Source organism: Gambusia affinis, linkage group LG15, assembly GCF_019740435.1.
Source record: "Gambusia affinis linkage group LG15, SWU_Gaff_1.0, whole genome shotgun sequence".
Lineage (NCBI taxonomy): Eukaryota > Metazoa > Chordata > Actinopteri > Cyprinodontiformes > Poeciliidae > Gambusia > Gambusia affinis.
In genome coordinates, this window is record NC_057882.1 from 14745533 (window position 1) to 14806480 (window position 60948).

The 60948-nt window shown below is 38.6% G+C and overlaps 2 protein-coding genes across 5 annotated transcripts; both read left to right on the forward strand.

Moving 5' to 3' along the window:
- The first annotated feature begins 30964 nt into the window (after positions 1–30964).
- LOC122844310 (protocadherin beta-15-like) lies at positions 30965–36739 on the forward strand. The gene is made up of 4 exons (XM_044139608.1): positions 30965–33573; positions 34693–34754; positions 34842–34954; positions 35279–36739. Exons 1-4 carry the CDS (start codon positions 31042–31044, stop codon positions 35548–35550), a joined length of 2979 nt encoding a protein of 992 aa, XP_043995543.1. The 5' UTR covers positions 30965–31041; the 3' UTR covers positions 35551–36739.
- A 6956-nt stretch (positions 36740–43695) lies between these two features.
- Positions 43696–54342, forward strand: LOC122844311 (protocadherin alpha-C2-like). Of its 4 annotated transcripts, none has more exons than XM_044139611.1 (3): positions 43696–46265; positions 47775–47811; positions 49654–54342. In XM_044139611.1, the coding sequence occupies exons 1-2, from the start codon at positions 43848–43850 to the stop codon at positions 47784–47786; spliced, it is 2430 nt and encodes an 809-aa protein (XP_043995546.1). In that variant the 5' UTR covers positions 43696–43847; the 3' UTR covers positions 47787–47811; positions 49654–54342. The 4 variants fall into 4 exon arrangements, with proteins under 4 accessions (XP_043995546.1, XP_043995547.1, XP_043995544.1 ...); XM_044139612.1 differs by having other exon boundaries at positions 49657–54342; XM_044139609.1 differs by lacking the exon at positions 47775–47811.
- Positions 54343–60948: the final 6606 nt, after the last annotated feature.

Sequence of the window (60948 nt, forward strand, 5' to 3'; positions counted from 1 at the left end):
TACAGCTTTTCCTAGTCAGCGGATTCTGTTGTGAATGATTGATCTAGTTAGCATAGTCACAGATAACAGCGGTGGCTATGCTAACGTTTTCCCTGTAACAATGGTGGTTGTTTTTCCCCATTAGCAGATTTAGCAGTGAGTACTAGCCGATTAGCTGTGTTAAAACACTCCTCCTTGCTCTGATTGGTTGTTTTTGGTCAGAAGCAGTTTATTTCTTCCGAAGGCAATAGCAGCACAAGATAGAGGTGGAGGAAATCTATCGAGATTATCTGTCTCATAACATAGTATCACTGTTGGAGCCTATTAAGAATTAGATTAACTGATTTTTTTGCTAAGTTATTATTGTTACAGATCTAAGATTATGTAGGGTGACCAGATTTGGGTTTCTGAAAAGGAGGACACTTTTTTTTTTTGTTGGCCTCCCCACCTAAAAAAAATAAATAAAAAAATAAATTGTGTCTCGTTACTGACCTTATACTGCTTAACAGTATGGAAAGCAAAGCTGCCTTCTGCTGCAGTGATGGCTGCACTGTCTGACTTTGTCACAAAGAAATCTGTGACTTTAGCCGAAGAGCTTTCGCCCCTGGCTGCTTTCGCGGGATTTGCTGAATTCACGTGCACTTGCAGGTCGTTGGCACCTTTATTTGCCACAGACACATTAGTGCCTACCTTACACGTCAAACACTCCGCCTCATAGGGATCACGACCTTGACGAAAGCACGGGAATCTTTTCTTTAATTCCTCCGTAAACGTACACTTTCGTTTAGACATTTTTGCCATAGAATCGGCGGACACACATGTGCTATCGCCTGTCACTTAAGGTTTAACTAGTCTAGCGGCCGGTGTACAAGTCAACTCAGCTATCTTTAGTTTTCCCACACACACTCGCACACATAATGTAACGTGATTGGATTTGGGGAGAAGGGCGTGACTAATTTGCCATACAAAGAAACCTGGAATGGAGTAGTGGAACGGAGTGGCAATGTAATCACAATGCACTGTAAGCTATGTAATGTGTTTTGAGGCAGTTGACCAAAATCCCGGACGATTTTTAAATTCCCCCCGGACATTTTTTTAGGTCTGAAAAGTAGGACATGTCCGGGAAAAAGAGGACGTCTGGTCACCCTAAGATTATGTGAGTGGTAGATCTACTGTTGTTTATTTATTTATTTGTTTTGCTTAGACCCTCCTCCTTGTCAGTCAGCCTCCTGCTGTGATTAACAAGGAGAAGCAGCTGCTGTAGTTGATCTGATTGTTTGGGGAAGGAGTGAGGAGTGAAACAGTTTTTCTGCCACCAATTAACGTTTATATTTAAATTTTTTGTAAGTCAAGTCGGAGAATATTTCTGTTATTTTTACAAGTAAAGAAAACACACCTTTTTGAAAGAAAACTCTCTGTGAGTGCTTTTTTATTTTCAGTGAGTTGAAAACCTCCTCCTAAAACTACTCTGGCATTTTTTGATTTTTGGGAACTTATTATATTGCAAGAGTAGCCATAATGTTCTCCATCACGATATGTAAAAAAAAAAACACTTAAAAAGCCTTACTGCAGCTTTAAAAGATGGAAACTCTTAACAAGATATGCAGCTTTTTGATTGTCTATCAAATAAGCCTCCCATTAAAATGCATAAAAATTGGTAGCTCCTGTGCACTGTTGGTACGCTTTTCTTTTAATGAGCATATGAAGATATGGGAAGATTATGTAGGCACCAACGACTATTGCAGGTATCTGTGTGTATCAGATGCTAATCCAGGAACCCAGCACGGTGCAGCCTAAACCTCAAGATCACAGAAATAAGCAGCTTGCAGGTGAAAACTCTCCACCCTCTTGCGTGGGCTCATAGAAATGCAAGAAAAGCTGCAATGGACCTAAACATACCTGGGATTATAAAGAGACCTGAGAACAAGGTCAAAGACTCACAGACGAACACAGAGCAAGTTAAACTTAACTTCCACTTCATCCCCCAGGCTCTGAAAATACTTAGGAGATAGTTGAAGCAGGCTGCGTTGAAAGCTTCCCTGCTGGCACGCAAAGCTTTACTTTTGATGTTAATTCCTTGAAAGCTGTTTCTTTAGCTGGGGATTAGTGCATGAAGAGCCCGGCTTACCATGCTGTGGCTAATAAAGATGAAACATCTAGCACAGGTACTTGTACATACACTCGCATGGGAACAGTGCCCATAAAGTTGCCTTAATTATAGAGAACTGACTTCGCTTCAGTAGCTATAAGAATGGGACAGACTTTTTTTTTTTCTTTTTTTTTTTCTTTAGTTTAAAAATACTGTGGAATTAAATGCTGGAAATCCTCTGTGTTCTTTAGACACAAAACTCGAAGGTAAAAATAATGAGTATATAGGCCCATCACTTTCTCAGCTCATACGATCAAAGCTGCCTTCACACTTTGTGCTTTCAGCCTCCCCAGTTTCAATCTCCTTAGGATTCTGTAAAAGGACTGACAATTATGAAGTGTGTCCATTACAGCCGCTGATTAGCCTCCGTATCTGTTCTGGTTTGAGCGAATGTCGCAGTTAATGATTCCGTGGCAGCATGCGCTGAAAGCCGACACCACAATTCATCTGCCTGGCCAAAATCTACATGATTAATAGATGTTTTACAAGAACATTCGGCCCTTTGAATATTTGAAATGCTTCCCCCCATCACTGAGTCCTTCTGCTTTGACAGTTTAGGGAAGTAAATTAATCAATCCCATCACTGAGCCTTCTCCGCTTTCCAGCAGAAGGAAAGGTTTTCCTTTGACTACTTAGCTGTATTTCAATAATTAATGCAAATGTGATTAATTCCTGTGACCTTTAATCATTAAAATTATAGATATAACTTAACACCCCTGTCTATATATTGACAAAAATCAGCATATCCCCCAAAGACGCTTTATGTATTCTGCCCTGTACATTAACAGCAATTCATGGTAACCTCAAATCAACCCAGCTTATAAGATTTCCATTAACACTTAAACCATACAATTGGTCAGCACTCAACATGCCTGTGCTCGTTCTTTCTGTTGCTGTTCGTCCCCTGGGTAAACGTCACAGCCAAGCTACGTGGTGATTATGGATAAATCTACGACCCAGTTTGTTGCCACTGGAAAAAGCACTAACACACTCCAGTCACGGTTGTCAGCTTGCATACAGCTATATCATGGGACAAGAAGGCTCAATTACGTGGAAGCCAATGAGGTTTGTAGGACGATGGTGAATCTTATCCATCTGATTTGTAATGATATGGCTGGAAACCACACAGCTGAAAATAGATATTTACAAAAAAAAAAAAAAAAAAACTGCATGAAAAGACACAATCTCTTTATCTTACTGTCCGCCATTAAATAAGTATACTTGTCCTCTTTTCGGGTCAGTCAGTATTACTAAGCACAGGTATTTCTATTTTTTAAGTTCTACAAATAATGAAAGAAAGCTTTATAGCTGTTAATTTATTTTATTTAAAATGGTCACCTACACTAAGACCTCTATATCTTAAAACAATTTAGGAAAAGACCCAGACTATAATCTAAGATTCACATGGTTTATTGTGCATCGTATTGGAAATGCAATTTTCACCTACTTTCTGCTGTGATTTCATGGAGAAAGAAAAAAAATCAAAAGAAATCATCCAAGATGTCAGGAAGGCAACTGTGAACCTTAACAACTGTGGTACAATTTCCAGATGTCTGACGGTGCCACGTTCATCTGTTCAAACAATGCTGCGAACAGATGCATTGTTAGATAATGGAGAGAATGATCACCAGTCATGCTGCTGAGGAAGGAGATGGGTTCTGTGTCCCAGAGATGAAAGTGTTTCGGTGTATGTGTGTTATCAACCCTAGAATAAAAGCAAAACACCTTTGCTGGCTGAAGCTGGTGAGACGTTTATTATGTGCAGTAAAAGAAAGTCCTGTACTGAGGTGGGCTGAATGCACGCTAAGGGAGAAAAAAGCCATAATTCCAACTGTAAGATAAAAAGGCAGATCCAGTTTACAAATTACTCAAGAGTTAATACTTGTGAAATGACATGAAAATTAAAGACTTTGACCACAATCATTATTGTTACACTTGGAGAGAAAATAGGAGGACTGCAAGCCCACCGCTATTGTATATCACCCGGGTTGCAGTATCTGGTGGATACAACATCACACCTGTCCTGTTGCGCGATGGCTTGTGGTTTGTGCATCTACTGCCACTAAATAGACGACATCATGAGGAGGTGTGTGAGCAAGGCAGCCATCGGTTCTTTCAAATGGAATGGGCCAAATTTCTAGCAAACTATCATGAAAAAATAAATCATAGGGACTGACAAAATCTCTTGACGCAAATCATAAGTTTTACAACTCATGTCTACCAAATGCTAAGAAAATCAATGTAAAATTCTTAGATTGAAGGAGGGAGAATGTTTTACAGTTGTAGTTTTGTCTTTATGACAGATCACAACAAACTGAATGTCTTGTACCACTCTTATGTCAGTTAGCAAGCTAGTAGGATGCGCTGACTGGGCCCAGGACAAGAACATCTTAGATGGAGACCCATCCACAGCATTCTTCAACTATTAGAAAATGTGTCATTACTCAGAAACCTACTAAATCCTCACCCATTCATTCTCCTGCCTTTTATCTGCTTCATTATTATTATTATTATTATTATTATTATTATTATTATTATTATTATTATTATTATTGCTTTAGAACAGCAAAAAACAGCAATAAATTGATAATTATATATATTTTTCTTTCAATAGCAGGCTTATTTAAAAAGAACAAAACAAAAAACTTAGAATCTTAACTATACTCGATAGTTAGAGGGCCCGGTTCTTGACCCTCGTTCACCTTGGACTTGGAAAAACTGACCTCGCTGTCAATCCCTGTGTCTGTCAGCTAGGTGATAGTTGTAATACCTTGCATTCGCTGAGATGGTACTTATTGTAGCGAGCGTGCAAATCAATGCTGTAAAATAAAATTTATGATTCTTCTGTCAGGTTCTAATATAAAGTCAAAAAATAAAATGTTAACCTTGCTTTATCAAAAAAAAAAAAGTAATCTTTTCAGATGCAATTACTGATCAACAACTGTCCTTGTTATACGGTAAGTGTTGAACACTTGAAAACTTTTATTACACTACCATACGACCTTCTATTCTGGACTAAGCATTTCTGCGTAGAGAAAACGATAGGAACAGATTGTATTGTAAGTAGCTGATGTTACAGGAACATTTACAAAAGTCTAAAGAAAGGATTAGTTAAAGCACAGGGCAGCTTTTCATTGAAAATAAGCTCAGTATTGCAGGTTTTGTGTGAAAGTATTTCACTTGGGTTAAAAAGAACTTTCAAGCTGCACACAACCAAACATAAATGTATCTAAAACTATTTCTTACATCTGTGCAAATGTGAGGAAATTAGGCACATTCTGGGAAAGATAGGTCCTATAATGTCTTGCTCTGGAGTGTATTCCATAGGAAGGCTTTTATTTAAGATAAATGGAAAAGCATCCAGAAGTAGAGCATTTCATATAAATATGAATTAATGCTATCTTAAAAAAAAAAAAAAAGAAATGTCTGAGTTTTCATATTTAGTGCTTTATAATGATTAATTCTATCTCCATTTTGAATAAAAAAAATGCCATTATTGTGTTAAGATCTGGAACACTGATGTGTAGTTTTCTTCCCACTACACATAACACAAGCATGCAAACAAAGCAAAGTGGAAAAAAAACAACCCACACACACACAGAGAAAGAGAGCTGAAAAGTAAATATCCAAAGAGCTTGGCAAAATGGGAGGATTGTTCATAATACAGCATGTCATGTGGAGCATGGCAGCAAAAATGAAAAGCTCAGTCTGTTTTGATCTCGCCTCTAGTGCCAATAATATGCCTTCCTTTCTCCACAATATTAGTGATTTATATTAATACTGTCAGCCAGAAAGCTCCCAACTTTTCAAATCCATCACTTTACATGACTTAACAACTTCACTGACATATGTCTCTTAACTGTGTTTTATGATTATTTTACTTAAAACAGCCACTCATGGTTATTGTAAGTAGGCTATATAGCAAAATGATATGAAAAAAAAAATAATTCAAACTGCATTTAACTCCTGTTTAAAAAAAAAAAAAAAAGTGTGTGTTGCTTTGTACTGCAGGTTAGTTTACAGCTGACACTTGGCTTTTTTATAATCACTTCACTTTTCAATAGCTTAAAAGTCATTGCTTTAAATTGCATCACATGAGAATTGAATTGTTACAGTAGAGCAAAACAGTGGAGTGAACTGCATTACTCAGTGATGTCATCAGATAAGTCGGCGGCATGAAGCAGTTCTAAGAATTGGGGATGAATGTGGTTTGTGTTACTGGGACATGTCGTCAGCAAATAGGTTGCAGGGATTTGTAGTGATCATTTTATCAGTTGTCAAAGTAAATTAAGAAAAAAGTTTTGATAACTGACAAAAAAAAAACATCAATTCTTTGATCAGTTTGTTTTTGATGGGATAATTTGTTTAAAGTTTTCTAGTTCTAGAGACTCCTTTCAAACATGTGTAAATATTAATTATTAGTATGCTGGATTGTTTTATTTTTACTGTCTTAAATGCCCTGTTTTCTTTTCCTTTTTTTTTTTTTTCTTTTTCAACACGGCATTTATTCAGAGTGGATAAACTAAATTCAGGCTTAACTTGCTGCCAGTACACAAGCTTAACATGCAAAAATAGCAAAACTCAAATAGACAAATAACAATACATAATATAATTAAAAGAGTCAATGTTAAAAGAAAAATAAGGTAACCTTATTTTATTCATTTCATTAACATTTCTCAGCACAACAAGCACTACAATTAGCAAAAGAAATATCTTGCTATGCTACTAGGTTGTTATAATGTGACGAACCTATCTAAAAAGCTACTGTGTTCCCAATTGTGACATTGCTGTTCTGAGGCAGTGTGAGACAAAAAAAAGAGATCAAGGTAATGTCATGTATATGTGTGGATCATTGTCTATTACTTGACTGTGAACCTACAAACAAGAAGAGGTAAAAAAAACAACAAAAAAAACTTCTTTCTATCGCCTTGAGATAAGTTTCATGTCATCAATTATCATAGCTACTAATGGTGCCACATATGTGCAGATTATTCACTAGACAACTGTCTTTGATCAATTATTTGAAAGATGTTGGAGCCTTGTCAGAGAAGAGAATCCTTAGAGAAAAAGAATAGTATTCAAAAAATCTGTTCCTTGTGAATAAACTTCTTAAATGTTTCTGAAAACTGCCAGACAATTTAATCCTGCAGTACAAAAGAATCATTTTAGAGGTGTTTTGAAAATAAGTTTAAAGTGCTGCAAAATATGAGAGTAGAACTATGTCGTAGAATCTGTTTTAGTGCACAACTTGACATGTTTGCAAAACTTTTGCAAGGTAAAGTGGGCAAATATTACCAATGGTACGCAGGTAGACTACAAATAGGGACAACCGAATGGTGAAATTCAATTGTGCTTGATTTTGAGTGTGAACATTTATGGAATCAGGTTAGCGCGCTCTTACTTTTATATTTCTCCCCGATTTGTTTGGCGCTGAACAGAAATGTAAAGAAAAAACGTCCCATCAACGGTGTAAAAGGTTTTCAGCGTGATCTATTATAACCTTAAAAAAACTTCTTTTTTTTTTCAGGTGCTGTCTACACTTTTGAAAACCACTATAAAACATATAAGGAAGTTTGTGATAGATAGCTTGACAGCAAAAAAAAAAAAAAAAAAACAAAAAAGCTGAACAAACCCTGTGGAGCTCTTAAAGTGAATCACACAGTCAGTCTATCTGTTTCTGTCTGTTACAGGAAAAGGATTACCACAAACACACACCAGCTTGCAGACTAATAGCAAGCATACCTTGAGTTCCGGTTGTTTACTGCACTGTAGCGTAGTGTGACGTATGAGATACTTCTCATTCGGTCCAGCTGCAGTACAACTTTGGCAGCCTCTGACAGACTGCAGAGATAACTTCAATTCTTTTACACTTCAGGTGACAGAGTTGTGAAGATTGCTCCTTGCTGCTCCAGAAAGCATTTCGACATTCTCAGCATGCTGCATACTCAACGCCTCTGCCATGCAGCCAGCCCCATTACATACACAGCACAAACCGCGTATGCACCGCTATATGTTAGTGTCCTGATCTTCGCAAATTCCCTCCAGCTGTCCTTCAGCAATAACATTCAACAAGATGCTTGTTCCAGCTGTCTTTCTACCTGCAACTGTAGGGTTTGGTCTTTGTTGATATTATAGCTTTCAGGTATAAAATTTTGTCCCACTGTGAAAAAGTAATATAACTCTCTGTCAACGGCTCCAAAGTCGAAGTATGTAAAGGTGCATAACGCTGTGTTAACATTACTGAAATTGTAATCTGAAGCTTGGTTTGCTGGAAATGTAGAATATACAGGCAATGTCTGTTTTAGCACAAATTCACATTCATGCACGTTTGCACTCATTTAGCTAGTCATTTTCTTATTACTTTAAACAATAGTTTAAAGTTTTGTTGGGTTTTTTTAGATTGTAGGTATGTTTCTAATAAAGCTTTTGCAATATTTAGTTAACGTTGAGTTTGCAGCAGCCTGCATTCAGTCTCCGTGGAAACCAACTGGCTGGAGGAGAACAAGCGGTTGTCACCTCATTGCATAAGCTCCATCAGAAATGAATGTACAGAAGTATAACATTCTTGGTCTCTCCTTGAAGAGATAAACAGGACTCCAAAAACATCTCCATGTGGAATTTAAAAAACAAAGATGCCGCTTGCTTTAAAGTCAAAGTTAGAAATCTCCAGTTCAACTTCTAATGGTCCATTTGGTAACTAGAAGTGAGTTAATGTGCCCTGTCTTTATTAGCCTTGAATCCAAGTAAGAGGCAATATTGGACAAACTGACCTGCATCCATTAAGAATGCTTGTTGATTTTATTTCAGCAGCTCTCAGTGTCACCTCCTGCACATATCATCTGTTAAAAGTGTTACTACAGCTAGGTTGCCAATAGCGAACAGCTTAAAAGCTTTGTGACAAATCAAGATGCCTTTCCTCCCCCCCACAGCATCAATACAAAGGTGCAAGTTTGGATGTAATAAGAAAATGTGCCAGGTTGTGTCAATCTGTGGTACTGTGCACTTTATTTCTCCTCTAAGACATTTTTAAATCTTTTTGGTGCAGTGTTAGAAAATGTAGCACTCTCAGTTAGGGCTGAAATGATTCCTCGAATGATTCAAGTACCTTGATTATTAAAACTCAAGGAAAATTGATCTGCCTCGAAGGTTCGTTAATTTATGTTTAATTATTTAGCGCACCCTGTTCCGGCCGGAAATTATTTGCGTTGCGCAGAGCTCTTACTTCCGCCTCTGAGTTGTTGACAAAAGCTAAGTGTAATATTTGAACATCCAATTTTCAAGTTTGGCCCGTGGGGATTTTATTGATTAATGATAATGCTCGGGTTTTCATCATTTTTGGGGGACCAATAAGCTTCCTTAAAATGACTGGCGCAATGCCTGGAGTATGGCAGCTTTTCTTCTCCGGAAGCTGCAGGCGCAGAGAGAACGGTAAGAAGAACGCTGCAGGATTATTTATACAGGTGAGCAGACAGACTGAACACGGCGGGTGGCTGAGGAGTTGATGGTTACAGTGTAAGTGTAGTTTTACAGACGAACCACACAATAAATTTAATATCATCCTGGTCTGAATAAACAGGTGGCGGAAATCATCGTGGCGGTACATGACTGGTAGATGAGTTTCTGAGTGTGACGAACGAAGGTGCCGTAGGACTTACGTTCGTCTGCCCCCTGGTCTATTTCCTCCTCTCCATCCCCATCTTACTGTCATTCGCTCGCCTGTCCCCCCACCTCGGCCGCCACCCCATAAAATGTCCCATAAAATAACAATAAAACACACAAGTTTGTTTTTGTAATACGACAAATGTAAAAAGGTTCAGGGAGGTTGAGTGTTTTGGGAAGCATGCGCGTTGGCTTATGTGAATGTTGTGCTACTGCTGAGATAACAATCTAAGCACAGCTATGTTAATAACTGAGGAGTAATTTGTGTTTTCCATTTTAACAGAGCCAAGATATTGATGACACTATTCTCAACAAACTGTCAAATGCTCAGCATGCGGAAAAGGAAGGCATGACAAAAAAACGTCTAAATGCTAAAGGTTTTGTTGTATTGGGAGATGTACTCATCATAGCTTACAGCTGGATCCACATTTACCAAGAGGAAGCATGTGTTCAATACACAAGTGTGCCTGCTTTCTCTTAATGATTATATCTTTTGATGTGAATCTTTGTCGTTTAAGGGAACCGAGTTTAAGTTCTCCAGCAGTTATTCTGTGTTGTTGATAAAAGAGACAGAAAGACAAGGAATGAAAGCAAGCTAACCTCTTTAACCAGCCTTAATGCTGTTGTACCTGTGTAGTGCCCAATCAGGATAAGTGCTTCATATTGATTCAGCAGTCTGTTGTAGCCCCTTGCTTTTGATTTGCCCTATTAGGTCAATAGAGAAGGTGAATCCATTATCAGCATGCTTCAGCTTGATGACATCAATTTGGGGTTTTTTTTCTGTTATTTTTTTGTTTTGTTTTTTTGTTTTTTTTTGCTTCTTGGAACAGGTTTCGGCTGTGTGGACATTCACACAGCAAATGGGAGAGAGTGAGAAAAAAAAAAAAAAGCAAAAAAAAAAAAAAACGCCACAAATTGCTTCAGGCTCTCAAAGTGTGACATTTAAGATGCATACTCGATCTTGAAAGAGTTACGAATTATACTCATCCTCCTCTGATATTTCTGTTTAAGTCCTTAAATACTTCAAGCGAAATGAAGGAAGAGGAGGTCATTTGAAGTAAGAGCTCTCACGAAGAAGTTAAATTATAATCTCATCCAGCGTTTATAGATAATCCCCCGTACGTCTGTTTGAGGAGAAATCGAAGGCCCTGAATTTTGAGCTCCTGTCAAAGGATAGAATTTTAGCTGTTTTTGTGTCAGCGGTCTGTCTCCTGACTCTTAGCAGTCTTAGTGTGATTGAAGACCCCGACAGTACGTTGTCATACAATGGTGTTGTAAAACTAAAAAAACTCAGACACATAAAACTTTTTGGTAGCCTGAAAAAAATTCAAGTCTTTAATTTGAGTACATTTATTCAACTCAATTAAATTCACTACTTTATATATCCCAAATTGAAATTAAATGTTGTTATTACTCATATCATCTAAGTATCTTCAACGAGTCACTGTGCATAGTGTTGTAGGCAGGATGGATTCCTGGTAGCAGTCAGTCTTGCAACAAATCTGAAGAGGCCTCTGACTGAAGAGGAAAACTACAGTATGACAGTTTTTATGATTGTCATGACATGCTCACAGCTCAATTTATTGGTGGCAGAGACAGCATTCCACACAAAGATGCCTAGGTGGCATCATCAGTTGTTGGCAAGCACTGCTAATCCACCTCATTTGCTTTTGCTGCTCCTGTTTAATTTGCCGTCTGGCCTTTTGGTCAGAAGCCCAGGCAGAAAGACTTTCGAGTCAGCTTTATGTACCTTGCACATTATTATCAAAAGGAAGCAAAGGTTTGAACTCCCTCCTTCTCTCTGCTCTGAATCTATGAAGCCTCCTTTTCAACACCTCTGGGATTTGGGATTGTAGCTCAGGAATTATTTCTGCTTTTGAGATGCTAATCAGCTGCTTTCAGTTTTAAAAAGTGATCGAGCAAAAGTCTTGTCAGGTGCACGGCATCCAAAACTAGAGGTAATAATTGTTGCATGTTTGGATTGCTATTACCTCTAGTTTGGGACAGCAGGAATAATTATCCCCCGCCATTAAAATTCCCACCGCAGAAAAGACGCTTCCAGTCCGGCTTATAAAAAAATATATATATATATTTTCTTTTAATAAAAACAAAAACACACAATGCTTAGCCTGGCAGAGGGGCACGTAAAGCATGGCGGCCCGCCAGGCCTATAATACACTGGGGGGAAACCTGGGTCAAGTTACAGGTTGTTATTATGTTGATACTTTCATAAAAAACCTTGTTTTTGATGTCCATGAAGATGCGAGCCCAAACGTTTGTAATGGAACTCATTTCTAAACAAACCTGTTCAGTGGACACGGGGCAAAAGCATTTAAAAATGTTTTTGAGTTTTGGAACACACATAAATTTTTTTTTTCTTGTTTGAGTTTTTATCTTGCGTAATTAAACCAGCAGAAATTAGATACTAGAAAGAATGTCTTAGTCAAAGTTCTCTTTCCATCTTTTGTCATTTTTAGCTGAGGTGTCCTTATGTTTTACTAATTAGATATGTGTTCAACCACTTGTCCTTCCGATTTCCAACAACTGTGACTATGACAAATTTCTTTAAATTATTTCTTAATAATAGATACTTAGATTTTTCTGTAATATTTTTAACATTTTCAGGCATTTGCACATCCCTATGAAGAGCACTGGCCAATATGTTGAAATCTGCATATTGATCAAAGGGAAAGAAAAAGGAAATGATTTGGTCAGTGGACTAAACAGATATGCTTATGCTGTACAACGTGTTGCTTACATATCCTGTAGTATTTGTAAATCCCAATCATTTGATCAGCCACGAAGCATATGTGGCATAATGGTAATTTTGTTGACATGTTACACTGTACAATTTGCTTCGACTGCTAGAACAGTTTAATATATTTTCTTAGGAATATTGTCAGAGCTTTGAAAAAGATTTTGAAAAAAAAAAAAACAACATAGAAGCAATTTCTGCTGATTTGGGTCATTGGTTTCAAATCACATTTGAGGCTGGGTTGGACATGAAATTTCAATCAGGCATGTGTAGATTATTTCTCAGCAGTGTCAGTCTGTACACTAAAAACAGATTTCAAAGTGTCTTTTACTCAGTCGCCACAGGACGCGCAAAAAATGACAACAAATCCAGAGTAATGGAAGTGCAGAGAGGAATCAATACTTCTATCAGCAGGGCACCCTGAAAGAAAACATTGAGAACAGCAGTCCATGGACAGACGGTCAAGTGAATTGTCTTGTGGCACTTTGGTTTGGAGGCGTCTGCACAATCAAATGCTGAAAGGAGAATATCAACAAGACCTGTACATTTATGCTGTCGTGGATAGCTGCTTGGTTATGGCGGCATGCATGCCTTGCGTGGTGCTGCGAATGTCTTGACAAACATTTGAGTGAGGGCAGTCTGTCCTGAAGATCATATTTGAGGGACAAATTTGATTTGGCTTCAGCTGAGATAAAGTCAAAGTCATATCAAATCAATAAGAAATGCAAAGCAACTCAAACAAAGTCAGACTAATCAATCATAATGCTTTGGTTTTTATTTTAGTACTTACATTAAAAAAAAAACACACACACACAAGGGAATCTTTCATTGACATTTTGTTCACCTATGAAATGTAAGGCATCCCATCGCTGTTGTTGAATTTGCTCTCAGTTCATCCAGGTACTTGGCAGGCTGGGTTGTTCCGAACCTTTGTAAGGATGTCAGGTTTTGTGAAAAGACAACTGAGACAGTCCCAGATGGATTCTGTGATGCTGCAGTGTGCTCTCTGCTTCCATTTCTTTATCTTTATGTGTTGCTATGGACTTTTTTTTCCTATCAACAGCTGCAAGTTTGGAAATCGTTGTGCTATTGAAATCCTGCAAAGCGACATTCAGTCCAATCAAAGTGTATATGTATATATAAACAAAAGGCCAAACCTTTACTTTTAGAAAGCAATTCCTAAAATTCTGCTCATAGTGTTATTAATCAACATTTTGTAAGACTTTCTGTTTTCACAACATAATTACGATCGCACTGTTCTATCTTCATTGTGCGCATTCCTTTCTGAATTTTCTGTTAATGTTCAGTCTGGTAATTCTACACAGTATAAATACCATTTTTCCTTCGAGCAGCAGCGCGATATAGGTCAAAAGCTAATCCCAAGAAGTCTTATTGAAGTAATTGCTAACAGACAGCTATGTGGACCATTACATTGCCAAGCCTAGGAGACAATTACTTTTTCTCCTTAAATTAATTGATTTCACCGTGGTATCATGTCAGGAAGCCATTTGGATATTATAAACAAATAATGAGTCTTTTCGGTGCACCAGTAACCCAATTACTCCTGGAAATGTTGACTGGAGAAAAAAAAAAAATGCTTTTATTGTTCACAATATCTAAAATAAATGTCGTTTTCTTACAAAACCGTGGTTTTCTCTGTAACAAATAGGCATGACAAACATATCAGAGCGCATCCTGTCTAGGGATAAAGATCGACAATAAGGACTGTCCTGATATCCCCTTGCAATCTGCCACAGCTCCATTTCTTTTTGCTCCAGGGAAGAAACGGCGGCGTGTCATCCAGCTGAGAGGGTCCATAGCTTGCCAGTTGCTCTCCACTGAGCAGTCATGTAATGCCAGAGCAAAGAGGAGGGCAGGGAGGATTGCCTCAGACACTGCCCACCCAGGCAATCAAGTGTTGGAGGATTTGTGGGAGGTGGAATTAACCCATCTTCACTGGCTCTGCTCACCGTTTCTGCAGCCTCTATCCAATACCTGTCCACCCACTCAGCCAGCCCTTTAACTTGAACTGCATCTCTCATCTGACTGCATGCATGCAGACCCAACCTATTGCTTCAGAGCAAACCCAACACACCGAATGATCTTTTGCTGTCTGTGTGCACACTCTTATGTTAGCTTTAGTGTTTTGTAAACTGCAGGAACAGGGGATCTCTGTTGAATCGTAGCACAGTTTTTGCTTGGTTTGTCAAAGTCTGTTTCTTTGTTCTTGGATCTCCAATTAGTATTCAAATTCTGCTATCTGCAATACTATTCACAGTAACCGATGCAGTATTCATCATATGGTAAGGTTCCCTGACAAATATACAAAATGCAGCATATACAGCATGTTCATCTGAAAATCAGCTGTGGTTGTTTTTGTCATTAGCCTTATGGCTCTTTGTCCAGGGCAGCATTTCCTTAGGGCCGCACAACCACTTGGAGGAAAAAAAAAAGATTATGTTTTTTTTGTCATTTCCCCTAAACCAGCGTTCTGTTCTGCTTAGCAACATGTCCAGACAGATGGGTTTATCCTCGCTGTTAAACAATTAAACTCCTATAATTTGGTAGGGCAATAAAAAACTGTTTCACTTTTTAAATAATATAAAGCACATTTGTGTAGCTGTAGTTGAAAATATAGACATAGCACTATTACTTTTAGCTCTTAATGGTTCTGATATATAATTTAAAGTTGCCATTTTTTGCAGAATTGCCTTTTCTGGAGGTAGCGTGTATTGTCTTACTGCGTGCAACTCCAAACAGATTTACAGTCAAATGTTGTTTTTGTTTGGCTATATATTACAGTAAATTCTTCATTTTTACGACAAAGTCATAAAAGACTCAAGCCTGTTCTTAAATATCCATACAACAAGTGCAAATCCAGTTGAACACTGGCAATAAAAAAAATATCAGGCAGCAAGTTGGCTCAGAAAAGGAGTTTTCTGATTGATGAGTGTGAGTTTGCTGTTTTGATTTCCAGGAGCTTTCAGCTCCGGGTGTGTTTTTCTACGATCCATACAGCAACCGATAATACATCTCCATTACACGCTTTAAATATGTGTGAGTGCAAAGATCCAAATTGCTTTAGCAATGCAGAGGGGAGTGGGGTTCCATCTGACACTGCTGCTTCCTGACCTTTCCAATTAAACACGTGCGTCAGATGTGTTATTGGTGCATGTCTCGATGAAAGATGTTCTTATTCATCAGCAGAGCTTTGGATGATGTAATGTTCAGCTCAGGCTAAATTGGAGAAACATACAATCTTGTTTCTTTGCCAGGATTATATATCTGCGTTTTATATATTTACATATATATATATAAAAATGTGACTGCAAAGAGCTGTGATTAATTTGTGTTTTATATGCTTTACTTAAAGCCTCTGCAATTAATCTGTTTTGGCGTGTTGTGACATGAAGACGTTTTAGCTAATTATAAAAGGTTAGATGAAGCAGGGAATATATTAAATATGTTTGGATGAGATAAGATATACACACTCACTATCTACATGTGCAACATCTACTTCATATCAGATCTGAAAAAGATTCAGTTTTGCTCTAACTACTTCCTAAGAACAGGAAAACAGAGAAGTGTTTTTTTTGTTTTAAACACAAAAACTCTATTTCTCAACAAAAGTCCTTAAATAGATGCTAACAGGAACAGACAGATGAAATGAAATAATTCATCATGCTTCTGTAAATAGAACCTTTTTTTGTTGCTTGCCTTTTGTATAGAAGTAGAATCTAAATAATGAAAAAGCATCCTTCAGCATGTCATACTGAAAACCGAAAGCTAATGTGGTAATTAAAATAAAAACAAAACCATTAAGTAAATTAAAAGTCCATCTAAAGTCATTTCAGTGTGTTAACACTTAACTATGCGCACTATTAAATAATTACATTTGGAAATAATTACTTAAAATGTTTAACTGAAGATTGAATTTCTTTTATGTGCTAACATCTTATTGGTTAACCTGCACAGCAACTGAACCTCAGACCAGCCAAATTTGTGTGTATCAATGACTTAGCCCCACCCGAATTTCTTGAGAGCTGAAAGTAAATATAACATATAGTAGAACTATGAATCAATTAAACTATGACCAAATAGTAGCCTGTTTTAATATATATATATATATATATACATATCAAAAGAAAACATATGAATAATTTTCAGACTTAATTATGTATTTACTTAAATATTTATTAAGTCATTTCAGAAAATATTACTTTTTAAGTTATTTATCAATTTTAATATGCATGTATTTATTTTATTTTAATTAGCACTTATGTAAATGTTTATTTAATGTATTATTTAGGTTTTGAGCCATGGGGGGTTGCAAATCTTTTCCCTGACCTCATATCCATGGCCCACCCTTGGTTAAATTTCAAGGAAGCAATAATGTATAAAGTCCTTAGCCTATCTATATATAAAACTGCATATAGTATAGTATTTATTCAGTAGCTAGCAAAGGCATCACACTAATTCTGCATCATTACATGCCAGGATGTTCAAGTTTTATGAACAATGAGAATAGGTGAATAATTACAAGATCTGTGACTCACATGAAGAACAAATTTTCTTCATGTGTTTGCGAAATATTATTCTCTAATATGAGATCTGGTGTCATATTATGATGGGAAAGCGGTGGAGTATGCCAGCTTTAGTGGATATCTAATATGAAAGCAGTATTGACTAATTTCTCATTTGTTCCAAAATTTTTATGGTTTTTTTTTCGTAAATCAAATATTCCAAGTGGGGCTGAGCTCTAGCATGATATTGCTTTGAAATTGGAACAAGGAAGAAACTTTCACTTTCTTTCAGCAGTTATCTTTATATATATATATATAATGTATCTGATTCTAGTTAAGGGTTATAATTTGTCTCATCTATGCAGAAAGGCTGCTCTAAAGAGGAAGGCTGATGTCACTCTGCACACAGCATACATATTCCATTAGATAAAGATTAGACAGATGCTGACCTCTACAGGTATGATTTTGACTTGCATTCTTGATAGACACATTATGAGGCACGGAAAGAAGGAATTTTAAACAAAGCAAACAAATAATTTGCTAGGCAATCTGCAGATCTGTATTTGTGCTCATGGATTCCTGTTAGCTGTGGTTATCTTTTTTTTCTTTTTTTCAGAATGTCTGACAGTGGGTCATTAAATTGAGCACAATAATGAGCATGAGCTGCTCTTGGAAATCGGTGTTGCTAAGGCACTGATGGATAATAAAATGTCTCACAGGAGCCAAAATGTAGTGGCAAGAGCAACAGGGAAGCAGACAGCTAAACCAAATAACAGGGCTATCAACCTCTACTGACAAACAGCCACAAGCTTGACTGAACTGGGAAAAATAAAGCAGTGGAGAAGACGCGGTGGCAATGGAGCACAAAGTGGAGATGACAGCCTTTAGGACACAAGTGACAGCAATTGAGGGTAGACTGAGTACAAGTGAGTGTCAGGCAGAGGGAAAAGCCTTACTGGTGCAACAAGCATTAATGGTGACTGGCACATGTGCTAGAGACAGGGGTCTCTTTCTGTCAAGCGCTTCCCTGGCTCTAACTTGTTGCTATCCGGGCTGCTGAGGAGTGCATAATGGGGTCGAAATGAAGTAGTTTTTAACCTCATCCGGATAGGGTGCAGCTGACAGAGTTTGCTTTGTGTCTAAAAATTGCTCATATTCAGCTGCCACTGGGCTGTATTCAGTAGCATACTGATATTAAGCCAACAGCAAAAGCTGCATCGGTATTGCCCGAGTAAATTAAGTGGCAAGTGTTTTAGGCCGCACCAAAATTAGCTGGGCACAACATTTGACCCCTTCTGCTTTCAGAAAAACCGTGTCTCCTTTTACAAAAGGAGCAACTCTGCGCCGACTTCACCCAGTTGCATTAAGTAGACATAACTGGGTTATGCATTTATCTGTCCATATATAGTCCACAAGTAATGGTGGGTGTCAAAAAGCAAACTGGAAATTTGCGAGACGGATGTGATTCAAGATACATAACTGGGGAAGAGCACATTGCTGCAGCATGTAGTATTCCAAAAGTTCACTGCCTTCAATCTTTCTTAAATAAAAGAGGTTTTAATTAATTTTTTTTCCCCCGACCATCCAGTGAGACTGATTAAAAATGAAAAGGAAAAAATTATTTTGAGCAAAAAAATTATTGGCCATTGAGGCCCATTTATCCATGTGGAGTCTCTTTTCAGTTCTAAGGTAATTTGTTGATATAAAATGTTATGTGTACTTTACACTCTAAATGTGCTCTTGCTTTGTGAGATATCAAAAAAATCTTGTGCAGTGGTAATTTCAATTATGAAGTTATGATGAAGAACAAACACTAAACTAGAGAAGACAAATTTCTGCATCGTATCAAAAATATACTCCGATTACCTTTGCTATAATAGCTCTTTGTTATATCTCTTAATTTGGTAGTTTTCTCCTGTCATTCATCTTACTCCTTGCTCACATGATACATTGTGTAAATTCTCTTCTTCCTGGTCTCTCATCTTCCCTCATAACCAACTGTTCTCTTGCAGAGTAAATCCAGAAAAAAAAAAAAAAACATGTGAAAACATTACCTCTTACATCCTAGCTGGGATAATATCATCATACAAGCTACTTTATCTTTCAATTGAGGGAATGACCTGCAGTTTAGGACTCTAATAGCGTGTACCAGCTTATTTATCTGCCTTGTCAACTCCAATGCTAAGGATGAGAACGGAGGTCAAAATGTAATGTAACTCTGTATTGAGCGGCACATTAGTTGTCTCTTTTACTATCTTTGGGTCATAATTTTCTGTTGTAGGTAAAGAATGCGAGGAAAGGGCTGATAAAAAATACTCACCTGAAACATAAAATCATACTTGATGTGCTCTCTGCAGTTTTGTTAGTTCTAATCCTAAGCCGAATTCTCATCTCTGGTGGTGGACTGTAGCCCAGCCAGCGGGGTAAGAATTTCCCACCTTGCTTGGCTTTAATTAGAACACACCTTTAGGGCTTTCAGTGGTTGCTTTGAACTCAGATTCTTCAGCCTCAATCGTCTTAATTCCTTGTCTGATACCAATGAAAAATCCAAATATTTCTGCGAGCAGTGGAATATGTATGTCTCAACCACACTGCCAAAAGTTGGCATGTTTGGACTTGTTTGAACTGTGAAATGGCATTTCTATAGGATCGTGAATATTGTGACAGAAAAGAAGGAAAAAAAAAATGTCCCTAGTTTACTTACCATCCATCTATCCGGAGGTGTTCCCAAGCAAAATAGGATACATAATCCCTCCAGAGTTCCGGGTCTTTCATTACTCTCTGTAACAAGTTCCTCCCTCCCAGTGGAGGGACGAGTGCCATGTCCTACTGGGTCTCTTCCCATTGGGACATGGCAGGAAAAATAGACGGTCAAGGGGCATCGCAATCAGATGTCCCAACCATCTGAAATGGCTTCTTTCTGCTTTGAGCTCCCTGCAGATGACAGAGCTCTTAACCCGATATCTAAGGCTGAATTGCTGATCAGCCATTTGAAAATTTGAAAGTTGGTAACAGGCCTGGGCCAGCGATCCAGTCACGGGAACCATTTCTAGGAACAAAGGCTTTTCAGAAGGTACATATTTTGATCGCTTTCTCGTGTTCTGAAAACACAAGCTAAACAAAGTGCTGGCTGAGATACTTCACCCTAACAAGCAACTTTTGTAAATAAATACTGAGATGATTTGAAACATTATTGGCGAGGGTGTGTATCAGTCATGCTTTGCAGAAAGTATTCATGACCCTGGAACATTTTTGTACCTTTAAAACCAAAATCTTAAGTTCCATTTATTGGGGACATTTTTGTTTTTGTCCTTCACATAAATGTGAACAAAAAAAAAAGTTCTAATTGTGAAATGTTCTTTTTTTCCAAAAAAAACATCTAAAAAGAGTGGCATATATTTATATTCAGCAAATTATATTGGTAGCCCTGAATAAAACGCAGTTAAACAAATTGCTAGCACAAGTAACCTAAAGAGTGAACGGTACAATCTCAGCATAAATCCGGTTGTTCTGTGAAGACCTGAGTTGTCTGTTAGAAAATGTTGGAGAACAAACAGCATCACAAAAACCAAAGAGGACTGCTGGCAAATTAGGGACAATGTTGTGAAGTTTAAAGTTCAATATTAATCAGAGAAGCAGTCAACAGCCCATGGCAACTCTGAAGGAGCTGTAGAGATCTACAGCTCAGCTGGAATGATGTATCATGAGGGCAACTGTGAGCTGTGCACTCCACAAATCTGGTGTTATGACCACTGACTCTTCAAGTCAGAGAGAGTCTCTTTTCTATTTGTTTGTATGCCTCCTGTCACACCTTGATGCACAACGGAAATCCCTTCCTCCTCCTCTTTCTCCTCCTCTTCCTCCTCCTCCTCCTCCTCCTCCTCCTCCTCCTCCTCCTCCTCCTCTTTCTCCTCCTCTTCCTCATCCTTCTTCCTCTATCATCAGTGGACTGCATAAAACCTTCAGTCATCCATTGCCATGCCTGAACCCCTTGGTCTTCTGTGACTTGGTTGACTGTTACACTTAATGCCAAGAGGAAGTCTGTCATCATATATTCTTATCTGGTGAACTCCTACATTTTAAGATGTCTTGTTTTAGATGGGAAGTTTTGTAGGGGCTCTCTGCTTTTTTCTGTTTTCTGGTCAGCCAGGGAGCTTAGGTATTATATGCTTTAAACAAGAATTATTTTATTTTCAGTCAAAAATTGGTGTTATTGTTTGTTGTTCTGACTTAAGGGACCCTGAAATGTATTACTTTCGCTTTTGTTTGTGAAGTCATGTGTGAAATCCAGAACTACAGAATGTAAATCATTTGACGCTGAGTTGTTTTTTGTTTTTTTCTTTATTGTTTTGTGCTTTAAAGTTGTTTATTGCTAAATTTAATTTGCCATCTGTGTTACACCCTCCTAGGCTTATATTTCAAAGGTTATGTCTGGGTTTCGTGGATGAGTAGCAAGAAGAACAGAACCGTTAAGGAACATAATATCCATGTGTTAAGACATTAAAGGGCAGGAGGAATTGAAACTATACTGTATATTAATTTATCAGAGAGCTGCTGTAGTAAATCATTTCCTTACAGATTTCCTGTGTGTTTATTTTTGGTCAATTTTCAGTTCATCAAACCAAATTTTATATCAGAAAAATATTACCAGAATAAATCCAAGACACTGTTTTCAAAAGCCATCTAAACTCATCAAGTCAGGCCAAAACTAGATTCTGTCGGACCTGTAAGATTACTGAAAAGGAACCGACAACATGAACTAGGCTTAAAAATCTCAAAAGAAACACTAAATAAAATTCAAGAAAACATAAGAAGACAATTCAATGACATCCATCAGGAAAAGGTTATGAAGTCATTTCTAAGGCTTTGAGACTTCACAGTGAGAGCAATTAACTTTAAATGTGGAAAAAACATGCAGTGGTGAACCTTTCCTGGAGTGGCAATCTATGAACTACATCTAAAGTGCTCCAGGTCTTTCTTGCCTCAGATAGGTGAGTGTTCATGATTCAACACTGAGGAAAGAAGTGGGCAAAAATGTCACCAGATCCAAGCCATTCAGCTTATATTTACCACTGAACTTCATATGGAGCTTCTTCAAGTTAACAAAAAGGGACAATTACAGCTTCACAAAGAACCACGTTGGTTAGAATGACTTTTTGACTCAGAGAAGGAAATCTTTGTTTAAAACCAGCTTTTGTCTAATAAATAAATGTTGTTTGATAGTCTGAAACATTACAAAAATAGCAGAAGTCCATATAGGGTAAAATATATCCACTTTATTTTTTTTTTGTTTATATTTGTTTGAGTTGCTCTAGGCCACGTATCATCACATGAAAATGAATTTCTTCATGTAACAAGCTAACATTTTGCGTGTCTAATTTCTAATTGATTCAATAAATAGTGAAGGTTTAATTTCGACAAATTTAGCGAAGCGCAGCACCTCATTTTAGCTCATTAACCTTGAACAGGGAAGCAAGAGCTAATTTCCTCGGAGCTGGCTGCACTTCACTGGCTCACTGTTTGATTCAGAGTTCATTTAAAAAATGTTAGTTTTTGCCTTTAAATCATTATACAAACTGACTTCCTGGTTGAAATGTATATATTTTTACAAGATGTATTGCAGAGAGATGTTAAGTCTACTGATTGGTGTCCAGATGTAACCAGATGAAAAGGGGTTCTCAGGCCAAATCTCTGAAACTGTTTGCTCGTCTCACTGCTTCTTCTTATGAAGCACAATTAATTATTTAGTAAAGACTTCTGTAGGAGAGTTGTGTGAAGGTTTTTCTCCAGAGTGGTCAAGAATGAATGTGTATAGTAAATATAGTCTTCTGCTGTAATTTTTATTTATTTTATTTATTTATTTATTTTTGTCAGTATGAGATTCACTTTTTTCTTCGAGCAGTTATTTTTCCAGATGTTCCGAACAGTTTTGTGGTGGTTTTATACTAAAATTGCTAATTGAATCAATCGTGTTTCATGGAAGAAAAGAACACAATTGTAAGTGGGAAGCAGGTAGGAGTGAGGATGGATTTTTTTAAATGCTCAAACATGAAAGGAACCACATAGATTAGATGGTTAGCAAGACTGGCAAGGGGAGAAAAAAGGCAGTATGATTAAAAATTGAGGGGAAAAGATAAGTGGTGAAAAGACCAAGTGAGAATAACTACACTGAATGAATGCTAAAGTCAGTAGGTCTCTGTGTTGCCCTGCGACAGACATACAGGGTGACCTGTCCAGGTCACCAGGGTACCGAAACGTTTGCTGGAGAAAGGCACCAGCACCCCTCCTGTTTGGCTAAACTAAAGCCCCAAAAATGAAAATCAAAAATACTAAACTTTAAATACTAATATTTACTTAAATACAAAACTTATCTCAACAAAGAAACTACCAATTCTCCCTGCCAGCAGGAAAAAGTGGTGCAGTCCAATCAGCATTTCAGCCTGCTGAGCCCTGACCCCCATCTTTTGTCTGGCAACTCCAAGGCAAGTATGGAAACAAAGAATTAATCTTAAGCAAACAAAATTAACTTTAAGTTGACATAAATACATATGTTAACTAATTGGGCGCTCTAGCAAATAGAACAAATGTATCCAAATCAACAAACAAATGTTAATATTGAAACTACAGTGTTGTTGTGTTTGTATGAAAAAAAATAAATTGTGCATTAAAAGAGTTTCTGACATAGGAGTGTGGCCATGGAACTGGCCATCACAATAGTGCTGTCAAATATTGCAGTACTAAAACCCTGTTACAAATGAAGAACAGGTGGCGCTTTTTATTCAAAAATTCTAACAAATTATTTCCATTAATGTTTCAAATCCCTAAATGAAGTAGGGAAAGGCTTGTTAGAACATCATTAAAGGGTTTAGAATTAGGTTCTTTTTGACAAAATATCTCCAAGTTATTGTAAGATTGTTCTGATATGCAAAGAGATGATGCTCTTTTCCTGATTATGTACTTCCCACTGCTGTCTTTTCAAACCGTCACAGTGAGAAAAGCCTGGGTAATTCCAGGGCATTTGTTTGCCTAAACTATGAGACCTGAATGAGGCGGGAAAAATGCAAAAACCCCACAAAATCCTTCAAAATTACTGTATTAAAATAATTCAAACAACATTTGTTTTATTCTTTCAAGCTGTGTATTCCACTCTTTGACATATATTAAAATGTCCTACGGGGAAAGAAAAAAAAAAATTTGCTTTCAGTTCACAACCTTGGACGTTGTGCACCATCACAAGTGACAGCATCGCTTGATTGGATCTCCTGTTGGGGAAACGATGGAATCACACTGGGACACAAGAAGGTGATGAGGGTCTCTTTCATCCCAGCGTGGAGCAACACCTCTGGGGAAATAAGACGGGGTGAAATGGTTTGACCGCCGCTTTGTGTGTACAAGCAGGGTCCAGCGAAGGCTTTAATCAAGCCACAATAATTAGGTTCACCGCTGCGCGTTCACCATTGATATCTGTTGAACTGTGAACCTTTTTCAAACAGTCGCTCAGACTCTTTGCAGCAAGAAAAGCACTGGTGGAATTGATAACATAAATAATGAATTGCAGCTCCTCTCTTGGGTAGAATATAGTTACCAGAGATAAACTTGTGTTTTCCCTGCAGGCACAAATCAAACCAAGAAAAAGGTCTGTTACTTTAAAAAAAAAAATAAAAGAGAGAGAGATTAACTGAATACTTCAAGAAAAGTTTGTTTTTTTCCAAACAACTTCTTCTGAAATTCTTCAGGTCGGAGTCTAAACACAAAATAATGACAGAAGCATGTTCCATTATTTCCTAGCCTTGCCATAGTTTTCACAGCTCTTGAACCTTTTCACATTTTTCCATGTTACATTAACAAGAATTCAGTGCATTTTCTGTGCAACATTGTTCAGGCGAGGAGTCTGTGAGCAGCAGTTTTCAAGTCTTGCCAAAAAATATCAATTGAATTGTTTAATTGGTCCATTGTAACTCCTAAAAATCCTTTGTTCTTATCCATTTCATTTTAACTTTATGTTTAGACTTGGTGTTCTTGTGGCTCCCCTCAAGCTTATTTAGCAACACAAGAGTAAGGATCGCTAAATCCTATTCAGATTTTTATTCATAATAACATTTTAAATATCCTGTTTAATTTACCTTATACTTTATACTTACACGTTAATATGCATTATCTTCATTCCTTCTATACCATTGTGTCGTGTATTTGTGTCAATCATACATATATTTATATGTATGTGTATTTGTGTTTTATTCAGGCAGTGAATAAAACACAAGCTTTACCAGACTTAGTGCTGGTAAAGCCTGCTTTATCAGCACTAAGTCTGAATAGAAGAGTCTGTTTTGCTCCACGTTTACAGAAACGTCTAAATCAATTTTGATAAAATCAGAGCATTATGGCTAACATTTGGAATGGGAATATCAGGTCAACAAAGGAGATCAAAGTCTGCAATCTCTCTCCTTCTGTCTGACTCCTTCCCTGAAGAAGTGATCACCATGCTGAGAGAGGAGAGGCCTCTCAAATTGGCTGTCTAACATCCCATCCTCTTAGGAAGGAAAACTAGGCTGTGCACACTGAGCAGCCTGTCTCTCCTCGCATGCTGGTGTGCTGTAGCACAGAGACATCTGTTTGCTGCTGGGTTAATTGTTAAAGCTTCTCTCCATATCCAGCAGTGACCCGAATTACTTGGTAATCTCTGACTTGGAGCCAAAAGAGCCACTTTTTTTCTTTCTGTTCAATTGTCCACATCATCTGTTACTTATATGGTATAGGTTTGGAACAAAGTAGGTGGGACAAATATGTATCTAACAGATAAATCCTATAGTTTTTTTTATAGTACCTGATATCAAACATATATAATGTAATTCAAAAATGAGACACAGACTAGGCAAGACTAGAGTTCTAAGGTAAAAACTACTGCATGAGAACTATGCCTACATATTGGTATAAGTTGGCATATGACCTAAATATATTGCTGAAATGATCAGAGACATGTTAAGTCAATGTTCCCAGAACCAAAACTCAAGGTCTTTTGTTTCTACACTCCTCAGCTCCAGAACTAACCCCCAGAAAACCTAAGATGTGGAAAAAAAGCGTTGGCTAATTTTAATCAAGACTAAAAATGTTATTGGCTGCTGCATTTAATTACCTAAAAGGTTCTTAGATATTTTGTCTATAGAACTTTTTTTTTGTCTAACTGCACTGCTTCTCTTAATGTAATACTTTTGTTTAACTGTCATTAATCCTTGTAATGTTTTTTTTTATTATTTTATTTTTTTTCTTAAGTCACTTTGAATTATAGTGTGTGAGTTTTCTTTTATCCCACAGCTGGTTGAGGCAGATAGCCACTATGCCTGTCTGTGGTTTGCCATGATCTGGCACTAAAAATAACACACAACTGAATAAATGAAGTTTGCAGTTGTGTATATATATAGAGAGAGAGACAAAAGAGGAGTTGAACAGAACAGAAAAAAAATTAGGTTGTTTTTAAAGAAGCAGATTTATAAGTGTAAGGATATACATGAGGAATTTGTATTGATGACTGTAATTACAATATACTGCAAACAATTCCTGTGAACTGGATCGTGACTCAGTGTGGAACATTTATAGGCAATGTTTTAATCCCTTTCCACAGAGAAATATAGCTCTTATTATTTTAATATGCGTTTAAGTGGTTTAAGAGGCCGGCGGTCACATGTCCTGCCCATCTTCCTGATTGCATTTCTGCCTGGTTTAAAGGAAACAAACACTCCTAGATTACCTTAATGCTTTAGGTGATGAAAACCTGTGAGTAGCATAATTTATGCCAAAGGAAAAGCAGTTTCACACAATACCACACATTAATACTCTGTTTAACATTCCAGACATATTGTGATTTTAGTGTTCAAAATAAGAGAGCTCTGTACACATGCTTTACTCATCATGGCAGATGGCTCTGTAGGAGCATCAGTTAAAAACCCAAAGACAAATGCCTTGACGTCTCATTTCCTTTGATTTCTTTCAACAGGGATTTTTCTTGGAGGAAAACATAAAACAACACTTCTGCAAAAGAGACATTAATACTACCCACAATCAACCACACGCATGAGGTAATATCCTAATGGATTTTGTTTCTTACACAGTGTTGAATCACTCTCTCTTTCATGTGAGAATCTGCGTGTAAAGATGGATTACCCAAATGGATCTAACCCGCTCCCTTTCTTCTGGTGGCGTTATCTGTTTAATTAAACTTGTTTTATGAACTCAGACTATCACTCTTTGTGAGAAATGCGCATGTGCCACCAGAATTCCTCCAAACTTCATGTTCAGCAGGGTGTATAAATTCACACTGTGGTTATCGAGTCATGCTCTTTTTGTTGTCTCGTTAATATAACAAGGAAATACAATGCCTTGAAACCTCCCTTCAGCTTATTCACATTTTATCACCTCAACCCCAGAGCTTGAGTGAATATTACTTGTATTATGTGTGACAGAAAAACACAACATGCAAGCTTTTATTAAATTATTAAATTAAAAATCATTTGTTGCACATTTGAATTCGGTTTTCCTCTTGAATTTTAAAACCAATTCACTCTGGAACTTAGCTAATTTGTCAATGGAGTCAATTTGTAGGTGATTCATTCTCTGTAAATTTAGTTGTTCTATGAAGGCCTCAGAGGTTTGTTCAAGAATATTAGTGAACAAACGGTATCATGAAGGCCAAAGCATACCACAGATATTTATCACAGCTTTCGGGGAGAAAGCTGCGATGAAAGCAGGGTTGGGTTGTAAAACGATATGATCTGTTCACGTCAGAATTCACGCAGAAATTAAAATAGCATCATACAACTTCTGGCATCTGTCACGAAATCCGTGGCATCTGCCACAGAATCTGTGGCACCCACACTGAAGTTGTGGCGTTTGTCACAAACGCCGTGGCCTTTGATTGGAAGTGCCATTGACCTTTTGGAGTGGCCAAACCCAAGGTCAGACATGAATCTAATTGAGAATTTGTCAAAAGAGCTAAAGATTAGGGTGATGGCAATGAGGTCTTCCAGTCTCAAACAGTTACAATAAATGCTGACTATACCAGTGGAGACCTGAAAAAAGCTAAGCAGGAATTACAGGAAGCAGTTGTTTACTGTAATGCCAATAATTATTTTAAAATTAACACATTGTCAATATTTCATCTCTTTAGTGAAATATTAAAGGATGATATTATTTAAAATTGATTTTTTGATTTTTTTTTTTTTACCTTAATGCAATGTCATAATGTTGTTATAAAGAACGTACCTGGAGTGTTACTTTGGTTTCTTTTATGCATGTTTGAATCTCCTGTGACCATCCTGTGTTGGACAGAGCAGGGGCTTCTTAAAGAGACAGAGGCCAATTTCAAGATGTCAAATTGCAAAGTCAAATTTATTTTCTGTTATATATACATATATACTGCATTTTTATTACAGCTGAAGGTAACTTCATTGTTCTAGAAAATGGTAATGCGTGCCTGGAAAATACAAATTACTGCCCCTGGAAATCTCAAAACAATTGAAACTGGGGAAAAAGTACATCTTCAGTGACTCCAAACATACAACCAGAACTATGTTTTCTAAATCTATCCTTTGATCTAGATTTAGTTTTTAAAACCATGTGTTGCTTTCCTTCCACGTCATGAAAACAAGCTACTTTTGGTCTGTTGCATAAGATCCCAATAAGAAGTATTTTGATTTCTGGTTGTAATGTGATTGAAAGTCAACAGTGTGGGCATACTTTTGATGGACTGCTTTTGACAACCAAGGCAGTCCATTATGTGAGAAGATAAACATGATATTCATCTATCTTTTAAAGAGAAAACATCAGTGTTAAAAGCTTGAAAATATGCACAACCTATACCTATATTAATCCTGTGGATTTAAATCTAAATTGTGCTTAAAGACAAAAGGGATTGATAGTCTACTTTTGCCCTTGAGTTAGGCATTGAGATAACCAGGATGAGCATGTAGGAGAGAGAGCTTAATAGAGAGGCAGCGACGAAGAGATAATCTCTTTTGTAGTTTTTATCCCTAAATGTGGTGGCTGTGTCCCCTTATCCCAGCTACTTAGTTTCTGCCCTGCGTAAGTGATGCCGTGCACTTAGGCTGCGAAAAGCAGGTCAATATGACCAGAGAGAGAAGAAGAGAGACAGAGAGAAAGAAAGGGAAAAAAAAACATGTGCATCACATGGATAGCCCTGGGATTATTCCTCACAAAATGTCTTAATTCCTCTGTTCACTAATGATCCAGGGAAAATGCCCTCTAATCTCCATTCCATTAATTAAAAAGAGCATGAGCCCGTGGAAAACCTCACCATCTGCTTCCGTTTCGTTTGTGCAGACAGATTGTGTTTTCGGTTTTTTAAACCAGGAGAAATGGGTTTGTTGGAGCAAATGGATGGAGCACAAAAAAAAGGAAAACAGATAGAGGAAAACAGACCTCCATCTTTCTGAGCATTGAAAGATGGAGGTCAAAAGGCAATGGGATATTCAAGCTTAATTTGTAGTAATTTATGAAAGAGTTTGCAAATTATGTTGATTCTGCTCACAGTCAGGCTGTGTAGCGTAACACATAAAATATTGACAGACAGCAACTTAAAATAATTTATTGTAACTTTACATGATCACTTAAGAAACAGACTACATTGCTATGTGGCTTTAAAAATTGAGTTGCAAAAAGATATTCCTACTTTTTTGTTCCTTTGCCTAACAACCACATACTAACAAACAAACAAACACAAACTGCTTAATTCTGAATATAATGCAAAAAAAAATACACAACATTTTTTTATTTGCTATAGATAAAAACCTCAAAACCGTGTATTTTCACCCCCTTTACTTTGAAACCTCAAAATAAAATCCATCGCAACCGTCCCCAAGCGCATTCAGATTCCACCAGTTTGTTATAGAAAATAAGTCTCACAGCAGGTTAGCGAGAACGTTGTGAAGAAGTTTAAAGCCTGGCAGACGTGCAACAATACACAGTGGTTTAAGTTAAATGCTAGAATGGCCCAAAGTTTAGATTTAAACCCAATAGAGGATCAGTGGCAAGTTATGAAGTGTGATATTTGTTGTCACTCTCCATCCAATCTGACTGAGCTTAAACTGTTTTTATCTCGGTGTGGAAAACGTCTATAGAGATACCCTAAAAGCTGTACAAAGTGTTCATTCACTCAAAGTAACTAGTTTTTTGGGGGTTTTTTGGGAGGAGATATTTCATTGGCTTTATCCCTCCAACCGGTTTCTACATTTTGACTCACCTAATCTCTATGTTTTGGGCTTGCTTAATCTGTACATATATATATTGTTTAATAAATGTATTTACTCATCGAAGTCTGTCTTAAAGACCCCCCAAAAAATTTACATCACCATTGCAATCAGTAGTCAGCTGTAATATATCTATTATTTTCTTACCCTCTGCACCATTGATGCACTAGCTACTTCATTTAACGATCACAAAGAAAATCATGATCAAATAAATTGAAATCTGTGGCTGTGATGCCGCAAAGTGGGAACAGTACGACGTCAAATGATGTGGATATTTTTGCGAGGCACCGTAATTTTCTGCATTGGGTTTATGAAAAACCTACACCCGGAACCTCTGATGAGTTTTGTGGTAAACTTTTAATGTGGTGCATGAATACAGCGGGGTTGGGATGACATGGTGAAGGAATATAAGAAACAACTGAGCGCAGTACTTTTAACCTGCGGTCAAAGCCCAAGGACTCTGACAGGAATTTGATCGGGCTAGTAGACAGCAGAGATTATCCGAGCAGATGTCGTTTCCCACCCCATGTATTGAAACAGTGGGGCCAATAATAATAAACGCGCGCGCGCAGGCACACTCAGGAGAGAGGCTCTCTGCCCCTGCGCATCTCTCCTTTTTCCACTTTCTATCAGACACCAGGGTCGCAGCTCCAGTCTCAACAACTTTTGACGTTATTCCGGGGTGCATCTCTCTCGCTTCCGACAACTACGGGCACCATGAGTGAACGAGTCTCGAAATGGCTCCTGTGCTATTTGGCTCTGTTCACTTTTTGCCTTGACGAAGTGTGGGGACAGATCCGCTACTCTATCCCAGAGGAGCTGGAACACGGGGCTTTCGTGGGCAACATCGCGGAGGACCTGGGCTTGGATCTGGACAAGCTGTCCACACGCAGATTCCGCATAGTGTCCGGCTCCAAGAAGCAGTACGTGGAGGTCAACTTGGAGAACGGCGTCCTGTTTGTCAACGAGAGAATCGACCGAGAAGAACTGTGCGAACAGGGTTTGCCCTGTTCCTTCCACCTGCAAGTTGTGATAGAAAACCCTCTGGAGCTGTACAGGGTGGAGATCGAGATTCTAGACGTGAACGACAACTCCCCGAGCTTCCCCTGGACCGAGATCAACTTGGACATCTCAGAATCTGCTGCGCCCGGATCGCGTTTCCCTTTGGAGAGCGCTCAGGACCTGGACGTGGGATCCAACTCGCTGCGCACCTACTTGCTGAGCGTAAACGAGCACTTCCACCTGGACATCCAGACGCGCAGCGACGGGAGCAAGTTCGCGGAGCTGGTCCTACAAACCCCGCTGGACCGGGAGCAGCAGAGCGCCCATCAGATGGTGCTGACAGCCGTGGACGGAGGGACACCGGAGAGGTCAGGCACCGCGCAAATCTACATCACGGTGTTGGACGCGAACGACAACGCGCCGGTGTTCGACCAGTCGTTTTACAGAGTGAGGCTGGCGGAAAATGCGCCAAAAGGCACGGTGGTGATAAAGCTAAACGCGTCGGACCAGGACGAGGGTCCGAACGCGGACATCGCATACTCCTTCAGCGGCCACGCACCCTTAAAGGTGCGCCAGCTTTTCAGCGTGGACCCACGCACGGGAGAAATAAAAGTGAAAGGCGTGATCGATTACGAGAAGGCGAGGATGCACGAAATTTACGTGCAGGCGAAAGATAAGGGTCCCTCCGCCGTGGCGGTCCACTGCAAAGTCCTTGTCAATGTCCTGGACAAGAACGACAACCTGCCGGAGGTCATCCTGACCTCGGTGTCCACACCTGTGCAGGAGGACGCGCCGCCCGGAACGGTGATAGCCGTCATCAGCGTGATGGATAAAGACTCGGGGGAGAATGGCAACGTGGACTGCGAGATTCCGCACCACGTCCCGTTCCAGCTCCACTCCTCCTTCAAGAACTACTACACCTTAGTGACCTCAGACTTTCTGGACAGAGAGTCTGTGGCAGATTACAACATCACCGTCACTGCCAGAGATATGGGTTCTCCTCCTTTGTTCACAAGGAAAACAATCATCGTCCAGGTGTCCGACGTGAATGACAATGCGCCTGGTTTCAAACAGCCGTCCTACACAGTTTACCTCACCGAGAACAACGCACCGGGAGCGTCCGTCTGCTCCGTGACCGCAAAGGACCCAGACTCGGGTCAGAATTCGTACTTGTCGTATTCTATTCTGGAAGGAGACATACAAGGGATGCCTGTGTCCACGTATGTGTCCATAAACTCGGACAGCGGGAACATTTACGCGCTGCGCTCCTTCGATCACGAGCAGCTGAAACACTTCCAGGTTACAGTGCAGGCTCAGGACGCGGGGTTCCCCCCTCTGAGCAGCAACGTCTCGGTCAGCATATTTATCTTGGACCAAAACGACAACGCGCCCGTGATCGTGTCCCCTGTTACGCAGAACAGCACCGCGCCGAACGAAAACGTGCCCAGATCGGTGGACGCGGGCTACCTGGTGGCTAAGATCAACGCGGCAGACGCAGACGCGGGTCAGAACTCGCGCCTTTTTTATCAAATGCTCCAGGCCACGGATCCCAGCTTGTTCAGCGTGGCTCTGTACACAGGGGAGATCAGGACAATGCGCCAGATAGAGGAGAAAGAGCCCACCAGGCACAGGCTGGTCATTCTGGTGAAGGACAATGGTCAGCCGCCCCTCTCGGCCACGGTTTCCATCATTTTGTCAGTAGTTGACAGCCTGCCAGATTTACAGCCTGATTTGGGTGACCTGTCACAGAGCCCGCATCACAGCTCCAGCTTCACTGTGTACTTAATCATGGCTCTGGGTGCAGTCTCCTTCACATTCCTGCTGGCCATCATCGTCCTCGTCGCAGCGAGGAGACTGATGGGCAGAGTGGACAGCAAGACGTCCGGCGTCTCCTCCATCGGCGGCTGCTGCGGCTCTTGTTCCCACTCACCGCTGGCCTCCTCCAACACCAACACCACCACCACCACAGAGGTTTTCAAAAAGTCCAACCTGAACGTTCGCATGTCCGCTGCAGGTGCGTCAGGATGCGCGGAAGCGAGCGGCGGCGGCGCGCACCCGCAGGTGTACTGCTACAAAATGTGCCTGACCCCGGAGTCATCCAAAAGTGACTTTATGTTCCTCAAACCTTGCAGTCCAGTTCTGTCAGTTCAGCAGAACAACACCAAGAGCACGGACTACCTGACCTCAGGTTGGAGCACGCTGGAGCGCAATGAGCTGTCCAACAACAGAACAGCGACCCCGAGTGAGGTAAAGATCGTGAAAAAAAACAAACAACAAAAAAAAAAAAAAAAAAACATGACAGGGCAGGGCAGTGTAAAAAGTATTAATATTCCACAATTATTTTACAGCCACAAACTTTTCTATATTATAATTGGATTTTGCAGAGCCAAGCAGTGTGAGATTTTCTGGTTTAACTGTTGGTTAAACGCACTATGTGTTGCAGAGAGCTATCACTGCAAAGAACCATGAATGCTACATCCCTTCAGTGAAACACGGTGGTGGCAGCACCATGCCTTGGGAATGCTTTTCTTTTCCAGAGAAATGAAATGGTGGTCGGAGTTGAGAAAAAGTTGACGATTTATATCAATAAATCCTGAAGGAAAGGCAATGAATGTCCGTGAAAGAAAGTTGATTTTGTGTCTGATGAATAATTTATTTGTTGTAGTGCCCATATTTTTTAAAAATGTCTCAGAGTTTTAAAGGGATTGTGAAGCCATGCTCAAAAAGGTTTCTCAGATTCTTTGAATGATACAAGACAAAATGCATTGATCTGTTAAAAAAGTTTCTCCCTGGTACTTCAAGTGTTGCTGCCGTCTCCATGTCACCAGATCCTTGTCCTTCTCTATGCTTGTTGGAAATAGATGAGATTGTGCCTGAAACATTTAGATATACAGTAATTAGATTAAGTCCCACAGCACTACTGATCTACCAATGTTGACATTTAGCTTTAAGGACTTTTCCACATTTTCACCCGTTGCTGCTAAAAACGTCAATCATAGACTCGTTGGACTGCAAAACATAATTCCATTTAAAGTCTCAGTAGAGTTTAGAAAACTGCATTCATGTGTGATATGGAGAGAGAAAGTGACTTTCTTCCAACATCACTTGCTGGCTGACCTGTACATTATTTATAATGATTGATTGTTATAAAGTAACCTCAAGCGGTTACTTCTTGACACAGATATCTTATGGTGAGTTTTGGAGTCCTCTACCTCTATTGCCACTCTGTTCATTGTTTGAAGTGGGTAAACATGGCTCCCCAAAAAGCACTATTTGTCACAGTCCCAGTTGCTATTGCTCAGATTGATTGATCATTATTGCTTTCTTTTCTCTCGATAGTATTTATAAAGTGTCTTTATATTGCAGCTCAATTATTTGAACAAGAACTTGACTTGGACCAAGAACCAGCGAAACTCAGCTTACAAAAGGTGAGTTTATTCAGATGTTCAGTTAAAATCTGGAATAGACACGCAGATTATCAATTAATACTTCTTTTTTTTTTTTTTTTTTTTTAGATATAGCTCAGCTAATATGGAGGGAACTCTTACAAGGCAGACAAAGTGTGACCCTGACGGTTTCGCCTGCACTGTAGCACCACAGTACTGGACTTGGGGAAACCAAATGAACGGTAGGTCCGGTTCTAGTCTACTGTTGCTTATATGAAAGAGGTTATAAGAAGATTAAGCGTGAGGCTTTCCCTGTGTCTGTTCCAGAGGGATTTTGTCAAAGACGTGAAATGATAAACCATAGGGCAGATAATGGCAAATCCCAAAAGTAGGGGGGGATTTTACCTCTTCAGTATGAGAATTACTTAAGTCCCCTCGAGGAGTATTATTTGCTAAAAAGCTGAATTAGGAAGATGCTTTTAAAAACCACAGTGTCCAGATCAAGTAAAGTGTATTTACATATGAGCTCATCTCCTGAATTTTTATATATATATATATTTCAACAGACTGCAAGAGATCTCTTCAAGAGGAAGCGCCTCCTAATTACTCGTGGACTCCGAAGCACGCTCAGCTTCATTCGGAGGGAGCGGATTATCAGCACAACGTTTACATTCCCGGAACGCCGTCCGGCTACAGCACGCTGAAGCTGACGCCCAGAGGAGACCTGGATGTCTACAACACCTTCTCCACCTTTGGCAAGAAAAAGAAATTCATCTCCAACTACGAGCAAACTTTTGACGCCGACGACGGCGTCATAAGCAACTCTATTTTCAAATGAGATGCTGGACACTTCGAAACTGTTTTACGTTAGCAATGTTTTTGTAAACAAGATAGAAGTTTTCGTAGAGACTATGCTGTTGCCCTAAACTGCACACAAGAATTTCAGTTTTCAGTGGATCGATGACAGATTTGTGCTGAAGTTTATAACTAACGTCTCACAAGGCAATCAGTCATTCTTAATGCATATTGACAGGAAACAAGTTGAAACAAAGTGAAATGTATTACTTTTAGCACAGCAGCCTTCCCCTTCATTTCCACCCTTGATACAAATGTTTGAAAAGCTCTGAAATGAATGGATTTTTCATTTGAGCAGCATAATCTTCTACTGAAAAATATAAGAAATGTCCACGCTGAAAAAAATAATTCTACATAAAGAGGTCATTGTTTATTACAAAACCAAAGAGAGCACAGATTCTGGCGAGATAAATGTAACTGAAGGAGGCTATGTACTCAGACTTTTTATTTATTTATTTATTTAGGTTAATCAGTGTCTAGGAGTTATGTACTTTCTGACTCATGACTTCCTGTTTACCAAGTACATGAATTATGTGAACGATACCTGTTTTCACAACGATAGCAATAGAGGCAGGGAACCAGGAACAGTTATCCAATAGATAACAGCAAGAATGTTTTGTTTTTATTATTTTAGTATATTTTAAAGATTTTTTTACATATGTATTTGAGGGGTTGGCGTAGAATGGGATTTTGGGGTGCAGTATAGAATATGCTTTTGTTAAACAGTTTGAGAAACTTTAGAAACCTTGTATTTCCTGTATTAAAGTAAATAAATTCAGCATAGTCCTTTGTACATAAACATTCTTCTTTAATCTATTGAAAAACATATAAATATATCTATATTTTTCAATTCAATTTATGGCAGCTCTTTTGAAAATGATCGTTTTCGGAGATTTTAAGGCAGAAAATGACAAAGCAAACCTAGAAATAATTTTTCAAATTGCTTACAACCTTTTCATCTGCTAATTCAATTTCCTTTTTTTTTCATCCGATCCAAACAACCCATTTCTGCGAGTGCTGATATTCACAGGTATATTTTGGATAAAAAATCTGCAGTCATTTTCCTGTCAGTTTGATTAAAGGCAGTCATTACACAAGCTGCGCTGTCACCGCTTGAAATGACTTCCAGGTTTTCCACAGCTCACTAGATATGAGCTGTAAAAACCCTTTAGGTCCAGTGAATAATGTATAGGCTATCAGTATGAATTATTAATAAATCCTTCTTTGAAAATCGCTCTTGGTTTTTGTTTCTTACTGCAACTATGATGATATAATTATTGACAACTTAATTTTTTATTTTTTTCAAATGGCCAAGGATGCTTCACGAAAATGTAAAATAAACAAAATCCATGTGTTGGTTGGGTCAGTCTCAGACAGAGTGTTGGTGGAGCCGGGGGCAGTTTGTCCGATGCAAGCAGGAGGTAAATTCACAGTTTGCTTGCCGGGCACGTATTGAGCTGAGGCTGCTAATTCACTCAGTGTGGTCCAGTCCCCGCTGGCTTTGTTGATGGGTAGCAGTTGGCGGTCTTTGGTTTGGGTTCGTCCACCATGGCTCTGCAGGGATTTCCAGGGTGATTTCAGCTGCTGGATCTGTGAGGAGTCCTTTACGTGGCCTTGGTCGGGGTTGAGGGCGGCGGGGGGTGCATTCTGGATGAACTTGGATGTTGTGGTGACTGCCTTGTTTGGATCCTGGAGCCAGTCTGCTATAGGTGTGAAATGTGCCCTGACACCATCTGCCTGTGGTTTTCTCTTCACAACTTCAGACTTTCGAAGGCCACTCCCAGACCTTTTGGAGATACCCTTCCACCTGTCTGTTTGTGAGCACCTCTACACTTGAATGTCAGACGTCGTTCGCCATTTAATTTGTGTGTGTGTTAGCCACATGTGTTTCTAGAGACAGGCATTAACACACAGTCATATATATGTATGTAGACCCAGGAAAACAGCTTTGGATACAGCAGAGGTGGTCATGTGTTTGGGTTAATACATATGTGTTAGTGTTTGTTTGGTTGTGTGTCTGAGACGGTGGCAAACCGACCTTCTGTCTCCAATCAATACCTGGAACTAAATTACTACCACCACCACTAAGACCTCTAACAAAAGCAACATTATTAAGTTTAGTTTGTAAAACAGATTGAGCAAAAATGTAGTAACCTAACAACACAACCACCTGACCCAGGCTTCCTCTAATTTTAGCCAGTGTCACACAAACACAAAAGTTTATTTGCAGAGCAGACTGAGTAAAAAGAGACGAACTGAATAGGCAAGATAAGAACCATATTAACTCAATGGGAACTTATAGTTACTACACACCTTTGTACGATTAGTGATATAAAAGCTGCACTTAAATCAGTTTTATCAGATGCTAATTGAAATTGAATCCTGTTTGTCAGTAAGGGACAAATATGTCTGTAATCCAGGGGTCTCAAACTCCAGTCCTCGAGGGCCGCAGTCCTGCAGTTTTTTAGATGTGCCACAAGTACAAAACATTGGAATGAAATGGCTTAATTACCTCCACCTTGTGTAGACCAGTTCTCCAGAGCCTTAATTATTCTATTCAGGTGTGGTGCAGCAGAGGCACATCTAACAGTTGCAGGACTGCAGCCCTCGAGGACTGGAGTTTGAGACCCCTGCTGTAATCCATCCAAAGGTTCAATCAATTATAATCAAATATTGGTAGAAAATCACTGGACGTCAAACCAGCTACAGCTGATAACTCTCAATGCGTCAACTTGAACACCCTGGGCTAGTGGGACTGAGGTGAGACTAGTGTGCCACTAGTAAGACATTACTTTCTACAAGTTAAATAGTGACTGACTGATCAAAGTATCAGTGAGAAGTTATGCTGTTTCTTTATATTGTCATATTGCCATATAAAGAAACAGAATACTACCAGAGTAGAACAGTTCTATCTAGGGACTGTACACAAGAATTTCCCATAACGGTTTTTTTTTCACCCGATACAAAATGACTGCAAGGCAAAAAGCTTGTAGAGAAAACACTTATTAAAGCTTATTTTACATTTTAATGCTGCAGAAAAGCTTTCCCCTGATTATCATTATTTATTTTAAACAAGCGAGCTCCTAAAATGATCCTCTGTTTTCCTTTTTATGTTTTTGCAACACAGAAAAAAGAGAATGCAGCTCTAACTTACATAAATTGTATCCATCGATCACGTTTAGTTAAGATTATCCAACAAAATTTGTTCACGTTTCTTTTAGTTGACAATTGAATAAATGTAATAAACGAACTTGGATAAGTGTGTCTGGTTGCCCTGGTTGACCCACCAATTTGTTTCTCTAAGCTGATGGGGGAGAAAACCTGAGAAAGTACATAAAGAGAAAAGTGTCATTGCAGGATGTAGAACGAAAAAAAATTACATATAATTGAACATACTGGTGAATAAGAAGGGTTTTATGGACAAATGCCAGAAAAGTGGACTAGGAGAGTACTACAAAATCTTCTGCACACCAATTTGAGAAAGGCAAAGCCTTCAAGTTCAAGAGGACTTGAATGCTTTGAATCTGAGATGGGGCATAAAGGTGAAGCAGTTCAGAGACACACAAAGGACGGACACAGAGCAGCTGAGGAGAAATTTAATGATGAGAACTGGCATTTCCTAGTTGATCCAAGACCTCACTGAAAGCTGATTTCTTACAAAATGCTCTTTCACTGTGTTCACTGTGACGGACTGGCAGCCTGTCCAGGATGTACCCCACCACTCGCCCGAAACGTCCACTGGAGATAGGCACCAGCAACCTCCCAACCCTGCCAGGGACAAGGGTGTACAGAAAATGGATGGATGGAGGCTCTTTCTCCAGTCTGACTGAGTTTGAGCTGTTTTGCAAAGAAGAATAGCCACACATTTCAGTCTCTGAATGGATAGAGCTGGTTTAAATTTAAAAAAATAACTTGTAGCTGTATTTTTGTAAAAATGTCTCCCTGGAAAGCATCACAAAAAAGGACTCTGTGTCAAGAAAACCTTAAGGCATACGTTTAACATACCATTCAGCTTGCAAGGAGATCTTTTCATGCTCAAAAGGCTGAGAAAATCTGATAAAAAAGAAATTTTTGTCATCTACGCAACCTTTGGAAAAGTAATCGGATTAGTATTTCCCTAGAAGCTGACTTTGATTCTGAGCAAAGCTGAGCTCCAGAGTCTTATTTATTCAGAACAATCCATTCAGTTTCTGCCAATTCCCAGTTTGATAAAGTATGTAATAACATACTCAGATGTAATGAAGCGCCGTGCGTGAATCTTACTAATCTTCTCTGCTAATAAAAGACAAGAGCGCCAGCCCAGGGACAAGACAAGACTACGATGGTGGTAGGGCGAAGGGAAAATGTGAGCTTTTTGAGACTCAAGGCAGAAAATGTCTTTTAACCTTTCTTCCTGACATTCTGGTCAGTAAACCTCAGATTTTAAACTGCAGCGACAGAGATTATCCTTAAGATCCGCTGCCTCTAACTGAGCCGCTACAAACCACTGGGTTAATCTTGAGCTTGCTTGAGCCTGACCGCCTCAGTGAACAGCTTCACGTTCAAAACGCAGCACTGCCAGGGGCCAGTCTCTGAATTTATATCAAACCCTTGGAAAATAATGTCAGATGGATAAAAAATCTTCCATCTGTCCAAAATGACATTTGGGGAGTTGAAGGATTTTGAAGGAGTAATTCTGACAGTCCCACAGCTACATCCTGCCAATTATTCCAATTGGAATGATACATTTTAAAATGTGTTTTAAAATGTATCACACGCAAGAGAAAAGAGTCAATCTGTACAATAGAAAGACTTATAAGCTAGTTTTGTTTTGTAGCAATCATTTTAGAAACTATTATTTGCCTAACATATTTTCTATTAATTTGCAAGACTCTATTCTCCTCCGGGACATGTGAGTTTCTTTTTAATATCCACTAGAGGGCAGAATTTCCCCACATAATCTCACTATCAAGTCTTCCAGCGCCTGAGATGGTGATTTTATTTATTTATTTATTTTTAATTTTTATTGCATCTTGTGTATAGTTTGGCTATATCATTCTTCGGAAACAGAGGACGTGAAAATATATTTTAAAAAGAAATCTGTATTTAGGAAATCAGGGTGTTGAAACAAACTAAAGTGATTAGTTGACAGAATTTTTCTTACATGTTTTACCACTTTGATAACATAGCTCTTAAAGAGCCAAAAGCGTGTTTGTATTTATGCCAGGTACTTGGAAAATATACTTTTATTCTAAAAGAGGTAATGTTAATACATGGTCAGTTCTGCTCTTAGTTTACTGGAAGTTCACATGCATTTTTGCAGCATTTATGCATTATGTGTAAATAACTGCCATTAACTTTGACTTCTTTTGTTTATTTTCTTCCTTTCTGTGTTCTTGACCATCTTATGGTTTTTCATCCTATAGACAGTACTACAGCCTCAGGTTTTTTTCGTCTAAGCTGCTTTCCTCTCACCGGTAAAAATCATTAATGGACCAATTGCTGCTATAACTCTACGCTTCTGTCCTTTTTTGTTCCTTGGTTTCATTTGTTGGTGCTTCCTCTTCTCCCGGCCCCTCGTTGGTCACAACAGATGGCAGCTCATTCTGCTGGAGTTTCTTTGCTGTTGAAGGAGCTTTGTTGCTCCTCACTGACACTGCTTTCTGAAAAGTTAAAATATCAAGGACATTAGCTGGACTCTCTAAGACTGATAATTTGTATATATATATAACCAATTGGCATTATATGAGCTTTGATTGTACTACATTATCTTTTGGATAAAACAAGACTGTATTATTGGATCTAAATATGCATATATGAATCTGAATATGTCTATAATCCATTGAAGTTTGACAGATTTTAATAGAATTTAGACATAGATTATAGATAAATAATAATAATAATCATCATCATTATTATTATTATTATTATTATTAATAATAATAATAGTAGTGGTTGTAGTAAAACGTATGAAGAGATAGATGTATTTCTTTGCAATGTCACTAGGTGGCAGAAAGGCTTCGTAATAGTTGCAACAATATTTCATAGACTTTCAGCTGCATCTTGCAATTCGCAACCAGATCTTTTTCAACATAAATAAACGCAGATTTTGTGCATTACATTTTCAAGATGCTGTTGCCATTTATTCTCTGAAATGTTCAAGTTATCAGATTGTATTATAATAGGACATAATCATTTTATAGAAGAAGAAAAAAAATTATTGAAACATGAGCAGTATGTTTTAATTTAAATTCACTATTAATTTTCTTTTGGATTTGTAAGAGAAGAGAAGTAGTAAGAAGAAAAGTAGGCTAAGAGATCTCCATAATCAAAATACCATAATCTAAGGAAATGTAAGAGGACACGAGAAGTAACGTTATTGACATTTATCAGTCTTGAAATGATTGCAAAACCATTTCCAAGGCATTGGTATCTCATGCAGCGGATGACAGTGAAAGCAACAATCCACATAAATAGAAGTGTGAAACTTCTAAGAAGTGGCTGACCCCCAAAAATGACTCCAAGAGAGAGCAAGGGACTCATCCAGAAGGTCACAAAGAGCATCTAAAACTGGACAGATAGCTTCCCAAATCTCTCCAATTGTACTTTGTAAACTGCAGCAGTGCTGATAGTGCAATATGTCTTAATGTGAACAATAGAGACCAGGCTGCTGTCAGCGACAAACTGTTTGATGACAAGACAGTCATATTGCTTTCTTTGTTATCTTGTGTCATTCTGTCAAAGCAGAGAGGCTGTTCATACTGTGAAAGATTTGTGGGTATTTACAAAAAGCTGATGCAGATACAGGCAGCATCTTGTTCAAATTGCATTGAGAAATCCTCAATAACATTATTCATGGAAATGTAATCACTCTCAACCTTCATAAATGGAAAACAAGCAAGAAATGATCAGAGGAACTTTGTTATGATGAATTTGTCACGAGAAGCTTTAATAAAGAACTGTCCTGATGTTTCTTGCTATAAAATTTGAGGAACTTGTCTTGAGACTGAGAAAAGCAAAAGCAACTCAACTGGATTAGCAATAAACAGATTAAATTTAATAAGAGAAAGGGCGACGGGGATAAGGGGGAAGATGTAGCTGGGCGTGGGAAAATTGATGAATATAAAGAATACATGAACAATATTTGTGACGTTTAGAATGAGCAGCCATATGAGAAGAGCTAATAAGATTAATGTGGGTTCAAGAGGAAGAACCAACAGTACCATGCAAATGTTTTGTTTCTCCTTTTAGCTTTATTATTGTTAATTCGCAAACATCAAGATATTTAATTAGGATTTAAGGAAAATAGAAGAAAAACACATACATGGTTTTAATTTTTTTGCAAATAAAAATCTAAAAATTGTGGTAGCATTAATACAACTCCAACCATTTTTGCCTTTCTTCTTTGGAAATTATCCTACATTTGAAGGAAATGGTCTGTGAAAATCAAGTTCTTCACACAGATTGAATTAAGTCTGATTTTTAATTTCACTGTTCTGATACAAAAATCCAGTTTGATCTAAACAATTATTTTGTAGTTCCCGCTGCATTTTTCTGTTGTTGTCCTGCATAAAGCTTAACTTCAGTCTATTGTAGGCATTTCTGTCCAGTGTTTTATTACAGCTGAACTCAATTTACTAATTTCTTTACAAAAAATGTAACTAATAGTGATGAATTCTGATTCAGGGTGAAGTCAGTTGGGTATATATTCAGATGCCAGGCATATCAGATTATATTGTAAAAGAAAAAGAAACATGATGTGGCGGCGCAAATAAAAAGTATATATATGTTTACTAAATAATGAATGAAAGAGTAATAATAAAGTTCAAATTTCAGTCGAGCTTTTTCAGGGAACTTAAACATAAGAGTGTGCATTTTGTGTGTTCCTGGAAGATCTTTAAATATTTGCAGTTTTTTTTTTTTTTCTGGTTAAGTAGTTTAAATAAATTGAAACAAAATCGTTTGAAAACATACTATTGAAACATAAATTCGTTTTTTTATTTTTTGTTTTTCTTATCTAAAGGTATTTTTGCTTCAGTGCACCTATTTTGATTGGCACCATTTCAAAGCCGTTAATAAAGAAGAAGAAAAAAAAGCCCCGCTACCTCCTGGGTCTGTTACGCCCCTGCGTTTGCTGTCAGCGCGCACACCGCTCCTCCAGCGGCTCCACACCTCAGATGGCCTGCTGCAGCGGCTGCTACAACTCGCGGAGGCTAGAATGTCACCGGTGATCCTTTGCACGAAGACAACACGGTCGTAAGAACAGATTTGTGACATTTATCTTTTGTGTTAACGCTCGCAATGGCGCTTAATTGTGCAACTATACGGACTCGCTCGGTGGTGTCTGCTCTCACGTTTTTTGTCGCGCTGTGGGGATTTGCGCTCTCCATCACCCGCTACTCCATACCGGAGGAGATGGAAGAGGGTTCCTTTGTTGCCAATCTGGCCTCAGATCTGGGTCTGGACGTTCGCAGTTTGCTGGAGCGCAATGCGAAGCTCGATGTCATTCACAGCAAAAATTACCTCGACATTAATAAAGACACCGGGGAGCTGGTCATCCGCGAGAAGATGGACCGGGAGAGCATATGCATGACTAAAACAACCTCATGCTTCCTGAAAATGGATGTCATACTCTCCAATCCCGTTCGCATTTTCAACATCGAGCTGGAGATCTTGGACATCAACGACAACGCGCCCGTTTTTCGTAGGAAGACAATGCACTTGGACGTTTCTGAGGCAACCCCTCCCGGTGAGAGATTCTCCCTGACCAACGCCGTGGATGCGGATGTGGGGGCGAATTCAGTCAAGACCTACTATCTCAGCGAAAGCAAATACTTCAGCATTGACATCCAGACGGGCAGCGACGGCTCCAAATACGTTGATCTAGTGCTCAACGGTAAACTGGACAGAGAGGAGCATGCGATTCATAATTTGATTTTAACTGCGGTGGATGGAGGTGTGCCTCCCCGCTCTGGTACAGCCAGCATAATTATTAACGTGCTGGACATCAATGATAAAGCCCCCACGTTCAGTCAGCCCGTTTTTGCCGTCAATGTTTCGGAGAACTCTCCAGTGGGGACGGTGGTGATGACATTAAACGCGACTGATTTAGATGAAGGCACAAACGCACAATTAATATACTCGTATACCCTGTACACCTCAGAGAAGACACAGGAGCTCTTCTCCCTAGATCCACAATCAGGCGAGATCAAAGTGAAGGGGGTGATCGATTATGAAGAGAGTCAGAGTTTTGAGATGTACATTCAGGCTCAGGACAGAGGGGCAAACCCACTGTCAGGACACTGCAAAGTGATGGTTTACGTCACAGATCTAAATGACAACTATCCAGAGGTGACCATCAAATCCCTGAAGAGATCTGTGGCCGAAGATGTCTCGGTAGGGACACTGATTGCTGTGGTGAGCGTGAGTGATAGAGATTCTGGAGACAATGGTGCCATAGATCTCCACCTGAACCAGCGGGAAGCCTTACCCTTTCGTCTGAGCAAGTCCTCAGAAGGTTACTTTGAATTGCTGGTGTCGAAACCGCTGGACCGAGAAGTCAAAGGCAAATACGACATCAAACTAATAGTGACAGACAGAGGTTTCCCAACCTTATCTGAGAATGAAACCATTACCTTGGACATCCTTGATATCAACGACAATGCCCCCATGTTCTCTCAGTCCTTCTACACAATCCATGTTATGGAGAACAATTCACCTGGAGCTTTATTGACATCCCTAAGTGCACATGACCCAGATTTGAATGAGAACCAGTACTTGGTTTATTTCATAATGGAGAAAGAGATAGTTAACATGTCTATGTCCATGCTTTTCTCCATCAATCCTGAGAATGGGGATCTTTATGGCCTTAAGACCTTTGACTATGAGAGAGAGAAGGAGTTCCTGTTCCACATTGAGGCCAGGGACTCTGGTGTCCCTCCTCTGAGCAGCAATGTGACAGTTCACATTGTTATCCTGGACCAAAATGACAACACTCCCCTCATTGTATCACCATGGCGAGCACACGGCTCAGTTGTTGAGGAGGTCATACCGAGGTCCACGGAGAAAGGGCACTTGGTGGCCAAAGTGGTTGCCGTTGATGCAGACTCTGAGCAGAATGCCAGAGTCACCTACCAACTACTGCAGATCAGTGACTCAACTCTCTTCAGCCTGGATCAGTACAACGGTGAGATCAGAACGACAAGGATGTTCAGCTACAGAGACCCAAGGCAGCAGAGGCTGGTAGTTGTTGCTAAAGACAATGGACAACCTGCTTTGTCTGCCACTGTTACCATCAAGATATCAACAGTGGAGCACGCCATGACCTTCTTAGAGACAACAGAGTTACCATTAGAATACGAAGTCTTCACCAACCTAAACCTGTACCTCGTAATTGGTTTAGGAGCTGTGTCCTTTCTGTTGTTGATAACCATCTTGGTTATTATTGTCCTCAAATGTCAAAAGCCAAAGCCAAAGGCCATCAAGATGCCCCCAGCCAACAGAAATAGTCTGATCAGCCAGAGAAGCTCCACCATCGCAGATTCCACACTGATCTCCAGCGATGCCTACTGGTATAGCTTGTTCCTTGCAGAAACCAGGAAGGGCAAGGTGGTGGTGAGACAACCAATCATTCCCAAAGGAGCAGGATATTTTGTATCCAGCATACCCAGGAGCATAGGCCCAAGTGAAACCACAGACTCCAGAGCATCCACACTGGAGGTATGTTGAATTGATAGATAACCTAATATTTCACAGGATATACTGTTATATAAAAATTGTTATTGCATGTATTTCGTTTCTTGTAATGAGAATACAGTATAGACCAAATGTTTGGACACAATGGTTGTGTCCAAACGTTTGGTCTATACTGTATGTTTTTTCTTCCTTAGTAATTGGAGGCTTGTTAGTAGCCTACTTCTCAAACACAGGGTCACAGTAATATATATTTTCCCTGTACAAACAGCTCACTGAGTTATGATCATTTAGTTTCACTATTCAAGTTGTGCCACACACAATTTTTATTTTAAGTAGTAGTATTGCGTATTTCAGCTTTTGAAGTACTGTTTTAACTGTTTTATGTTAAGTTTTAAAATTACTTGAGAATATTAATAGCTGTGGTATCAAATGATACTGTGAAATGTCTGAGCTGGTGATTGTAGTGGGAAATGTTTATACTACTGCAACCTTACCCACATTTACAAATTAGAAATATTTTTTGAGTGCTTAATATCCACATCGAGGTTTCCCATGAAGCTTCAAAAATAAGTATTTTTCAGGGTAATATATGTATGGTATGGGATCCCATCCATCCATCCATCCATCCATGCATCCATCCGTCCATGCATCCATCCATCCATGCATCCATCCGTCCATGCATCCATCCGTCCGTCCGTCCGACAAAAATATGCAGTAATGCTGAAATTATACCTCAAATGCGTTTTATTGTATTTCCTTTAGAGGTATTGCGTTTAATCAACTACGTACATCTGACAACTAACTTATTGAAGAAGATTTGCGTAATTCCTCTGAGATTCCATTAGTTTTTAAATTACACTACAAAGGTTTTGATGTACAGTACAGCAAGTGATGCAAATAGTCAAAGCCGGCTCCACCCTTACACTTTAATGCATGTACCATATTGAGCAATGTTAAACAGTTTTCTGTTCAAAACACAGTTTCTAACAGAGTCTTGCTGATTTTGAATAGCTGTGCGTCAGTAGATCAAACTATCTGCATTTTTAGCCATAATTAGGCCAAGATTCTCCCCCCCCCACCAACCCGCCTCCACCTCCCAAATCTGCAAGTGTTTGATGTCTTATGTGGTATGTAGGTCATGTATTGCAGATACATAACACACAATCGCAGCGAGAGTAGTAGGCGTATGAGGGGGAGCACTACAAAGAAGCCCAGAGTTGGAGGAGGTTCTCTGAGGACAAGAGATAGAGCTGAACTAAATGAGATCTGTTATAAATTTCAAGCAGCACTTTGGTGCACAGCAGACTGTCATCAGTGTGTATGTGCCGAGAATGAACCAGATGTTGTTTATTTTTCCTACAGCTGGTGCTACAAAGCAAGCTAAACCAAGCGGTGCTCTGAAAGAATCAACAATATAAATATGCATGCACAGGTGCAGATGGAGGGCGAAATGCAGTTGTGCATGATGTATCTGTATTGTGCATTTGCGTGTCACACATTCCACTGAACTTGTTTCTTCTTTCTGTTCTTAAGTACTCAAAATGAAAGGAAGTCCATTCTACAACTGGAGGTATGCTGGTTGCTAACTACAATCTGTAGAGCCACTATTATGTTATAGGCATTCACTGTCCTTTTCTATTTCATATTCATTCTTGGTAAGACTAAAAAAGCAAGAAAGAGAATTGAACTGCCACAGTGTCCAGTGCAAATCTTCTGTGTTATCCTTTTCCGTCAACATATTTTCCTGATTAAGTAGAACAGAATCCAATATTTCTGCTTACGCTTGGTCAAAATGTCCCCTTACAAATACAACAATCTGCTCCAATCTAATTCTAACGTGAGCACTGAGATGGGAATTGGCTTGTCTATCAAGTGAGAAAACCAGCTTATACTGAGAACTGAGATTAGACTAAAATTGGCTGCTGGTCAGATTCATGTTGTGCATATCTCTCTGTGATGGCGCTGACTGAAAAAGAGATTAAGGACTGAATTGTCTCAGCCAATTGTCAGGAAATAAGGTCATCTATTCATTTAAACGCTTGTTAAAACATGTTTATAATGTGTCAGAATTGTAAATTTGAGACAATTTCAATCTGAAGTTGTTTCTAATAGGGTTGGGTGTTATCTACACCTTGATGACTTTACATTTCTCCAAACATTTAGCATGAAAGGCTTATGATGTTCACCATGAAATTTTGTGCATTTTAATGCAATTCTGATATTGTTATTTAATACAATTGAAGGTACTGCCAAAAATATATTGCAGTACCTTTTTTCATATATGATGTAATTCAGCTAAAAAAAAATAAAAACAATTAAAAAAACTATAATGACCCAAAGGTTTATGTTGTGCTTTTATAAAAATAAATGTTTCTCTTAAGAAAAATTCCCATTAAAAAACAATTAATAAATAGGTTTCTTCAGGACACCAGTTACATCAAGAAGTTAGGTTTTTAGAATCTGCACGCAGCAAGTTCATTTAATTACATTTTTGAATTAGTAATATTTATGATCTCATTATTTTCACGGATCATTAATTGGACTGTATCGTCAAAATAATTCAGTTGCCGCTCAAACCTATCCATCCTGCTCTGCTTGAAAGAACTGCGCCTTTGTTGTTCTTTTTGCAAAAGAAATACTCCCATGAAATTCCGAAAAATTACACAATACTTTTGCATGCAATATTTGTCAAGGGGGTTGTGACAAGAAGGGATCGACAAGACTGAGGTCAAAATGACATGCAACTGTAAAAATGAGAATTAATTTTCGTCCGTTGGGTGCAGAGCCTTAAGACGGTTTAAGCTGTGTCTATTAAGGCATATGAAGGTATATTTGGTATTTGAAGTAATAAAATAGGCATTTATAAGTGGGGAATCTCAACAGGATTTTGCTGCTCGTGGGCGTCTGTGTACTTCTTTTAATAATTAAAATTCAAGAGAGAAACAGATTGGAACTAATAGCCTTTCATGCCTTAATGTAACCATGCATTTGCAGATTTAGTCATAGTATTTCAAACAATGCTGTTGCTATTTTCAGAGTTGAGGTATATAGTATATCACTCAATCCTAGCTTGCAGTCTTGACTCCAGAATTAAACACCGTGATGGCTGCTTGTGCATGCTTAAATAGCATTATCTGTGTACTAATTTATTTCTATTAGTGACCTTGAGAATTTTTTGATAAACTAAACTGTAAAGCAAAATAACCAGTAAGTCATTAAAATAAAGAAGCAAAAGTCATTGATCTCCCTCTGTAATTCTGAATGACCCGTAAGTCCAGCGAAATGACATTGATGGTGGCAGTAACCAGTCACAATCCACTGTTGCATGAGTGAGGACTTTCTAAAACTTTATATTGAGACTGTCTGGTTTCTAATACCATGTTTTTGTTTGTTGTTTTATTTCTTTTTTCAGCAGCAGCCCAGAAGAGAGCAACGATGATGTAATCGTCTCTTCCTGGGAGTCTGTGGCTGAAACCTTCCAGGGGCTTGCAAAGAAGATAAACAGTTTTCTACTGTCAGTCCCTCTGCTCCAGCTCCTGTTTTCCCCTGTTTCCTTTTATCCCACACACCAACAATCAATCAGTATTCACCTTATCCTTCTACCAGTGTGTGTGTGTGTGTGTGTTTTTTTTTTGTTTGTTTGTTTGTTTTTGCATTTAGATGTGAATACTTTCTCGTAACGAGCATTTGGACAAACCATTTTACAGCAGGTTTCTTGAACATTACTAAAGACTCCCAGTGGATACATTTGCCTTTTTTGTTCAGGTTTTACCATGGGTTGTAGTTTTAGAAGCCATCAGTTGTCTAAAGTATACCTAAGTTGCCATAAAGTTGTTGTTTTTTTAATGCTGGAGTTTGAAACACGCCTAATCATAAATATACACACGAATCAGGGTGAATAAGCTTCTTCCATCTGATGAATCCATTATTGTAGCTGGTTATAACATTCAGGCCTGAAACTAGGTGTCTTTTTTGTCCTATTTTGTATGGAGAATCTTTCTGTTTGATAAGACTCAAACTTTTATCTAGTAATCTTCAGTGATTCAGTTTAAGTCTTTTTTTTTCTATACAATGTTGTGGTTAACAAATTTTGAATGTCTTAAAAAAAATTGACAAAACAGAATGAAAGAAAGCAGGTAAACGTAAAAAGAACAAACCAATAGCTTTCCCTTATTATTATTTGATTGTAGTTCAAATATGAGTCGTTACGAGGGTGGACAAGATAAAACGCTCACCAACAATAGATGCGCAATTGGTGAAAGACGTGCATTTCTGGAGAGTAGTTTACATCCACTCATCACCGTACCTGATGTTAATTATGGAATTTTATTAATATATTTGAACAGTTTTTTTTTTTTTTTTTGGGGGGGGGGGGGGGGGGTTCTGGGGGGGTCCTAATTGAGAGATGATTTGACAAAAGGTTTGACTGTGGATGTTGTTTTTATAATTTGACTCAAATATACTCATACACACCCACTAATGTTTTGGGTAAATATCCACCAGTAAGATGCAGAGAAAACAGACTTTCTGTAGTGATGAACAAGGTCCCGGAAGTGCCATAAACAGTTCTGGGCGCTCTTCTTGGCATAAATTGTACATCTTGCTTAAAAAGGCTGACTTTTTTTGCCGTGGACCTATTGATGTTAGTCTGCCAATCTTAGTTTTGATCTGTGCTATGGATTGTTGTTGGAAGGACAAAATTGTGTGCAATGATAACCAAACCATCAAAATCACTGGCAGCGAAACAGACCCTAAGCATGGTGCTACCACCACTATGCTTGACAATTTTCCCTGTGTTGTTGGGCTTCAAAAGCTTAAATTTACTCCCAACATTCTAATTTTTTACATAATAAATTAGTCTCCTTCTAAAGATTGTAAAATTTCAGTCGAGCTTGAAGGTGTTAATTTCGGAGTATAATGGCGCTCTCAGAACAATTTTGAATGTTGGCGGATCTTTGGTTCTAATGTCTTTTTATCTGAGAGCTTCGGTTTGTATAATATGGTTAAAATTTGGAAGCAGATTAGAGTTCCGGTGGGTAAATTATCCCAAAAACACAATATAACTACATTGGTAAGACTTTATTTAAGCTTCCCGATTGACCTTTTGAAACCCCAAAATGAAACAGATTGAAAATTTGTAGGCAATACTTAAGAAACTTGGTTTGTACCAAGAATATTAGTGTTGGTGTATGTATATAATTGAGCTATTTATAATTTTTGTTATAATTATTTTATCCATTTTGGAGTATATCATGCGTATTTTCCCAAATAGTTCACAAAAAAACAAAATATTTTATTGAAACAAATAAATATACACCTATTTTTATAAAGATATTCTGTCCAACCATCTACTGCTGCCACCGACTGTTTCAGAGGGGAACTGCTGCTCCTCCCCTGCTGCGTGGATTAGCAGAAGTCCCAAATAAATTTTGGCTCCTAATTAATGTGCTAAAAATTTGTTGAATTTAAAAAAATTATTTATACTATTCCAACTTAAAAAAAATACCTGTTCAAATGCATCACTATAAACCAAAAATGTATGTCAGCCAGGTTTGTGATGATTAGATGTAAACTTTTAACAGTAACTGTACATTGCAATGCAAACTCTCAAGTTTCTAAGCAAAATCAAAAACTGTTATACATTTATGAACAATCAGTTCGTCTCTTCTTGTTGAAGTGAGAGAAGTTTGTCGGTGACAATTACAAAGTTTTGCCAGAGGGAAGAGCTTCATAAATGCGTTATTCGCAAACAGTAAAGCGACTCGACTGGAAATCAAATGTTTCTTTTAGAAGCTATTTCCCCAAATTCTTCCCCAAAAAAACGTAAAAGAAATGATTTTAGGAATTACACAACTGGTAGAAAAAAAGAAGGATGATGTATGAGGTCATGATCTAAAGTAAAATATAAATAACCATAAATATGTTTAATAGCCAGAGTAAAACTATTAAAAAAAAAAGTAATAATCTTGGCCAGTGTATGATCGGAGGTAGTGGCAAGATGTTCTTTGATAAATATTAATGTTTTTTATATATATTTTATGTAGTAACTTTTATTGCTGCTTTTGTGAGCTTCTTAAAGGACATTTTGTTGCATATTTATAGTGTAGTGCCGTCATTTTAGTTGTGTACATGAATAAAAAATGGAATAAGAAAACATTTTATGACCTCAAAGGTACTGCTGCTGCACCGCCTTCAAGTCCAGGACTTCAATTTCTCTGTAACAGGAAGCTTATTAAGAGAGCTAATTAGGCTGCTAAATGATTAAATGTACTGGCGTCAGTTTAGGGAGGCTGGATTAGGAGAGGAAAGAGAACATTGTGTTCATTATAGTGACAGTATTCCTGTAGCGACTCTGCTGACACTGCATAAAATGTATTAAGCGGATGACGGCGGTTTGAATTTGGGATATGCGCGGAATCTAAATGTGATCCCATGCAGCACTCCTGCGGAAATGCAGCGAAGGGGGAATATTTCTGGATGTATCCGGCTTCACGCTCTGAGTCAGTGAAATGTTATCCCCGCCAACTCCGTTTTTTTTTTTTCTTTTTCGTGCTGCTCACCTTTGAAAGCATCTAGCTGGCTGCTTGTCAGCCTGAACATGTCGCATAATGAGGGTCAAGTGCATGTTAGATGTGCAATCAGTGGCAGAACTGATTGATTCCAACAGTGTTAATGCAGTTTTCGGGTTGCACATACGATGAGCTCCTTGCGTGCCTTCTGCCTTGTACAAGATGACTGTTGACAAATGAAACAATAGCATTTCGTGCACACTAAAAACTGCTGGGTTTTTTGAAAAAACTGGTCCTCCATAGATTATGGGCTTGATTTAACACATTAACCCCATAACTCAATAGGTTTGAGTTATAGGTTTGATTTCATATACTGGGCTTTTATCCAGAGTTTTGTTAATACTACCAATGTTTTTTCCTGATGGCATGTACACAAAAAAATTGAAAAAATAAAATCTGTAAACGTATTTCAAAGTTCAAACAGAATCTCATAAAAAATTAAAGCAGATTCTATGAATATGGCAAATTATTTTGGTCAAAGTATCAAATTTCAACACAGCTAGAAGCATAAAAAAAAAGCTATAACAATAATTATAGATTCAGTAGTGAGGAAACAGGATCAACCTGGTATTTTGGTCACAACTCCAAAATATAGCAAATTATAAAAATTAATATAAGTTAAGCAATCATTATTTGAACACATTGCAAAAAAAGAAAAAGAAAAATTCAAACATAAATACATACAGCTCTGAGGCCTATCTAAATAAACTTTATGGCCAGTTCTTTGATTAAAATTGCAGAGTTAGCACTAGTCAGTGGGCAAAGCATTTTTTATTGTGAACTGGTCATTAATACAACACATTGACATCGTCATACATTCTCTTTTTATAGTCTTAAATTGTCTGATTTATTTCTGTAGAGGAGATTCAGTGAATTCTGATTCTCAAAATGTTCGGCCGTAAAAACATGACGAGTCTCTTCCTGGTGTCTGCTGAAACCCAACTGAGTCGCAAATTTTAACCTGATGTCAATATGACCCAACTTCTGTCCCAGCAGAATAAACCCATAAGAGAAGAAAATAACCCAGCAGTTTTTTTTTCTTTTCATGTGTGTAGTGTAATCGATTCGTTTTTCCCAGGTTACAGTATCTTGAGCTGCTTGTTGGCTAGGCACTTTTAGACTCAGAACAGGGGTTCTGTTACGAACCAATAGACGCGTTAATTGTAAATTAAACTGCTTTATACTTTGTGTTTTTATACAACATACCTTTTTGATATCTTCTGTATTCACTGTGATTGAATGGCACAGGGGATGCTTGTGCTCAGTGTAGTAGGCTGTAAGTGAGTTAATTGTCTTTTTTTTGGTTTTCTTTTTCCTAGCAGCTACTTTGCCGTTCATACTGTACAGTAAGCTTCAAGAGTTGTACCAAACGCTCTCCAGTTTCATCCCGCTTCGCCAATCAAAGACAGTATGAGTGAGAATGGGCTTTCTTTACTTTCATGTCTTGTTAATTGACCGGTTTTGATGTTGCTTATTGAGTTTTAATGTAACGCCTGATTATGCTAGTTTGAATAAAGATTTTTAATCCATCTCTCAGTTGTGTCTGTGACAAAACTGTATTGCAGAAGTCATCAAAAGCGGCTTCTTAAACGCGCCCCCACTTCTCTCCCTTGCTATTTCTCTGGAATTCCCTCACACATGAAGTTTGACCCACTTTCTCTTTATAAAGCTCTGTACTAATTCTTAGAAATTAAAAACTATATAAAGGAGATGGAATTTCAGAAGCAGACAAATAGCTTTTTCATAATAAAAGGACTCTTCCAGTCTGTTTGTTGTAAGCCACGCAGGGTATTCAGTCTGCAGTGCTGCAGGCTCTCATGTCTGATAGACAGAGTTTATATCACAGACTGATGCCTTGAGTAGATTATTTATGCCATCTACCTTAAGCAGTAATAATATTTGTCTAAGTATCAATAATATTAAGATATAAACAGTGACTTGTAACAGCAGTCATGGGACCCAATAATACATGAAAATGCTTTCATCCAATCATTGACATTTCAGCTGCTCTTCATTTTATGTAGGGGTGCCAGAGCAAGGGTCGCTAAATACGTATGAAGGTTTCAAATTTGTATTAATATAAAATTTTATGAAAAATATATATTTTACAATTATATTCCATTTCATGTTTACCTGTTTTATAAAATCCCACTACAATGCATTGATATTTGATGTAATGTGACTAACTGAACATTTCACAAGCTTTGGAAACATCTGCAATATGAAGACCTATTTGGAATGGTTTCAAACAGTAATTATGCTCTTATCCAAAATTAAGATCAAACAAGAGTGTAATCCAATAAATTTCTAAATTGTTAAGCAAACATTTTGCAACCAACCACACTACTCGGTTTCCTAAAAACTGCCACATTATAGACCCTGAGTTCCAGAACTTGCTTGTGTGAATCCGAAGTAGGTCAGCAGAACTAAGCGGTGCACCATGGGCTACAGACGTGTGCTGAGTGTCGCTGCCATCAGTTCCTCTCCCCTGTGGGCTTCATTTTTTAGAGTGGGCAATGTCCCTCAACCAAACTGTGGAAGTGTAGAATTGTGCTTTTAATAACCTGAAGGAAGAAATGGATTGTACTTTTCTCAAAAACCTTTGTGTGCTGCAAAAGATTTCTAGATCTATGTCCTCACAGCCCTTTCTGCACTGACTAGATAGAGGAACACAGCACTGATACTTTCATTAGCACCTCTTTGGACTTTTCCTATTACTTTTAACATAGTGGGAGTATTTGAGAGAAATCATTCATCCTTTGTCATTACTGTTGTCACGCTTTGTAGATTTTGCCATATGTTTTCAAAGATTATCCAGTGGCTAAATCTACAAATATAAGGTTTCCTAGCAACCAAAAATAACCCTTTTCCATTGTGCTCCCAGATCTAAATCCTATATTTAAACTGCGATGAGCTGAAAAGAAGAACGAATGGGAAATAATCCGGAATTGTGAAAAGTTTGATTTTCTTCTCACTTGCCAAAAATGCAGGGTTCCCGTTGAAATCCCAGCAGTGCGGCAGGAGACAGAATCTTTTTTCTTCCCGAAATCTGTCCCAATCAACTGGCTGTTGCATAGATAACATTTAATTGCTGCTATGGAGACTAAGTTAGACCTTGACGTCACACGTTGATGCAGTTCTCCAACTTTGAGAATCTTGGAGAATCCGGCTCTGTTTGTCAGAGTTCCAGTTTTAATTGATGCTGTTCCTGTAGAAATTGGTCATTTTTGGTAAATTTATACTTTCAGCCTTTTACTGACTAATGAGGGGCAGCATATGTCGTTTGAAGAATACCTATGGGAAATGAGCCGCAGTCTCATCATTATTACCGCCAAGAAATGAAAAAGGAAGTCTTGGTGTATTACTTAAAACTTTATATACACTCTGATAAATCTAAAAAGCAAATGTTTCAAAAATATTATTATTAAATATTTATTATCTAAGTATATTATTTCCAATAGATAAATGGGCTAGGGTTAGGGTAATACACATTTAAACATTGTGGTATTCTAGCAATGGGATATAAAGCTATTGCAGTAAAAGATTGAATTATGTTAAAGCTTTTAACAACTATTAACAGCACCTCTATGTCATTTCCCCATTTCTTCTTCTTCTGTCCTAACCCAAATGCCCTGTGCTTAAGTTAAATGTTATGCTTGCCTGAACAATAGGAGTCTAAAAGGTCAGAGTTAGTGAACACTGACCATCTGCAAGAAGCTGCAGATGCAAAACCACTAAAATGTCATATTAGTCCGGATCACAATTTTCATCATGATGTGAAAAGATGAATGAGTGAGCCATTAAGTTCTTAAAAGCAACACTGTCGTGTGTAGTCTTCAGTCTTCATCATAAATAATTTTGCATTCTTTCTCCGTCACAGAGAAAACTGCTTCTATTTACATGGAGCTATAGACCTGCAGATCCCAGTGTATTGATCCAGTAAGTGTTTTTTCACTGCAGACTGCTGCTCTATATTGAGCACTTAAGTACAGTGCTACAAGTAAACAAAAAACTTCAAATGTGTAGGTGCGTCAGCATATATTCAACCAATAACAGTATCTTCCACAAGCATGCACACGTCACTTTGTATCTGCAGAATTCAAAGTATTTCGTCTGACGCCTATGTGACAGAACAACACAAAGAAGTGAAAGGAAAAGAATTGTTTACAACCACAATGATTTAGGTTTAAATAGGTCAAGTCTGGATCTAAGAATCTGTGGAAAGACTTGAAAACTGATCTTCACTTGCTGTTCTCACTCAACCTGAGAAAACCACAGGTGCTTTGTAAATAAGAATGAAGACTTTATTTTCAGTCTCTGATTAGCAAAGGGGTACGAATGCAGAATCTTATTTATTTTATTGTTTTTTTATAACTATTTTTAAACATCCATCGTACAGCATTAATATTTTAATTTAAAACCCTGCTTTTTCTCTTGAATTATATTGTTATGCAGCTGAATGCATCTGCAAATGAAAGCAGTCAGTTCTCTTTTTCTTCTTTTGGGTCTATGTCATTTCCCCTTTCCTTCTTCTTCTGTCCTAACCCAAATGCCCTGTGCTTAAGTTAAATGTTATGCTTGCCTGAACAATAGGAGTCTAAAATGGTAGGTTGAAGTAAAACTGATTAAAATGATAGGGTTACTTTATAATTATGAACATATCTACACTGATTCATGGTGATGTGATTTTTTTCTTCCTTGAAAATCCCGATTGCAGTAGGTCATGTCATGTCAGCCGGCACGCCTGCTCAGCCACTTTGATAGCCACGCTTGATTTAAAGAATCCGCGTTGCTTTTGGAACTGCAACATCATCGGTCAAAGTGTCAGAGACGCTGCAAGCGCTTGACCCATTTTCCGCGATCCTCTGGCCGGAGATCGTGCACAAATGGGGTCAGGAGTCTTTTCACCTAGAGCTTTGGTTTGCATAACAGTCGGAAGGATGAACCCAGGAGATCTCCGGCAAGTGTCTAGTGATGTGTGGCTCCAACGGCAAGTCGGAGGGAAAAATTGATGCATCGTTCGTTTGAGTCTGAGATGGGGCTTTGTTGGGTAGATGAAACAGTCGTAGCACGGCTGAGGGAATTGATATGAGCAGCTTGTCACTCTGATTTAGGGAGGCACACTGGACAAGACAGGAGTACAAATCTGTTACCGCATCTGTAAAATCTACCATAATAAACTGAAGATCTCCACAGACAACATCTGTCCGGTTGCCTTTATTTTACATCAGTTTGCGTTTGACGAGGCAAAACCTGCAGTGGACAGATACCAATAATGACCTGTACTTAGATAACGCACACACACACAGGCTACACACTAATAGGTGTCATGGAAATAAACAGAGGATGTCATTTCAAGTCTGATAGAGTGAGGCATGTGGCAGGGTATTTATGTGCGTGGGCTGAACTAGTTTATGCTTGCTGATTGATTTAAAGTATTCATCACCTTCAAGGTTTTGGTGTGACATGACAATGCTTGACAGGTACCAAAATTCCTAGTATATCCATCTCATGTGGTGGCAGTCTGAGTTGCGCTTGATGTCTAGATGAATGAAAATATACCTGGTAGCTCTGTTTCTTCCTGTGTGTGCGTGTGTCAGCCAAAGAAGAAGGTAACCCCAAAAACAACATTCAATGATTTGCATAGCTCTCCAAACAATACTCCTTCATACGTGTCGCTGAGTGGGTATATAAATAAGCTTGCCGCTGTGTGAAAGCGCATGGAGGGAGTGGGGGGCAGCATGTCCGATTTAGAATGTTGGTCAAAGCTCACGCATTCATCAAGTTGCTGTTGCCATGGAAACTCGATTCTTATGCAACAAAAGAAGAAGAAAAAGAAAACGGTTTCTAGAAGCAGGCAGGTGAACGACAAACGGCACACTGGAAATGCAGCAGTGTCAGAGCAAGCACTGCTCAATGTGGCATCTGAAAACCAAAAGAATATGGCACAACTTCAAACCTAGCAACACACGGACGCACACCCGAACTGACAGCCTATAGGGATGTGGAATATTAATTAGACAAACAGTCGAGAGGCATACTGTAGCTGTGGAGGGACAACAGCAATATGGCTGATCAGGTTGGCCGGTCTATCTGCAGGTGAACGATTAGCACCTCGCTTTATAAATTTGACCTTTCTGGAAGAGAACTAAGAAGTTTAACGTTTGCCATAAATCGGTGAAGGAGACAAAGCAAACATGTGCGTCAAGGTGATATGGTCAGGTCAGACCAAAATTTAACTAACATGAAAAACACTCACACATCCTCCTCCGTGGTTTACAGCGGGCATGAGATGCTTTTGAACATATTTCTCCCTGATTCATACCAGACCAACACCATTAGTTTGTTGCTGAACTTATCATATTCAGTACATTCCAACAATGAAATGTTTTAACCATGTTATAGTGATATATGAATATAGATCAATGGTTTCTACCCTCGCGATTCTAAACACTGTTACTTACTTTTTAGACTGAAATTGCTAAAAAGTAATTCCAAATTTAAAACAGAGTTGCCTCTTTTTGTCATGTGTTTTACTTACTGCTCTACGCTACTCTGATATATTCTTTACCATATGACTCCAGTTCCATTCTGTGGTCTGATCTCTCCTTGTTCCATGTCCCAGTTATACAGCTACAGCTGCAGCGTTGCCGCAGCTGGCAGCGCACTGTGCCTTCATCACTGACAAAAGCTGCTTAAATTTGCAAGTCTGAATAAAGTGTTTGCAAACAGCAAATAGTATTCCTGCCATCCAACTGGAAGTTAGCACATTTCAAAGCCATGAAGCTTTTGTGATGGTTGTGGAGGAGAGTTTGTTGCTTTCCAGCTGCTGTCTGAAGGCGTAATGTGGCGAAGTGATACGTGTCAGAATAGATTTAAGGAATAACCCACTACTTCACAGTATAGTGGCGCGGAGGCAGAGCAGAGCTGAAATAATGACTGAAAATCACCCAATATAAGTTCCTGGAGAAACACAGATTAAGTTGTTAACTGAGAGTGCAGCTCCTTCTTTGTTATGTTTTGCAGAAAGAAAAGGATTGTTGTTTGAGCAAGAACTGTCATGGCTAAACGTTTCTAGCTTATTGACAGGAAGAACCATGGCTGTCTCTCATGAAATGAGCTCATCCGGTGATCTGTCCTGCTTAAGGCTATGAGGACAGCTTCGCAGTGCCAGCTGTTGTGACCGACTTTGCTTCTGTGTTCTGGATGGATTTCCCAGACCCCGGCCTCACTGTGACCTGATGCACCATCCCCTCTTAGCGGGAAACGTTCCTAATTTCAGCTGGTTTAACTGCTTAGAGCAGACTTCACAGCCACCGTTTCTTCCTCTTGAACTAAAAGCTTGCACGAAGTGTCGCCATGCTCCATAGCATGGCGACACTTCGTGTAATCATTAAAATAGAGAAAATAATGAAATTTAAGTTTTCTAAGTATCTGCATAAGTACAGAAAACGATATGTGTTTAGTATTTATTTGCTAACTCGTGCTATTCATCCAGCTCTCCATCTGGACTTCTGAGGTTCTGACAGGTTCCATATTTAAATATTACCTAAAGGAATTTGTATGTGTCCCATTCTTGAATGTATTTTTATAAAATATATGTATATTAACCAAAGACCCAAAACTCTGAATAATTGACTCTAGAGATGTAAAGATTATGTGAACAACTTGACTTTTGTCAGAATTAGCTCTCTTAGTGTGGCATGTATTTAGTTCCAGCCAAATTGTAGCAGTGGAGGAGCTATGTTTTCTTTTGACACTGACTGAGGTGAGAAAAAAAATGGTCAAAATGTTTCAGTTTCTAAATGCATCAAGCTGGTGAAGATATACTGCAAAAAACGTGAAGCTATAATTGAAACAAAAGAAAGGCAGAGGTTGAGTACATACTACACTTTCAAGACACAACATCACAATGATGTGTTTGCGCTTCTGTCTTGCACAATGGTCCACTGAACGGAAGTTTGACGAGATCTGGAAAACTTCAAAAGGGTGGGAATACTTTTGTGATATAGCTACCCAACACGAGTTCATCGTCAGGTTTCTAAGTGAGGCAATTAGGACTTCATGAGATCACCCCCACGCCTCGTTTCCAAAACGGTTATGTGACCTGACAGCGTGAGGTCCGCTGCTGACAGTGA

What these genes read in the sequence shown, in the direction of transcription:
- LOC122844310 (XM_044139608.1), top strand. Translation starts at nt 31,042, where the DNA reads ATGAGTGAACGAGTCTCGAAATGGCTCCTGTGCTATTTGGCTCTGTTC. An exon ending in GAACAGCGACCCCGAGTGAG is followed by an intron (nt 33,574 to 34,692) that starts GTAAAGATCGTG and finishes TTTATATTGCAG; the next exon opens with CTCAATTATTTGAACAAGAA. An exon ending in TTGGGGAAACCAAATGAACG is followed by an intron (nt 34,955 to 35,278) that starts GTAGGTCCGGTT and finishes ATATTTCAACAG; the next exon opens with ACTGCAAGAGATCTCTTCAA.
- LOC122844311 (XM_044139609.1), top strand. Translation starts at nt 43,848, where the DNA reads ATGGCGCTTAATTGTGCAACTATACGGACTCGCTCGGTGGTGTCTGCT. An exon ending in CCAGAGCATCCACACTGGAG is followed by an intron (nt 46,266 to 49,653) that starts GTATGTTGAATT and finishes TTCTTTTTTCAG; the next exon opens with CAGCAGCCCAGAAGAGAGCA.